Below are 72,089 nucleotides of genomic sequence, written 5' to 3' on the forward strand. Positions count from 1 at the left end.
TTTCTCTCTCTCATATGGAAAACACTATTGTGTAAAAGTTTCTTAAAATTAATATTAAATATCAATGACCTGGGCCAGTATGTAGCGATTCCAGTTGAGATTAATCAGTCTGAATGTGAGCTAATGTATTTTCTTTGAGTGGAATGATTATCTGTTTCATTCTGAATGGAGATTTATTATAGGGGGAAACCGGGGGCAATTGTAACAATTTTTGGTCATGTCGTCATTTCTCAAATACCTGTTGGAAAAAAACAATATTGATTGAAACATTAGAAGTCAAATGTTATCTTACATGTTACAAAATACTGTAGATGAAAAAAAAAAAAAAAAAAACTTTTATATCTCAAAAAAGATTCTTTGTAGAAAAACTTTTCCAAGTAGGGCTATGATCAGAAGCTTGTCATTTGGCATGCAGAGAGGGATCTACACAAAGCACATGCAAAATGAGTTTCATGGTTCTGTCTTATTTCTGATTGGTGTAATTTGAGATGTTACAATTGCCCCCTGTTACAATTGCTCCCGGTCTCCCCTACTTCTCCAAAGCCACTGGAAGGCAAGCCTGCAACCTTTAGCCAAAAAAGCGTAACGGCTAATGCTAACGCTCTGGCTGTGGCGGTATGCAGGGAAGGAGACCATTACACGATACGCTGAGAGGTGCCACACTTGATTAAGTTAGCCGTTTCTCCAATGGTATGAGATACAGACCCTCTCATCTCCCTATAATAAACAATCTCTGACTTCTCCCATCTCAAGTTCCTGCCATTATTCATAAAAAAAAACAAAAAAACCCCCTCATAACTCACACATACATATGTGTCATAAAATAAAGTCTGGTAGAATTATTAGGCCTATTTTCAAAAACACATGCGTATTTGCCTGTACAAATGATCACATTTTATGCTTTTCTTTTATTCATACAAAATAACTGTATTTTTATGACTTTTATTTTGATAGAAAATTGAAACCTGAACGACAGGGAAGTTCGTTCATCACGTGTGTTTTTCTGGAGCACACACAACAAGTTGACAGTAAGTTGTTTCGCTGCTTCTCCTTGTAAAAATGCTCTGCCTTTATGAAGCGTTTCCACTGACTAATTGTGAAGTATTTAGGGCGCTTAAACGTGGACTGCATCTTTTTATTTTTATGTTTACAGTCATTTATAAAACTTACTGCTGCAATGAATTACCTTTAAACTCGTCACGTGACAAGCTTTAGACCCATGTTATTTAAACGTAACTAAATTAACGTAGCATAATGCGTGATACGTCGTCATGATCCAAGATTAATCTTACACTGATGCAGAGACGTTCATCACCTAAAATTACCCGTCAACTGATTATTAACCAAGTAATTTGTTTACTGCAAATGATAACTCACTGATTCTACTGCATGTATGTTGTGTTACTCACGCTGAATATAATGTATCTGGATATTTTGAGTAAAAATGTGATATAAACATGATGACGTTTAATGGGATATATATATATATATATATATATATATATATATATATATATATATATATATATATATATTCCATTGGGATATTAAACATGAACTGTTCAATACGACTAAAAAATAGGCATATAGCATTTAATATAATCAAACTAATAAACCTTGCGTTTTTATGCTCTTTTTACACATTTAGGTTATTATTGAAGAAAATGGGCCGTTTGGACGGGAAAGTGATAGTCCTCTCTGCAGCAGCACAAGGAATTGGAAAAGCCTCTGCAATAGTAACCATTTATTTTACTTCAGTCACTTCCTGCTTACAACTCTATAAGTTTTCAGCACTCTGCTGTGGCTTATTGACAGCCCTGTGTGCCACTTTGATGCATATAATAAATGGATTTACTCTGAGGGTTTACAATTGCCATGTGTTTTCCTTTTCAGTAAAAGCTTGTCATGCAAAGGCTGTCAGCATGGTATTTTGTGGCTGTCAAGTGTAGATGCAGAATTCATGGACATAGTAATAACACTATAGTAAATGTTAAACCCAGCTCTAGGGAAGAAATTGTCTAGCTTTTGCAACCTATTTTCTATTTTTACCAGCATTTTTTTTATAATAAAATTGCTATAATTAATCATTAAGGGGTGAAGAAAAGAGTGTCTCAGATCATTTAGGCAAATTTGATCTCTGTGAGTCAACAGCACGTTATCAGCAGAGCGCTGGAGGTGGTTAAGATGCACACCTGCTAGGTGAATAAATTTCCATATCAAGTGAATATTCAAATGGTTATTAAATGAGAGAAGCTACAGATTGAGGGAACGCTCTAGCCCTGAGCCAGTTGGCAGATCACATGGAGGGAACACATGCCATTGCACAAATTGTCGTCAAATGAAATCTCACTGGCGGAGTGTTATTGAAACGTTTATATGGTAAGATTTTATATCACCTCAGCCCTGCTGAGTGCACTAACCCTGCTCAAGATGAGCTATAAGATACCTGTTGTCCGATGAAATGGATTTGATGAAACTTATCAAAGGTTTGAATTCATATCCATTGCTATGATATTGCATTACATTTGTCCATCTTGTAGTATTGAGCATGAACCTGACTTAGAGGTTGAGAAAGTTAACAAACATCATGTGATTGTAGTAGTAGTGTGATGAACGAGAGTCTGGCTCGGAACACACACTTGATTGCTCAGTCATTGAAACAAAGCGCATGTTTTTATTTGTAATGTTATAATTACATAATTCTAATCATGCATGTTGTTGTTTATTGACTTTAACTGTAATGGCATCTTAATTGTAACAGGCTTTTGCCAAGGAAGGTGCTCAAGTCACCGCTACAGATATCAACGAGGAGAAACTTAAAGAGCTGGATGGCATTCCAGGTATTTTACTCATTGACTAGCCATGTATTGCCACCTAGTGGGAAATGTGAAAAAAAAAATCTTATTTCCCAGCTATGTAATCTTAAACTTAGATATATAAACTATTAATACCAATTTCCTCAATTATGAATGACAATGATTAAAAATAACATTCTGTAAAATCTTAATGAAATAAAATCCAATTCACTTTGACTTGAAATGTTGAAATATGAATGTCTGTCAGAATTACATTTTTTTTTTTAAATGCACTACTGTTTTTTTTGTTTTTGTTTTTTCAAAGAAGTCTCTTATTCTCACCAAGACTGGATTTATTTGATCAAACATACAGTAAAAATTGTAATCTTGTGAAATATTGCTACAATTTAAAATAACCTAATTTTAATGTATTTTAAAATGTAATTTATTCCTGTGATGGCAAAACTGAATTTTCAGCATCATTACTCCAGTCTTCAGTGTCACATGATCCTTCAGAAATCATTCTAATATGCTGATTTGATGCTTATTAACATTTATTTTTTATTAATGTTGAAAACAGTTGTGCTGTTTTGTTTCAAGATTCTAGAAAGTAAAAAAAAAACAGCCTTTATTTGAAATAGAAATCTTTTTTAACATGATAAATGTCTTTAATGTCACTGTTGAAGTATGTTAATATTTACAGAAACATTTTAATGATTTTTTAAATTTAATTCTGTTGTTATTACCTGAAATGTCTAAAAATATATATATTTTTCAAATCCAAAATGTAGTGATGGACACCTGGTCATGTGTGTTTGCTTCTTAATTTCCTCAAGCATCTTCTTTGATCTTTGAGCATGTCTATATCAGACTTATCCCCCACAAAGAGATTTCAAAGGCTAGTGGGCCTTTTTTTAGCCCCCCTTTTCACACCGCTCTGCTTTGCCACATAATCCCATTATGTTGGAAAGAAATTGCTTTAGTTCAAGGGTGCTTCTCCCCTCAGGCTTTTGTATGCTCTTCTGATTCCTGGAATGTTTTTTTTTCTCCCTTGCTTTTTTAGGTATCAAAACCAAAGTTGTTGATGTTACCAAGAAAGACCAAGTGGAGGCCCTGGCCAAGGACTTTGACCACGTGGATGTGCTCTTCAATGTTGCTGGGTTGGTAATCAGTGAATATATAACTTAAGCTAACTTTTAAAGCTAAAAAAAAACAAAAACCCTGGATATTATATTGAGTTTCTATATGTAGCCTATCCTGCCTAGTTTCAGAATATACCATCTTCCAGAAATCACATTTCATGAATAACAAAAAAGCATGTCTTTGTTTCATTTTTGGGTGAACTATTACTTTAGTGTGCACACAGTTTCTCATTCTTTTTTCTTTGAAATAGTTTTGTCCATCACGGCTCAATACTGGAGTGTGAGGAATCGGACTGGGACTTCACCATGAATGTGAATGTCCGTAGCATGTACCTGATGATCAAGGCCTTCCTTCCTAAGGTCATCTTGTCCTTCTCCTCTCTAGGATTAGACCAGAACGCATGCTACCTCTTACATTTAGAGATTATTTTTTCATCCCAATCTCTTTTGTTCTTTGGGTTTAAGGGTTAGTTCACCCAAAATGACTTTCGTTTCGTTAAACTTTTGTTCATCTTCTGAACGCAAAAGAAGATATTTTTAATGAAATCTGAGAGTTTTCTTTCCCTCCGTTGACAGTCTACGCAACTACCACTTTGACGCTTCAAAAGTTCATAAAGAGATTTTAAAACTAATTCATATGAATTGAGCAGTTTAGTCCAAATTTTCTGAAGAGACTCGATCACTTTGTTTGATGTGACAGTTTAATTTAGGCTTTTATTCACATATAAACACTGATCAGAAAACATAAACAGACATTGGTTCTTGCGGAAGCTCAAACACATGAGAATGAACCTTATTGGTTCTTGCAGGCGTCAAGCAAACATGCTTGAGCTCCCATTTACCACAAATGATGTGTGAGTTGATGAATGTTTATATGTGACTAAACGGCTAAAATCGGTTCATCATATAAAACGATAGTGTCTCTTCAGAAAATAAACTGCTCAATTCATATGGATTAGTTTTACGATCTCTTTATGAACTTTTTGAAGCGTCAAACTGGTAGTTGTGTAGACCAAATGGAGGGACAGAAATCACTCAGATTTCATTAAAAATATCTTTGTTTGTATTTTGAAGATGAACAAAAGTCCCACGGATTTGGAACGACATGAGGGTAATTAAATGATGACAGAATTTTCATTTTTGGGTGAACTAACCCTTTAAGAGTACAAAACATGTGGTTAAATACTTAAGCCTTCTGACGGCATAAATGTGCTCAAACATTGTTCCTTTTGTTGATGAAATATGAATGTCTGTCAAATTCATACACTTTTTATACATTACTATGTGAATGCTAACTTCAGAAATCATTCTAATATGCTGATTTGCTGCTCAAGAAACATTATTATTAGGTGCGTTCATGCCATGTAGTCAAGTCAAATTCCCTTATTAATTATGAGATTCCAACTTGTAAAAGCAGCACGTCCTCCCAAACTTGTAATTACTAAAATCTATTTTCTGAGAGCTCCAACTTGTACCACATGATTGCTGTACCACCTGACAGCTGTACAGATTAATTTTGGCATTGATAAGTGTTGCCATAGAAATGTATAATTCCGAGGATTTGAACAGCTGAGTGGAACGTCAAATGTTGTCATCTTGTAATTACGGTAATTCCCACATGGCATGAACGCACCTATTATTAATGTTGAAAAAAAGTTGTTCTGCTTAATATTTTTGTGGAAACTGTGATACATTTTTTTAAAAGGTAAATAGAAAGTTCAACAGAACATTTATTTGAAATTGAAATTTTTTGTAATATTATAACATTATAAATTGTAATATTATAACAGTATAACATAGTAACGTTATAACATTAACATTGTAACATCGTCTTTCCTGTCATCGTGCTGAATTAAAATATTAATTTCTTTAATAACATCATATTTATGACTTTTGAACAGTAATGTATATCTGGTAATATTATTATCATGGGATCCATGACAGTTGCATGAACACAATAATCCTGTCTGATTTGAAGAATGTTACTTTAACCAGTCAGCCAATTTAAACTAAATTATCCATCCCCTTATCCATCTCTATAGATGCTGGCTCGTAAATCTGGTAATATAATCAATATGGCATCTGTGGCATCTAGTATCAAAGGTAAATATTATTTTCTGATTGAAACCTATATGCATTTTGATGCTGAATTGTAAATGGGCCTCTGTAATACATCATGTTATATATTGAGGTTTGGCCCTTTGCTCCTAATTACATGTGATGATTGACATTGTTCCATGTAGCTCTTGGCATATCATCTTACCCCCCATTATCTCCAGTTCAGCTGATGCTTGGATAAATTCCAGGTCAAGTGAAGTTTGCCCTTTCCTAATTGCTCATCCTTAATTGCATGTCTAGGAGTTGCTAACAGATGTGTCTACAGCACATCTAAAGCTGCCGTCATTGGACTGACCAAATCAGTGGCAGCCGATTTCCTGGAGCAAGGGATCCGCTGCAATTGTGTCTGCCCTGGTAAGCTACTTTATTGAGTGGTTTCCTCTATTGAGTCCCTGTAACATACAAAAACGCCTCTGTACCTAATGATTAAATGAGTCACTTTGCTTCTCTTGAACTTTACAGGAACTGTAGATACACCATCTTTACGTGGGAGAATTCAGGCCAGTCCTGATCCAGACCAGGTACTGCTTCCCTATTACCAAGACATTGTGCTACACAGCCAAGTGACACAGTAATCTAAAGCTGTTTGCGTAATCTTCAAATGTGTTTATTATTATTATTATTTATTTTTTATTTTTTTTTACAAATGCAAAACTCAGAATCTTGACCAAAAATGTATGCACCTCTTGATGGAAATAAATGTTATGTTATTTCCATCAAGAGGTGCATCAATTTTTGTTCAAGATTTTGTATTGACAATGCAAGAGTCGAGCACTCTGTAAAGTCTACTCCAGCACATCCCAAAGACTTTCAAAGATATTAAGGTCTAGACTCAGATGTGCCAATTCATGTGTGAAAATGATTCTTCATGCTCCCTCCCAACCATTCTTTCACAATTTGAGCCTGATGAATCTTGATAATGTTATCCTGGAATATAACCATGATGCATCTTCCTACATGGTTGTTTAAGAAATGAAAAGCTGCACACTCCACACTGTAACAAATATTATCATGATTTTAACAGTAAAAGACATTTTTACAGTTTAATTTGTTTATTTCAATTTACAGTGAAAAATCGTGAATTGTTATTCCCTGAATTCCCTGCATGACACTTCACATTTAATGTATTTTCATTTAAATATCTGTTTCTTCTTAGGTTTTCTTAGTTTTTTTAATCAGTTATGTACATTAGTTTTATGTTATATCTATGTTGTTACATTAATGTTCATTAATGTTATTGTTAATAATGTTATTAATTAATGTTTATCAAAACAGATGTAAGTACTTCATTAGGTCAGTAAATTAACATTATATCAGTAAATGAAATTCGTTTTTTTACTGTAAATTTACGTTAAATCTGTAAAATCTAAAATGTTGCTACTGTATTTTTTACAGTAAATTTATGGCAACAGCTGCCGTTTTTTACCATAATTTTAACTAATTTTTTATTTTATTTTACAGTGCATCAATTAGAGTTAGAAGAACTGTTGCCAAAAACACACACACACACACACACACACACACACACACACACACACACACACACACACACACACACACACACACACACATATATATATATACACTACTGCTTAAAAGTTTGGGGTCACTGTTTTGTTGTTGTTGTTTTTTTTGAAAGAAATTAACTTTTATTCAGAAAGGATGCATTACACTGATCAAAAGTGACAGTAAAGACATTTATAATGCGACAAAAGATTTATATCTCAAATTGATGCTGTTCTTTCTGTAAACTTTATATTCATCAAAGGATCCTGAAAAAAATGCATCTCAAAATATATAAATTAGCACAACTGTTTGCAACATTGATAGTAATAAGAAATGTTACTTGAGCACCAAAGTCAGCATTTTAGAATGATTTCTGAAGAATCATGTGACACTAAAGACTGGAGTAATGGCCGATAAAAAATCAGTTCAGCTTTGCCATTACAGGAATAAATTACATTTTAAAATATAAAATAAAATAGGAAAGAGTTATTTCAAATTTTAATAGTATTTCGCAATATTACTGTTATACTATATTTTTGATTAAACAAATGCAGCCTTGGTGAGCATAAGAAATTTTCTAAAACATCTAAAACATACATCTTACCGACCCCAAGATTTTGAACGGTAGTTTATATTTATATATATATAATATATAATAATATATATATATATATATATAATAATATATAATATATATAATCTGTGAAAATAATTTCCCCTTTCCTATTTTCCTATTCCATTTTTTTATTTTTATATATATATATATATATATATATATATATATATATATATATATATATATATATATATATAAAATAGTCTAAACAATAAAACACTAAACAGTTTTTTTTTTTTACCAGCAGCATTTACTAATCATATAAACACACAGTTCAGCCTGTCAGTCTCTCTGTCATAGAGTTTCTGTCTTTCACCTCAGGCTTTTAAAGACTTTATGGCCAGACAGAAGACTGGTAGAATGTGCACAGCAGAGGAAGTGGCACATCTGTGTGTGTACTTGGCCTCAGATGAGGTGAGTACCCTCTTCTTTTCCATTATATCATTTTTAGACACACCACTTGGATCTTTATAAGGGTTTCTACACATGTTATTAAAGCTTTTAAGTTTAAAATTAATCTAACGTTTTTTCTTCCTGCAGTCTGCCTACGTTACAGGAACAGAAGCCATCATTGATGGAGGATGGAGACTCTGAGGATGTTTTATCACTGGCCAAATCTAAAAAAATCAATGCTGCTGTGGGTTCTGTAAATCCATGTCTTGATTTCATTGAATACTAAATCGTTATTAGCCTATGCTTGCAGTTCATAAACTACATATTATGTGTTATTTCCCTCTTGTATTTCTTGTTACTATATTGTGGATGTGAAGCTCACTTATTGCTGAACATCATGTCATCTAATTTTCAGCATTGTTAAAAAATGAATTGCTTGGTTGAAATAATTGTCAAATGTAATCAACATTATTTTGTCAATTACTATCTTCTTTTAGTCTTATTCGTGAATCAAAATTAAGAATAGTAAACCATGTTTTTTTATTAAAAACCCATAGTTAGTAATTTAAAAGAATGATCTTTGAAACTCTTAGATTTTATTTAATTTTTTTTATATGTGACATTTATATGTAATACAAATGAGCCATATAAAGCATAAAACACTGTGGATGTCCCATGATTAGGAGATCATAATAAACAGAAGTCTTTTGACGACGTCTTGTGATTGGTCCGTTGCTGTCAAATCTAGCCAATCATGCTGCACAAGGGGCGGGACTTGTCAGAAAAGGGGTTGGGAAAATAGCCTGATTGGACCACTTTATTTCTTTGGGTTGGACGAACGCAGAGCCGGTAAAACAACAGCTTCCATCTGTCACCCACACTTCCGGATGCCTCCACCGGGTAAAAGATTAACCTTTAAGGTGTATCCGCGCATTTGGGGATCAAGCGCGAGCGCGTATTTTCAGTAATCTTTGTTTTTGTATGTATAGACCTCAGCACATGCCGGTTAATCCATTGAAGACATCAAACTTACCGATACATCCGCGTGAGATTTGAAAGCAGTTTGAAGCCATGATTTTTTTGTTTCATTGCATGTCAGTCAACTGATTTATTTTTGATCACAAAAATAATAATCATCACATAGAAAAGACGTTGTCTTGATCACGCAAAACAATGTGACGTTAGGCATGAACCAGAAACGAGGGAATATAAATATTAGATAAATGTACATAAATGGACTAACAACATTGTAATGTCAGTGATGCTCAGTGAGTGGTTTACTACAGTCTTATAAACAGAGACCATATGCCACACACTCTTCAGTCTGATAAAGCACCATATGGCCCAGTCGTCGCGTTTAGTCCTGTTACAATCCGATTAACCTGTTGAACAAACCAGGCGCTTTTTTCCCCCTAGTACTCGTGATATTTCCTCATTGAGGTTCATTGAAAACACCTAATCAGGCTTTATCGATAGGTTGATGATTTAATAGCTATTTATATTTACACAGGTGGAGTCTTGATGAACAGGAGCCGGTCATGAGCGCGTGCAATGGCTAGAAGTCCCGCGCGAGGATAGAGCAGAAGTGTAGTGCCATGGAGGATGCCCATTCCAGACCCCATTCAGCTCACTCCACTTACTCACAGAGGACTGAGGATGCAGCCTCCGTCTTGGGGAATCATGCTGAAGTAGGTTATTAGTCAGACTTTATGCTGTAAAATTGGTTCTAAGAAATGGGAGAGTTGCCTTTATTGTTGTTATGTAGTGTAGAGGAAATGTTATGCATCTTCATAGCTGATCTTAAGACTTAAAGAAAGATTTAACACTTTATAATAACCGTAATTTATATAATTGACAAACATTTTAATGCATTAGTTCAGTAGTTTATGTACATTCAAATATGAATAAGAAAATACAGTGAGAGTGTATTGGCAATGCTGATTCTTTTTTACATTTTTAATTTTTTTTTTTATTTAAATAAGTTATTTACATATTTGTCAGCATAAAGTTTGATTTAAAATTTGTTTGGGAAAAAAAAAACATTGGGATTTTTTTTAGTATTTTGTTATGTTCTTTAAAAACAGCAGTCAAGCTAAAATAATGTATTTTTATATTAACATTTTTGTCTTCTTTTTTTTTCAAAATCCTTTCTTTAAATCCCGGTTTCCTGACAATTCTTATTTTTTTATGGAATATTGCAGTATTTATTATTAAAGGGCTAATTCACCCCAAAATGAAAATAATGTCATTAATTACTCACTCTCATGTCGTTCTACACCCGTAAGACCTTCGTTCATCTTCGGAACACAAATTAAGATATTGTTGATGAAATCCGATGGCTCAGTGAAGCCTGCATTCAAAGCAATGACATTTCCTCTCTCAAGATCCATAAAGGTACTAAAAACATATTTAAAACAGTTCATGCGAGTACAGTAGTTTGACAAGAATATTTTTGTGCGCCAAAAAAACAAAATAACGACTTTTCAACAATATAGTGATGGGCGATTTCAAAACACTGCTTTGGAGCTTTACGAATCGAATCAGTGACTCGGATTTCCTATCAACGGCTAAACTGCTGAAATCACGTGACTTTGGCGCACAGAATCACTGATTCGATTCGTAAAGCTCTGAAGCAGTGTTTTGAAATCGGCCCATCACTATATTGTGGAACGACATGAGGGTGAGTAATGACATTATTTTCATTTTTGGGTGAACTAAACCTTTAATGATTTATCCGTGCTAGTGTTGTCAAAAGTACAGACCGTGATACCAAGTCGGTACTGAAATTTAAAAAAAAAATGACACTGTTGAGTGGATTCATAAACACCTCTGATAGGCCATTGTGTTCACGCGCTCATCAGATATGTGTGATTGGCTACAATGATCAATGCTTCAAAAACATGTTGTAAATAGACATCAATGACGCTCTTCACCGACTTGCTTTCAAATGCTCCCGCTTTCAAAACACTTTCAAATTCAAACACTTCTGTGTGCTTTCAAATGCTCCCATGTGTTGATCATTGTAGCCAATCACAGACATGTACGATGAGTGCGTGTACACAAAGACCAATCAGATTTCTTTACGAATCCGCTCAACAGCGCTAAAATCATCATATTTTTAAAATTTCAGTACTGACTTGGTATCGCGGTCGGTACTTTTGACAACACTTTAAAAAAAAAAAACTTGCGCTGTTGTAATTTAATCAAAATAACTTCCACTTGCAATGGTATCTCTTCTATTCTCTAATGCTGTGTTACGACAATCACAATAGGGAAAGAATGACTATTGCAACTTCCGTTTCATGCCAGCTTCATATTAAAAACTATAGGTGTGGTCTCAGACATTTGGAAATACATCATATAGTACTGTGTATTATATTCTGAACTGGATAAAGCATCTGCAAATTTAGATTTTGCTACTAAGATCACTGTTCATCCCTTCACTCTTCATTTTCTGATTCAGCATCACCTTACTGTCAGTCAGACAGTCCTTGTGGTTCCGAAGCGCCCAGAGAGCCCCAATCTGAGTGTGACTGAGGAGACGACCTTTGTCCCACGACCGGTGTCTTCAGTTGACGCTTACACCAACACAGACCCTCCGTACGAATGCTGCCCTTGGCTGCGCAGACTATGCCCGTGCCCGCCCAGAGGCCTGCTGGCTGCAATTATCACCAAAGGTTAGAACAGAGTCAATAATCTTCCAAAACCTGATGGTAGAGACTGCATGTGTACTAGCATTCAAAAGATTTTTAAAAGTCTTTCATGCTCACCCAAATTGCATTTATTTGATAAAAAACAAACAAAAAAATACAATAAAAACAGTGTTTTTGTTTTGTTTTTTATACTTGTGTTGGTTCTCAACCTTTTATATATATAAAATGTTGTGAATAACTTGTGTTCTGCAACTATTACGAATTTATTGAGAAATTTATGGGATGTCAGCTTAATGGAAAATATCCAGTCTTCCTTTTATTCTGTAATGTATGTATGACTCCTACACAAAAATAAAATAATTTTTTTTTTTTTTTTATGTTTACTGAGTGATCTGCTGGCTGACTAAACCCAGTATCTGTTTGTTCTTGCAGTGACCATGGCCGCTGTGCTCTTTGGGGTGGTGTGGTCCATTACAGAGAAGGAATGTCTCCCGGGCGGGAATCTCTTTGGCATTGTGACCTTGTTTATTTGTGCCGTAGCCGGCGGAAAGCTGTTTGGACGCATACATTTGCCGAACATGCCACCTTTACCTCCCCTTCTTGGTATGAGCAATTTCTTAACATATTAAGGTGAGGTCACATTTGTGAAATTTTGCCGGCAAAAAAAGGTCCATTGTCAATATTGAAGCGATATTGTCTGTGTGTGGAACTTTTTCGCCCTCACGGGAAACTGCAATTGCACAAATTTGTGTAGATATTGACCACAAAGTTTCATTAAATGTGACCGCACCTTAAGAAAATAATGGCTATGTTCGGGATGGAGCATTAACCTACTGCATACTTCACAGTATATACTGTATACTACCTGTTATTAACCATCATACTATTTTTGTACTGAAAAAAAAAATAGTCCAACTTATGAAGTCTTTCAGATGGTAACTTGGATAAGAACCTTAAATCTGAACTTCTACTTCATAGTCTTCTACGTATTTGAAACTAATTTACACTACCACTATTTTTTTTTATTTATTTAATTACACTTTTAATCAGCAAGTATGCATTAAATTGATCAAAAGTGACAGTTAAGACATTTATAATGTTACAAAAGATTTCCTATTAATGTAGTTCTTTTGAACTTTCTATTTATTAAAGAATCCTAAAATAAATGCATTGCAGTTTCCACAAAAATATTAAGCATTACAGCTGTTTCAACATTGATAATAAGGAATGTTCAGCATATCATGTGACACTAGCTATGATTCCATCCATCTATTTAATGCAAATTTTGGATTATTGCATAACAAAAAAAAACGCCAAGATACATTCTAAACATGCGCAAAAAAACAAAACAAAAACGTTTGTGCTCAATTGAAGCAGATTTTTTTTTATTCAATAAGATGACATGCTTCAATGGAAAAGCATTTAATAAATAAATCCCTTGATACACAACCAAAAACTCTGGACTAACCAGCTGATTCATTTCATTTGCACAGCATCTCAAAAGTTGGTTTTATTATTCTGAAATGCCTGAGCCAAAGTCTGTTATCAAAATAGTTGGGTATAATTGCATCCCAAAACTGTCTCACACGATTGCGTTCGGAGGCGGATGCCTGATACTTGGGAACGCAATCGTGTGAGACAGTTTTGGGAACATGACAGTGTTTATTTCATCTGTTTGCATTGAGGTTCAAGGAAAAGTGACAAGTTTGTTCTCTTGAACACATGGGATTGAAACAGTGCATTATTTGCAAATGTTTTATGTGATATTCCAATTTTGCTCATAAGTTAAATTCACAATTTTGGATGAAAATAGCTACTGAAGACTGGAGTAATGGCTGAAAATTCAGATTTGCCATCACAGGAATAAATACTTAAAAAAAAAAAAAAAAAAAAAATTAAAACAGAAAAGTTATTTTAAATTAAATTTTTCACCATATTACTGTTTCTACTTTATTTTTGATCAAAAAATGCATGCAGCCTTGATGGGAGACTTCTTTTAAAAAAAAAAAAAAAAAAAAATCTGTCCTACTTTATATTAGGTGTCCTTAACTACTATGTACTGTACTTACATTTAAAGTAATCATTTGATACAATGCACTTATTGTGTACATACGTTTTTACATTGTACTTACATTTTTAAAAAATCCTGCATGTAATTACATCTGTAATTAATTTCTGTAATTACACTTTTGACCCATCCCTTACACCTACCTATACCAGCACCACTACCACTTGTCCCTAACCTTACCCGTATCCCACCTCAATAGCAGAAAAAGAGTTTTGCAATACACTATGAGCACAATAAGTACATTGTTCTTATTTTTTGATTGAACTACATAGTAGTTAAGGCCACCTAATATAAAGGGGGTCTAAAAACTCTACTCTAAACTTTTGAACGGTAGCAAATAATTCAGTTTTTCCCACAGCTCAAAGAAAAACTGCCTGTGTTATTATTATTTTTGTCTATTAACAAAGTGGTCAGTTTCACTGTCAGTGTGAGAACTGTTATGAATAACTATGGGATTACTGTTTGTGTTATTCAGTTCTGTTGTTTTCTCTGTGTGTGTCCGCAGGCATGCTGCTGGCAGGCTTTATCCTCAGAAACATCCCTGTGGTGACAGATGCAGTTTACATTGATATTAGATGGTCCTCTTCTCTGAGGAACATCGCCCTGGGTGTCATTCTGGTCAAGGCTGGGTTACAATTAGACGGCAAGGTATGAAACCGCATCAGCCCCTGTGAAGTTACACCCAAAACATTGCGGCTGACCCGAGATGATGTGCCTCCATACTCTTTAGAATTCTCTTTCAGTCAAACACCATTGATTTTTTATATTTGATTTGACTTTTCATTTACTGAAAACTGTACAATAAGAAAAATTGGTTTCACTAAATTGTTTTGTTCTAAAATAATACATTTATGTGTGTTTCAGGCTCTGAAGAAGCTGAAAGCTGTGTGTTTGCGTTTGTCCATGTTCCCTCTGACCTTTGAGGCAATCACTATGGCTGTGGTCTCCTATTTAATACTGGGTCTTCCATGGGTCTGGGGCTTTATTTTAGGGTAAACCATTGTTTCTGATAAGATAAGAATCTCTTTGAAAGGTCTGCGGCTCACAACTGCTCTGATTTTCTGCTCTGTAGGTTTGTTCTTGGGGCTGTTTCTCCTGCTGTTGTGGTTCCATCCATGCTGCTTCTCCATAAGGAAGGGTACGGTTTAGAGCAGGGTATACCTACTCTTCTCATGGCTGCATGTAGCGTTGATGACATCATTGCCATTACCTGCTTCACCACCTGCCTGGGCATAGCTTTCGCCACAGGTATGCCAAGAGACTAAAATGTAGCATACACATAGCATATATTCCTAAATTAAAATGAATGAATAATTAAATGAATGAGATATTTTGGATACTTATATCAATAATTGAACCACAGAGTCTGAAACTGCTTTTAGACACACAGAATATGTTTAGGATAGATGATGTGCTATATTCTTTTGTATTTACACTAAAGATCAAAAGCGCTTGAAAAAGCTTCCAGATCACTGATAGTCTTTGGTTTCCATGTTACCACTGCTTTCTACAAATTCCACCAAATATTTTCAATGAGATTTCAATCTGGAGACTGTATAGGCCACTCAAGAACATTCTGCGACTGATCCCTGACCCAAGCTTAAGTAGATCATTTGGATGTATACTTTGGGACAGCTGTCCTGCAGGAAAGTCCATTGATCATCAAGCTTCAGTCTGCACCGAAGGCGTCACCATCTTTGCCAAAACGGCTTGATTCTTCAAAGAGTTCATGATGTCCTTCATACAGTCAGGATTTCTACTTCCTGCAACAGCAAAGAACACCCATAACAAGACTGGACCACCACCAGTTTTGACCATGGAGATGGTGTTCTTCTGCTCATAAGCTTTGCAGCTTTGCCGAATGCCACTCTTGACCAAAAATAACATAAAAGCTGACTTGAATATGCTTAAATTCATTTGGATATACCTGTGGAGTTGTGGAAGAATGTTTTATGGAGGGATGTGACCAAACTGGAACTTTTGAACCCATGGATCAGTGGTACAAAAAAGGAAATGGATGGATGATTCAGCTGCGATAAGTGGGAATTCATTCAGCACAACTCTCACAGTGCATTATGGGTATTCTCTAGTCATTAAGTGTTTTCCAGTTGCACACTCATTATTACAGTGCATTATAGGATTGAACGAGTGTTCTTGATAACGTCCACAATGGCTTCGGACACCACTACAAATGGCTTATCCCTCAAATATAGGGTGATTTTGAACAGAGCCCAGGTATTATGGACTTCTTTGGTGTTAGTGGTCCACTTTATATTAGAGTGCTCTCTGTTGCCCTCTGCAGGCGCTGTATGGTTAAACGTGCTGAGGGGACCACTGGAGGTGTTAGGTGGTGCGGTCGCTGGTGTGGCCTTGGGGTACTTTCTACATTACTTCCCCAGCAGAGACCAGGTATGTGAACAACTTTATGATTGCGAAGTTCATGTTCAATTCAAAAACTGATGTGGAATTGATGATGTCAGGGTAACAGGTTTCATGATTGTTGATGATTTGTGTCTTTTGTCTTTGCACATAGGGAAATCTCATCCTGAAACGCTCTTTCCTGGTGTTGGGGCTGTCCGTGTTTGCTTTGTTTGGCAGTAATGTGGCTGGGATTCCTGGTGCAGGAGGTCTTTGTACACTGGTGCTGGCATTTGTGGCTGGAATAGGCTGGGGAAAAAATAAGGTCTGAATCTCTTCACCAAAAACACACATTTTTTAACTAAAATCTCAAAAATAGCTGTGAAAGAGATGAGAGTTTTTCCTACTTTCTTTCTCAGTCACATATTTATACACTCTCTTTTTTTTTTGCATCAATGTCAAGTAATAGAATTAAAAAATATGAGAGTGTGACAACAATAATCAATCTTTCTACCCGTTTTGTAAGATCACATGTTTGATTTCTCTGTGTATGTGTGTTTCAGGCACTGGTGGAGGAGGTGGTGGAAAGGTTTTGGCATGTGTTCCAGCCTCTTCTCTTTGGTCTCATCGGTGCTGAGATTGTTATTAGTTCTTTGGAGGTCACGACTGTGTGTGAGTGTCTGTGCTGTTTTAGTAACAGAGCTGATTGGAAAACACTCAAAAGGGCTTTTCACACTTGAAGTAGTTAAAGGGATAGTTCACCAAAAAATGTCATTTACTCACCCTCAAGTTGTTTCAAACCTGAATTAATTTCTTTCTTCTCCTGAACACAAAAGAAGATATTTTGAATTAGGGCTGCACAATTTATCACACAATATAAAAAATAACATTGAACATAAACGCGATTATCGCTTACACGCGATTATGAAATTGCAAAGGCTACGATTGATTTTTATGCGCAGCTTGTCAATGAAGTATGGCTCCAAATGCTAATCCATCTGGAAGCACTGCAAGTTTGAGTCCCTTATAATGTACATTTAAAAAAAGCAACACATGTCAAACATCTTTCCAGACATGAGAAGCATTTAATAACATCTTGTACAACAAAAGACAGCATTTAATAACATGATTTTACACCAAACTCACTTCATAACGACAGTTGAGCATCCTTCTGTGAGATGATGTGGCTTCTTACACATCATAATAACATCATAATAAGGCAGTCGTGTGTATATTAGTCATGTTTAATCAAAGTGTTTCAATCTTCTGTTTATTCAGCTACAGTGATATGAGGCATGTTTTCTTCTTCTGCAGCAGGGTATATTTGCAGGTTCTGGGCTAGAGCGCCCTCTGGCTTTCAGATGGAGAAGCATTTACTACTGATCACAGCTGACAAGCTGCACATAAACTAATCACAGCCTTTGCCAAATCATGTGCAGTTTAATCGCGATAAATCGTGCAGCCCTATTTTGAATAATGTTGGAACCAAACAGTTGATGGTCCCCATTGACTTCTTTAGTATTTTTTTTGTTTTTCCATACATGGAAGTCAGTGTGGCTGTGACTGCCCAAAGCATGTAAATATGAGACACATGATTTGTTGTCAGCTGCTAAGCATTTAGCCGTAACATTTTTCACACTGCACACCGCTTGGCACCCAAATGCTGGGTTAACAGTGCAAAAGCCTGAAATTTATGTCGTTTTTATGGAGTTAAGTTGATTAACTCATTGATTAGCATGTACTGTCACGTATCTTATGTAAGAGTTAGGGGAAATCTGGAACCGCACGTTTGGAGAGACTTTATGATTTATGAAGGATATAAAAGTGGGTGGGTGGGTGGATTTTTACCATTACAGGCTGGTTGTGTACACACACTGTGGACACACATCTGTGTTCAAACACCTTTATAAAATTGAATTTTGCATAATAGGTCCCCTTTAAAGTAACTGGGATGTAAGCAGTGCGCACTTTTGCACACGTGTAGTGTTTTAAACATGCAGCTGATCTATTCTAATTTAATATGTCCTCAGTTCTGGGTATAGCAGCTCTGCTCATCGCACTCACGGTACGGCTGCTCATCACTTTTGTTGCGGTACTGCGAGCTGGCTTTAACCTGAAAGAGAAAGTCTTTATCGCTCTAGCCTGGATGCCGAAAGCCACAGTACAGGTAAAATTGCCTAGTATATCAACCTATATATAGAGCTACTATTGTACTTTTGCTTTCTTGTCTTTATCCTGTACCCATTCCTTCTAGGTTTCTTTGGACAAGAGTAAGCTAAATGACTATAAAATGAAATTAAATGCATATGTGAGATCCTTAACAGAGCAATCCTGTTATGTGATTGGTTTCAGGCTGCCATAGGCTCTACAGCTCTAGACATGGCACGCTCCAAGAATGACCTTGAGCTGCAGAAGTACGGCATGGATGTCCTCACTGTGGCTGTGCTGTCCATTCTCATCACCGCTCCTATTGGGGCGCTTCTCATCAGTCTGCTCGGCCCTCGACTCCTGCAGAAACCAAAGAACCCTGAGTGGGGTGAGATGTTTGTACACACACACTCACATACATTGGCCACTTTATTAGACACACTTGTTCAACTGCTTGTTAATGCAAATATCTAATCGGTTCAGCTCAATTCAGTATTTGCGCTGAGATCTGAGATGTGGCTTTTTGGGTGCGTGCTTTGGATGTTTGTCCACAAAGCTTCTCACACAGCGAGTACCAAATTGAGTTCTCTTTCGCATCTTCTTACACTTGAATATTTAAATTGGCAAGGCTTGAAAACACATGCAAAGGATAAACTTTTGTGACGATGCAGAACTAGCCCAATCTGGACAGTGACACTTCCGTCAATTGTCCCGTGCTTCATTCACGCTGGCACCTGGCAGTCCATATTGTCGAGCTCTGCTATATTTTGTACAGGTTTGATTTTGTTTTGGCAAGTATTTAGTTTACCCAGAGAAAAACATTGGATCATGCAACAGATATTATACAAGGTATAATGCAGTTATTTATTCCTCATGCAGTTAATTATTCAAAACCATCGGTATCTGCCTTTTTCATGCTGTAGCCGATATGCTAATGCTTTTAAGTGGATCAAAAACTGGCCGATAAATATTAGCGGCCAATACACATGAAGTCTGTTCCAAACAGTTGGCATCAGTTTTGCTTGGATAAAATAAGATAAAGTGGTTAAAGTTTTGCTTTGGTCAAAAAATCATTTGGTTGAGAAAAACGTATTTATTATATGAATTATAAAATAATTTAAATTTAAATTTGAACATTTTAGCCAAACCAAGAACCAGAAAAGTGCAACCTTTTAAGTATAATTGTTAAAAATAATATTTTGAATAAATGAGATTTTGACGGATGCCGCGTCCAAGACGCCCAGCTCAAATACAAAATATAGTCAAAATAATCACCGTGTAAACTCCCGCTCATATTTCACATCACTAGGATGCCAAAACTGACGACAAGAGATTCGGAGTTGAAAAACTTGAAATTTCTTTGTTCTTGTCATCCATAACTGGACTTTTAAAGGTGATAAAGAGGATCTTTTCGTCGACTGAGAAACCAAAGACTGTTACTGAGTTTTTTAAATGAGCGCATGCGTAAGAACAACCCCCCTCCTTTCGAGGGAACGCCTCACAAAACTCGTGCACGAGTATTGGAACACGAGTGTTTACCACCGGCATTCGCTGTGTTGTTAGTGTTCATTATGTCGGACTCACCGCAGGTAACTCATAATCTGCAGTTGTTACTCCTGTCTCTGGACAAAAACATTGCATGCGCCGCCTGTGGAGTGTGGAAAGTTACTGGAGCGCGCAGCCGCGCTCGTCTCTCACAAGGAACGTCATGGCAGTGATTGACAAGCCAGAGGGCCAATCCGCGCACGTCTCTCACAAGGAATGTCACGGCAGTGATTGACAAGCCAGAGGGCCAATCGTTTACGCGATGATCGCGTAAACGATTGGCTGATGTTTTTAAGGCCCTACCTCCTGCACAGATGATGTATATTAATTTTATTCCTTTCAGTGCACCTAATAAATCTATGTCTAAATAAATGTCTTTTATCAGTTAGTAAAGACAGTTTCAAGTAATATTGCAAAAATGTATAAAACAAAACATCCTCTTTAGCACCTTTAAGTGTATTAACTTCATCTGCAGGCTACAGCAAAATAAAGTATGGCATAGCAATAAACACAATTAAACCAGACAAAATTTAACCATTTAGCCATTAAAAACACGAAAAAATCAATGAAAAAAACGTTGGATAGGCAAATCTAGCGGTCTCGCGAATCCAGCCGCTTCGCTTCTGAAATGCTTCTGGTGTCCGTCCACGCAGAGGACGGAACAAAACCTCGCCGGAGCCGTAACGCGCCGCAGACCGCAGTGTAAACAAGGCTTTCCTCTGACGAAAATGACTTGAACACACATGACGTCCTAAACACCACTTCCCACCTTGTAAACACAAACTTCCCAGGAGCACTTGAATGCACCATATCGTCTGACTGTATTGGAACCAACCTGAGAAACACACACACACACACACACACACACACACACACTTGTATATGTGGTTTACGGGGACTCTCCATAGGCGTAATGGTTTTTATACTGTACAAACTGTATGTTCTATCCCCTTACACTATCCCTATTCCTAAACCTCCCCATCACAGAAAACTGTCTGCAATTTTTTTAATTAAAAAAAAAACACAGTTTAGTATGTTTTTTAAGCCATTCAGTTTACGAGGACACAGGAAGTGTCCTCATAAACCATTTTTACGTTGTAATATCCATGTCATTATACATGTGTCTTCATAAACCATATATACAAGAACACACACACAAATCAGCCACTTGTGAGGTTTCATGATGGTTAGGATGGTGCCTTTAAAAATGAGCTGACTTTGTAGACAGTTAACAGGGTTTGGTCAAACCTCAAAACTAAACTGCATAGCTCTGCGAATAATACTGAAGCAGGTTTCTGCAGTTATCTCACCACACACACACACACACACACACACACACACACACACACATTTTTTATATTAATATATAAATATTCAATGACACAATGTGGATAGCAGCTAATCCATTTTAATAAACAAGCTACATGAGATGCACATGGAAATGTATCACCACAGCTTGGAGAATTTGCATGCTGGCAGGGTTACCCTTTGTCCTGTTTCATTCTGTGTTTGTTTGCCTTATTGTTTGTACAGTGCTGCCTCTCAACTTTGCTAATGTGTTGGGGGGAGGGTGGATCAAATGCTCCAGCCCCTATAATTAAGACCAGTAGATTCAGTTTGCTTCTGATAAACCTGTAAAAACATGCATAAACCTGTGTTTTGAACAAACAATCATATTAACACACATAGTATCTGTGACACTAAAGACTGGAGTAATGTTGCTGAAAATGTAGCTTTGTCATCACAGGAATAAATTACATTTTAAAATGTATTAAAATAGAAAACAATTATTTTAATTGCAATAGTATTTCACAGTAGTATTGTTTTTTGTTTTTTTTGTTTTTTGATGAAATAAATGCTGCCATAGTGAGCATATGAGACTTCTTTCGAGTCCATTGTTTTAATTGTCATTTTCTCAATTGCAGCTGTCAGTCAAGGTGCTCTGTCTGCATCAGGGACACCGGTGACATATGAAAGTGCCCTATGATGTTTCTGGAAGGCTTCTGGGAAGTGACACCCCAGCGTCCAAGGCTGCTGATCATCCTTTTTGTCCTCAAATTTTGATTCACAAACTCATTACTATGACCCTCTGAAGTCAGAGTGCAAAAGTGGCAGACATGATTTCAGATGAAGGAACACAACTTGTTTTTTTTTACCTTCCAAGGTGAATGAAAATCACTTGCAGTATTTCTTTTACAGATGAGAAGTTCCAAGTAAGTATTCTCCGAAACGTAGGATTTTAAAGGATTACGCTATGCTAAGGATTGATCATTTTTAGCACTGTCGAGTACAAAAACTGTTGTTTATGAATATATTTTTTTCTAACTGGCTGATATTGTGTTGATAGTATTTCTAAAATGAGTTATTCCAGATATTAATATATCAGTAAGTGTATAATATATATCAAGTGACTGCATATTAGTTTTACAGAAAGTCATATAGTGGCCAGTGTTGTCATGACTATGTTTGGAATGGAATACTAGCTACTTTCACTGTGCTGTTTATACTGTATACTTTGGAAGCTTGTTTCCGCCACAGAATAAAAAAAAAAGAAAGAAAAGAAAAGGATAATTGCGACACTTTATCTCACAATTCTGACTTTTTTTCTCATAATTGCGAGTTTACATATAGTAATTCTGAATTATTTTCTCAGAATTGTGATATTAACTCGCGATTGTGTTATAAAGTCCAATTCTGAGGAAAAAATACTTTACTTTATATCTCACAATTTCAGAATTGTCAGAATTGTGAGATATACTAAACTATTTTGAGGAAAAAAAAACAATTTTTACTTTTGTATCACGCAATTCTGACTTCATAACTCATAATTGTAAGTTTAACCCCTGGTTTCACTGACAAGGCTTAAGATAGTCTCAGACTAAAATGCATGTTTGAGCTGTTTTAACTGAAAGCAATTTGTACTGACTTATCTTAAAATATGTCAATGCCATTGTTTTGTCTCAAGATGCACACCAGTAATGTTTTTTTTCTAGGGTACATTTATAAAAGCAACTTAAATACCCTACTTGAACTAAGGCCTAATCCTGGTTTAGTCTAAGCCGTTTGTGAAACTGGGCCAGTATCTCGCAATTCTGAGAAAAAGTCAGAATTGAGTTTTCATCTCGCAATTCTGACTTTATAACTCGCAATTGCGTGAACATAAGTCAGAATCGCAAGTTTATATCTCACAATTCTGACTTTATATCACGCAATTCTGACTTTATAACTCACAATTGCACATTTATATCTCAATTCAGAGAAAAAAAATCAGAATTGTGAGATAAAAAGTTGCAATCAATGTTCCCTCTAATTTTTTTTCTCGCTGAGCAAAACTTTTCTCTGTTGAGCGCACATTTTGGCCACCTGAGCAAAAACATACTTTATATCAGACCTGTACAATGAACGTAAACGCACACAAAAAAAATGGTTTTATCATGCAACTGTAACATTTAACTTTAATGTGCCGTTTCTATTTTATTTGACCCTTATGTAACTTAGTGATTTATTAAATAATATGTATGAAAACAAGCAGTTCAGTCACACTAAATTAAGCACATTTTAGGTTACTTGAGATTTTTCACATTGCTGTATTAACTGTACCAGTCTTTACCGAGAAATTCTATTAAAAAATAATTTCTGTCCTCCTGCAGGACAGTTCAGTTCTTTCTAATAATATAATATGAGCAGTTACAATGATGGTTTGGGACAACCATAATGTGTGTTTGTACAGTCAATTATTAGCAACAGACAGTGTTAAACCATCAAAATTACATGTTTATTGTTTATGAATTTCCCAGATTTTATATACCAGGAGGTTTCAAGATTTTTTGTGGCAAGGAGTCCTAAACAATCCCCTTGTGAAATCAATTTTTTATTAGGCTTACATTATAATATAATAAAATATAATATTTAAGTATTTAAACTGATATACAGTATTATATCAGTTTAAATGCTTCCATTTGTTTTAATATATTATATAGTGAAAACAAACTGAAGCATTTCAACAGATCTGATAGCTAAATATTTTTAAGAAAAGTGAACGTTAACTCTTTTATAGTTATCTAAACATCCCTGAAACCCACACACCACCACACACAAAAATCTATTTAAACTGAGGTATATCACTGATGTATTTTGAGTTTGCAAGCTACACTTGTGGTGGGTGTGTAATTGTAAATGTCTCAGAGTTTTGTTAGCATTCTGTGCCCATCATCCGTTATTTCCACCACTTTTCATTAAAACATGACGTTTTATTTCACATTTCTTTTCGTTTCGCGTTGCCTCTTGTATTGAGGTATTTAGTCCGCAACGGTCCGCAAACATGACGGTAGCCTAATCTTACCGCGACTGATTTGGCTCAGGGCCAGCCACTTTCTTTTTTTTACAGTCTGATGCTGCGTCCCAATTCGCCTACTTATACTACGCCCTAAAAGTATGTACTCTTTCTGTGAACAAAAAGTACTTTTGAGTGTGTAGCAAAAGAGTAGACAAGCTTTGGGACATACTAACACGTCATACAATCGCGTCTTTTCTCTCTGTCGCATCCTGTCACCGTAAACTGGCCTGTCAATCATCTTACATCCTCCACATTTCATTTACTTAATTTCCTACCGTATCGGAGAGAAATGCAGCATGTTGATATGCAGTCGCGAGTCTTTCATGTGGAGAACTCTCCTCATATTAATGCATAATGATGCATTTAAAAGTTAATGGCCATTCGGATCTTTATAAAAGTCCACATTGGTATTTGCAGATGAAAAATAACACGGATAACATTAAATATATATTTTCTATCAGGTTGAACTGATTATTAGTCACTCAAACCTCTCAGCGTCGATCGCGCGTATCCGCCATGTTTTGTAGTTTTTTTAACACTTTTTACTCGTGTTTGTAGTTCTGAACTGAATCCTCGTCCAACGCGCAATGGGTTGTGGGCAATATTAGCCTTTATAGTGTGCACGGATCCACACTTCGAAAATCTACCGGAAATAGTAGACCATCCGGGGACTTTTGGCATACTCTTTTCAACATACTATGCTTTGGGACACACTTATTTTAATCTCACATACTATTTAGGATGGATAGTATGGACATTGGAACGCAGGGTATGTCTATGGCCAGCCAGCTCACACCATAGCGCTCAGTCGTTCTCTTTCTATGAAACCTGTAAACCGCATTCACCGGTTCTAACTCTATAGCGACAATAACTGTATAGCGGTAGTCCAGAGAACTGCAATTATTTCTCATTTAAAATACTACAATCATTTTCATGTCTGTTCTCTGCGCGGCAATTATTTTTTTCTGCGCGGCCGCGCACGCGCGCAGCTTAGAGGGAACATTGGTTGCAATTACCTTTTTTAATTTTTTATTCAGTGGCGGAAGCTAGCTTCAGTAGTATACAGCCTTCCATTTCTATTTTTATATAGTTGTCACACGTCTTTGGCTGATGGCACCAAAAGAACAATCCCAACACAAACCAGTCAAACATTGACTTTTGGTTTCAGAAAGTATGCTACATAAAGAATAAAAACATTAAAAAAAAAGTATTTGGCAGTCTGATCAGAAGATGAGGCTAGAAAGAGGTTTCTGTCAGTTCACCCATCAACCTGGAAGTGGAAGGTCAAGTTGAGTGTATTTTGGCAAATGTAGTAATTCATTTGAGTATTGTAGGCTTACAGCAACAATAGGAACAGTATGGTAACTATTCCAAGCATAGTCATGGACCTACATTCTGAGATTCAGAGTTTTTGCAGGTATCTTGTCAGCCCTGTTACACATACAGTACACTCAAATACTGTAGCTGTAAAAGTTGTGAAGTCAGTTTAGAGCTCAATTACATTTTGTGTTTACAGTGAAAGTCATTTTAGGACCTAAAGAAAGATATAGGGATTTATTTTATTAGAAGTAGAAAGAAGAAACATATATTTCCCTTTGCACAGTTCATCATGTTACTTTTCATGAGCCACATTTATTTTGAATTTTTTTCATGTTTTTTTTTTTTTTTTTTTTTTTTCATAAAATGTGTATTTGAATGTTATACAGTCATGTGAAGGGAACACTATTAGTGGACTGAGTTTACTGCTTGAATTTTACTAGGTTTTGTATTGTGATTTTATCTCATAGTATTGGTAATGCTGCATACAGTCATTCTTAATTTAAGCTATTAAATGACTACTGTTAAATGCATTAGACCCTAATTATATACTGTATGGTGTATGTGTAGTTATTTTTATTTGTAGATGTAATGCTGCAGAAAATGAGTGACATGCCTTCTAAGTAAATGACAGGCAAAACCCCCTGCTTGCATTTGGAAGCATTATCTTGTTATATCATCAAATGCAAAGCAGATGTAAATAAGCAGCACTGTTACTTCAAAGACATGGAGCATCAGCGTAGTAAAGCTGCACTATTGTGTGTTTTAGGAAAAGTACACAGAAGAAACAAACTTAGAAAAACAGACTGTTGCATGGTATCACACATTCATCAGCCACATTCAGATTAATAGATAAGAAAAACAGCATTTAGATTAAAAAGAATTTTCAGGAAGATAAAACAAGTTTGTTTACCTTTTATTTTACAAAAGTTATTAGGCACATTCCAGTTATCACACAAATGCACTTTATGAAAACATCTATGAACAAGGGCCGTCAAATATGAAATCAAGTGACACAAGAGAAAAAAAATGTGTGAAAACCAAGGGATTGTCGAACTATTTATAACTTTTGAATGTACATATGATATGAATTGTAATTGTTGCAGCATGTTGGTTCAGGTGGACAGTGAAAAGAGGCCACATTTCTTTGTTACATTATGATAAATGTTGTAATATATAAATAATGTGTAACAATAGCTTTGTTACAATCTCAGGCAATGGGGAATGTTTGTAGGTATACAAACAAAAGTCAAGTTTAGTATCCTGCACATGTTAAAAATAATTTGGCAAACATTTTAGAACTCTTGTTGGTTTAGGAATAATGCTGTAGAAAATGGCAAACAAGTAAAAACAACAAAAGCAAATCCTAATAATGTACTTCACATTGAAAAGTTAAAAGTGTGACTTTTTTTTTTTTCGTTTTACAAAATGTCAAACGCACATAAAATAGTAATAGTACAAGGCAACTTAGTTAAAACTGAATCTAGATATAGATTAAAGCCGAAAAAGACACTTGGCCACAAAGATTCGACATTTTCCTTGTGGTCTTGTTAATATTGCACACAAAAGTCAAACTACATTTGCCAAGTATATATATAAAAAATAAACCAGAAAAATGTAACAAAAAGTAAATCAATATAATTAATCTCTCAGGGTCAACCACAATATCTTGAGCATTTTAGTCTAAATTTACAGCTCTATATTCCTGCACAATAAGTAAGAAAATGTTTGGGCTAAGTACAACAAAAATTACAGTAGGTTTTTCAGTGGAGAAAAATATGCATAAAAAAAAACAAACAAATAGAGTTTTGTCCCAAAACAGGTGGGCTAGATAGTCTTCTTCTTAAGAACAAGTGGACCAACGTTGTCCCCCGTCAGCTCGTTATGCTTTAAGTGTGATTTATCACAAACAGGAAACTGTAAGATGAGAAAGAAAAAATGAAATGCTGATAGAGAGAGTGGCTAGAGAGAGTGGCAAAACTGACACTCGCAAAGAGGAAGCAGAAAATCACACATGCTTTTTAATTTTTTTACACAAATTAATAGTTTAAAAGGGGTCATATACTTTTTTTTTTTTAATTACACACACACTATATATATATATATATATATATATATATATATATATTAATCTCTCAGGCATTCAACCTCCTACCGTTTTAGATCGCCAGCAGCGACAGTAACAAACACTTGGAGTCCTCAGGTCTTCAATGTCAATCTCATTCATCACTCTAGGGTTTTCTTTTTGGATCTTCAGATTTATTAGACTGTCTCTTTGCTTGTTCTTCTTGGGCAGGAAGGGCCGGATGGTCAGATAACCCAACAGAGCCAAAATCCCCAATAATGGGAGAAGCCTCAGCCACTCTGAAACTGAGATACAATCAAGTGTTAGAACTTATTATACACTTAAAATGAAAACACAGTCTACTTAGTGTGAGCACTTCTGCTTATGTCAGATAAAGTAATATTCAGTGATAATACACTTATCATATTTGCACACATGTGCATTAGAGATTATTAACCAATCATGAAATTTTGCCTTACACAATGACAGTTGCTGGACCCTTATGGTGGGTCATTTTAGCTGTACAGGTAAACATATTTACAGCTGCAGATATTTCTGTGCCATTACCTGTCATTCTACAATAAAGCATGCTATCAGATGCTTTGCCTGTTTTGTTCTTCACACATTTCTAAAATAGACACACACTAACGTTAGTCGTTTGTATTAATACAAATAGAATAGAATCACTTGAGCGATGAGGCACAGCCTCTTGATAATCTTCTCACGCAATTATATGGGAAATAGGTGGAAGATAGCCAGAAACACGTGCAGCCAACCAGTTACTGTTAGTTATACGCTATTTGAGTGTTAAAAGATGGAAAACAAAGACACTTGCATCACTCTATCTAGGCAGGCATGCGCTCTTGACTTCATTTTCCATCTACGCTTGTGACATTTCGTCTGATAAAACCTGGATAAACACATACCTGTCAGTCGCGCAAAGTCTCCGATTTTTTCCGGAATGGGCAGCTTCTTGAGGTACGCTGGAAGTTGCATTTTGATAATCCTGGAGATACTTTCTAACACCATCTTGAATGACTTTGTGCGCTTCTAATTGAGACCCAGCAGGATATTTCCTGGGACGTTCTACTACGTCATCGCGTTAGTGCACTTGCGTAGTCGTTTCCGTTTGCTCGTGAGGAGGGACCTTCATGGACGGAAGAATATACGGAGTTTTGACTGTGAATAAGCGTAAGCGCACGACGCGCCGTAAAGGCGTCAACCAATCACCATCTGCAGAGTTGGTTGCGCGCGATTGGCTAGTCTCACCGCGCCAGTTTCTTTTGCGGGGTTGCCAACTTAACAATTTTGTTAGATTTGACAGCTTTTCAGCATATATGAATTAAGTTGATATTTGCAATTGTTCAATAATAATTGTTCATTTATGATAAAGCATGTTATTAGCTTGTAGCCTAACTTTACCTATAATTGTTATTCAGTTAGGTTAGGTACATTGTAAGAACAAAATTGTAGAAAAAAGGAAAAGGTACTGGTACTTTTCTGCCAGGATATTACCTGTTAAGTTGTAACCCTAAATCACAAAATGCAATGCGTAATTTAAAACAGGCAAAACACCAATGAAAATCTCGTTCATTCATTCATTCATTCATTCATTCATTCATTCATTCATTCATTCATTCATTTATTCAACATCTGATGTGTATAGAGTTGCATTCATTTGTATATGGCTTAATATAAACTGTACAGACAATTTGTTTAATTTGTACAAAATATTTCATTATTTGTAGTCCTAACCCCCTCCTCCCCACACAAAATTAAAAGAAAAAAAGTAATGTTTTCAATATGCTTTTCATATGGTTTTTCATATGGTTTCATATGGTTTTCAACTGTATATAAAATTAAAATATGAATACCGTGCAAAGAATCAAAATAATTCAATGCTATATATTATATTATATTATATTATATTATATTATATTATATTATATTATATTATAGAACAACATTGTCCAGCATTCCTTGCGCTTTTACGCAAACAATTCCCGTTTTCATGGGTAAATTTTAAATACAGAGTTAAATGAATTTCTAAAGTCGTATGTAATGCTCTGGTGTGTTAGATGTTATTTACTCCGTATGAAGGCGATTATATCTCTTCAGGCATCTAGCAGGACTACTATGCACGCTGACGTTTAGGTCCATGTCTGTCCGGTGTCATTGGTGAATGACCGAAGATGTCTCATAGCAGGTTGTTTGCCCGGTTGCTCCGTAAGTAAAACTAACACTAGTGTTGTTACGTTTTAAACACATCTCTGTCTTTGTTTTGACATTGTTCCAGTAGCTATTGTAAACGTGCGAGTCTTTTATTTCTTTCATTTCTTTTGGTTAAACACAGACAGTCAGCTAATGCTAATGCTGTTGTGTTGGTGTTTTCAGCACCAAAACGTAAGTGTATTTATGAACAGGTGACCTTTACTGGTAAATGTGTTTCATTTCAACCTCATCACGAGGTTGTCTTTTTAAAATATGTCTTATATGTTAGTGAAAGTATCTGGAGGACTTTGAAGGTAACAGACTGACAGCACTATCATTTTCTGTCTTAGTGTTTATTTATATGTTGTATGGGTGTGTGTGCGTCTTTACTACAGTTATGATCAAAATGTTGCTCATATCTTCAGCTAGAATGACAATGTTCTTTATAAATCTGCTGAACGCGTGTTGACAGGTATTAGTACATGTGGACGACTAGTGTGACTGTAGATTAGTGTGAGATGTAGGTGTGTGTGGTTGCTTGTACTTCTTTCAATCCTTAGCGTTTACTATAGTAATAATGTAGCAGAAAATAGAGTGTTTGCAGTGTCTGTGAAAGGGTGTTGCCACTTTTGAAACTTTTGGTTAACTCTTCCAGTCTTGTGCAATTTAAGTCTGTCAATAATGGAGTTTTCTCTCCAGCTGAACAGAAAGCAGTGTTGACTTACTTCCCTCTCAGTGTGAAACACTGCATACTCTGCTTTTTCAGAACCATAAACCATGAACTTAATTCAATACAGTTTAATGCATGTGCAGTTATTTCCATTTGTAGGAAGGCAAACAGAATCGTTTTGCCATTGAGTAGTTGTCTATGACAGGGGTTTTTAAACTGGGGTCTTTGGAAAAGTCTAAAGAAAAACAGCATAATAAAATGTACAAATAAATAAGATAAATAATAATAAAAAAAGATTAAGCTAGCCTAAATATATTGAATAAAATAGATAAATGGATTTTAAACATTAAATAAATACATCTACAGTACAGAACAGTAATATTGTGTGTAGCAAAAAATTAACATAATAGACACGAAATATTTTCCAAATACTATTTTATGTATATTAATTATAAAACAGTACAAATTTAGTCTTAATACATGAAGATATATAGCAGCCTCTTAGATTTTAGGATGGGGGGCCTCGCACCAGTATGATCATATTTGGGGGTTTTTGACATCTAAAAGATTGAAAACCCTGATCCATGAGTGGTTTAAGTGAACTTTAACCTAGAGAAATGTGGATGGTGCATTTAATCCTGTCAGCTGTGATCAATAGTCTATTTCTTGCAGTCCTATTCTGTTCTGTCATTCAAGAAAACTGTTTACTGATCAATGATAAACATTGGCGTTTTTGGTTCCGCTTGGTGCTTTGCAACTATTGTCATCTGTTTCAACCCTGTCTTATTTCTAAACTATTTGAGGTCAAGGCAGCATGACCTTTGGACATCAGACCCTGTAGGGAACGTATAGAGTAATGCGAAAGAGAAGCCAACAACTTCTTCTTAGGCCTAACCTATAGCTGCCAATTTGACTCTGCATTTAATGTGACAGATTAGTAAATAAACTGCAGGCAGGTGTGTTGGACACAGGAAATAATATGAAGAGAGGAATGAAATCCAATATTTATAGAAACGGCAACATTTATTCATGCAGACTTCACTAAGAATGTAAAAAAAATCATACACTTTTAGATGTGTATTTATTGATCCTTGGTTCTTATTCCACTGCTGTTGTGTTTGTATTTGCAGTGCAGCAGGCTGGGGTGAGACACTGTTATACTGGCAACAGGAAGAACCTTTACATCAGCAAGAACACTAAGGTCATCTGTCAAGGCTTCACAGGAAAACAGGTGTGTAGCCATTTCAGCCCAAATATTTGAAAAGGTCTGGATTCACCGCCTTTCCATTTAGTTACAGATTGAAGTGCTGTATCATCTACTCACCTCACTGGCCATGAGGGTCAAATTAATAATAATAATAATACAAAATAATATATGCTGTTTTGACAAACCGAGGGACTCAAAATAATTTTTATGGTAATTGACATCATGCCACTGATTCTGTTATTAAAGCCAAAGTTTTGTTTAACCCCAAATATTAAAAAGTGGATAAAACAGGTTTTGCAAACATTGAGCCACTGATGAATCTGATGAGTAAAGCCTGCATGCTTATGAAACCCAGAAAGGACATTTATAATTTTGGCACATCATTTTAAGGATCTTTCTTCCTTGTTTGTAATTATCTGGGCCACATTTTGAATGCAAAGTGGTTTATGATGCACAAAAAAACATAAGCAGGAGAAAATTATTTATATAATATACATATACAGCACTACTTTAAAAAAAAAAAAAAAAAAGATTATATATATATTATTATTATTTTTATTTTTTTTAAAGGTAGTGCTGTCAAAAGATTAATCGTGATTAATCTCATCAAAAATAAAAGTTATATACAGAATTTTCACAATGTTTACATAATATGTGTGTGTATTGTGTATATTTATTATGTAAAATATATATAAATACACACACACATACATGTATTTATTTAAGAAATATTTACATATACATATATATTACATATATACAGTACAGTCCAAAAGTTTGGAACCACTAAGATTTTTAATGTTTTTAAAAGAAGTTTCGTCTGCTCACCAAGGCTACATTTATTTAATTAAAAATACAGTAAAAACAGTAATATTGTGTAATATAATTACAATTTAAAATAACTGTTTTCTATTTGAATATATTTCACAAAGTAATTTATTCCTGTGATGGCAAAGCTGAATTTTCAGCATCATTACTCCAGTCTTCAGTGTCACATGATCCTTCAGAAATCATTCTAATATGCTGATCTGCTGCTCAAGAAACATTTAATGTGTACAATTGTACAAAATATTTGTGTACAATATTTTTTTTCAGGATTATTTGTTGAGTAGAAAGTTCAAAAGAACAGTGTTTATCTGAAATCTAATCTTTTGTAACATTATAAATGTCTTTACTGCCACTTTTGATTGATTTAATGCATCCTTGCTGAATAAATGTATTCATTTCTTTAATTTCTTTTCAAAAAAATAAAAACAAAAATTCTTACTGACCCCAAACTTTTGAACGGTAGTGTATAATGCTACAGAAGCTTTGTATTTCAGATAAATGCTGTTCTTTTGAACTTTCTATTCATCAAGGAATCCTGAAAAAAAAAAAAAGTACACAACTGTTTTCAACATTGAAAATAATCATAAATGTTTATTGAGCAGCAAATCAGCATATTAGAATGATTTCTGAAGGATCATGTGACACTGAAGACTGGAGTAACGATGCTGAAAATTCAGCTTTGCATCACAGGAATAAATTACTTTGTCAAATATATTTAAATAGTACACAGTTATTTTAAATTGTAATAATATTTCACAATATTACTGTTTTTTACTGTATTTTTAATTAAATAAATGTAGCCTTGGTGAGCAGACGAAACTTCTTTTAAAAACATTAAAAATCTTAGTGGTTCCAAACTTTTGGACTGTACTGTATATATATATATATATATATATATATATATATATATATATATATATATATATATATATATATATATATATATATATATATATATATATATATATATATATATATATATATATATATATATTATTTTTTTGTTAAATATATACATGCATGTATGTGTATTTATATATATATATATATATATATATATATATATACACATACTAAATATAAACAGTACACATTATATTATGTAAACACAAACTTTTATTTTGGATGTGATTAATAAATTTTTCGAATATTACCTTTCATGTAGTGTGTAATAAAGCTGTTTGTGAATGTAAAAGGTCTGCAAAGTTTTTAAGATCAAAGTGCACAACACAAGTTTATTGTCTCCTAAAACAAGTCGTCAGCAATTCCTTTCACACTTCTTGTTACATACTTGCGTAACAATGTAACAAATATGCATAATACCAGCCTATGGTTTTTCAGCCTTGCGACTCCACTTTGCTGCACTTCAAAAGGATGAGGAATTGATACGTAAAGACCGACACCGCCGTTCCTGATCGTATACAAGTGCTGAGGAAGCCTCCAGAGCTAAAATTCAGATATGGTAATAGGCGTTTTTGACACACACTGTAAGCGGTAGACTAATCACAATAGACTGGGCCGTCTGACCAATCAGAGCAGTGGAGGCTCACGGAAAGCAGGGGTTTAGAGAGACCGAATCTTCGAACAAAACGTTTTCAGACTCTTTAATAAATGAGGTGATGTGCATTAAATGATGGTATTGTATATTATGAGAAAATTAAAGTTTTTTTTTTTTTTTTTGACCTTGAATGCATGTAAACCTGTTGTAGGAAACCTCCAAAACAACATTAGGTTCTTTTAAAATAGCATAATAGGGACACTTTTTAAATGTATAAAATACATAATAAAATAAATAATTTAAAAATATGACATGGCCGCTTTAAAGAATATTCTTATACGTGTGTTGGGTTGGGATTTAAACGTATTATCCTTTCATGCTTTATTTTATTAGATGAGGAGAGACCGACACAATTGTTCTTGACACCTGCCTAGAGGCCCTTTACACTAAAACTGCTGGCTACAGTATCCAATAACCTTGATTTTCTCACCCCTGTGATTTATTTCCAATCTCTCATTGCATTTCTCTAACTCTCCTTCACCCTCTTTCAAATGACTCTTTACCATAATAAAGGGTTATTAGATGAAGTTTTAATGAACACTCATTATAATTAGAAGGAGATGAAGAATGACTGGAGTGTCATCGCGGCATATTAACTTTGCTGTTCGGCTACATAAGCAAACCATACCTCAAATTAATCGCTACACTGTTAACGGAGGCAGCGTGCAGGAAAAACGGCAAAGTTAGCTCAGCGTTAATGAAAGCATGAGAACAAATGATGGTAGAAAAGTTGGCAAAGGGACGCTCGGAGGGGAAATAGATCGAAAACGTGCCAGGTTTCCTCATTCTTTCTAATTATTTTTATAACATTATAGTGGTAGATATTGACGTGGTACTGGCGGCCCTTACCTTTGGACTTAACTGCGGTGTTTCAAAATAATTTGTAATAATTAACATGGACATAGCGGGGAAGGAAGGTTAAAGTTCGTGACGCACCATTTCTACAGACTGTTCAAATCCCCAATGGGGAAATAGTATTTTACTGAGAAATTTTTATCTTACAGCATTCATTGATTTTAAAGTGCTTCACATAATGAAAGTGCATTTGTAAGTCTATGTTCTGGGTTGCATGCAGGGAAATTATATATGTCGTGTTTCACATTAGTCTCTTTACATTTAGTCAGTAATTTTAATAACCAAGCTAAATGTGAACTGATTTATGTACATACTGAAAATCTTGCAAAATTGCGCAAACTATGTAATTGTGCCTAAAATATGCTATGCATGACCATTACACAAAATCATTTATCTTTGTGTAATGGTTTGCGTTCTGTGTTCCAGCAGTGTGTCGTATGTTAGTTATACAGATGTAGTTTAGAATTATAGACTCAAAGGTTACCTGAGTCTACTTTCAAAGTGAGAGTCCTCTTTCTCTGCGTTTTCATTAGTGAACTGTGTTGTGGCTAGGCTTTTGTTGTGTATAGTGTCTTTTTTATTATATTATATTATATTATATTATATTATATTATATTATATATTATATTATATTATATTATATTATATTATATTATATTATATTATATTATATTAATTACATTTCATTTCTTTCGTTTCATTTCTTTTGTTTCAAAATTGTAGATGTAATTCTAACACAAAGAAGCTACTCTTTGAATACTGTCTCCCTCTTAAAATTAAAACACTGCAACAAATCTATCCAGTTTAAAGTCAACAAGAAACACATTCACAACCTGTTTTAATTCCTGTTTAAATTCCAGATTGTGAAAAGTGGTCACTATACATATTACCTAGTTAAAAGTTTTTTTTTTTTTTTTTTTTTTTTTTTTTTTAATTAATTAATACTTTTATTCCATAAGGACATGTTAAAATTGATAAATAGTGACAGTAAAGACATTTTTAATGTTCTGTTTCAAATAAATGCCTTTCTTTTGAACTTTCATTTTCATTTAATTTCTTTTGTTTCATTTCATTTCTTTTGTTTTGTTTTTTATTAGATTTTTTTTTTTTTTTTATCTAGTTTTATTTGAATTTGTTGTATTTTATGTCAGTTTACTCTCAATTATTTTTATACTTTTTTTGTCAGTTTTTTTATTCAAAGCTATTTTCCTCCCACTCTCTGACACTTAAAATAAAACTTTTCTTTTTTTTTCTTTTTCTTGTCTACCACCTTTGCACTTTTGTCTGCTCATACTCTGGCATCGGGTTTGCTTTTGGGTTAAATACAGACATTAACATTCTTTATTAGCAGCTTCTTTGAAAAGTGTACATCACATCAATTGTTGTGTGGTCACAAAACAATAAAAAATGATGCTGCATTATTGTTTAAGATCAAATTGAATAAAACGATCATGAAGCTTGTTAAAAATAAATTTCAGCCACTTCTACTGCTAATATTCGCAGAACCACATTATATTCACATGAGCAGAAATGGCTCGAGGTTTTGTGAACTTTCAAACACTTTACTCGTGTTTTTAGTTCTTTTGGTGTTTAGAAATGATAGCATCTGTCTGTTCAGAATGAGATCTTTTTGGACAGGGGATGAAGTTTGTGTACTCATTCTAAAAGTTACAGTATGTTTTCATAGTACATTAAGATCTTTTACTTAAAAGGAAACCTTTTTTTTTTTTTTCTCTCTCTCGGCGATATGACCTTTTTAATGTTAATACAAGCTGACTGCTGAACAGTAAGCCAAATTCTTCTTTCCTTCATTGAAAGCTCTCTCTTTTCTCTCTTTGTCTCTAGGGCACCTTTCACAGTCAGCAGTCTCTGGACTATGGCTCTCAGTTAGTAGGAGGAGTGTCCCCAGGCAAGGGGGGCAAAACACACCTGGGTCTGCCAGTCTTCAACTCTGTGAAGGAGGTAATTGCCTGTGTGACTGCTGACAGTCTCCTGTAAGCCACAGTTACTTTTTGGACAGCTGGTCTGATTCTCTGAGGGTACTAGGGGACATTTAAGGGGACTTATTTAGAGCAAGCAATGCCAACAGTAACCGAAGTGTTAAAGGCCAGAGGCTGGTTGTTTAATCTTTATCAGTTTAAACACTTTCAGATAAAGCCAAACTGCAACTGAAATGCTAAAACTGGATGTTTGACCAAATATATTTTTTTAGTTCTGTGAATGATTCTTTATTTGGTTTTTAGGCTAAAGATGGCACAGGGGCTGAAGCCACCGTGATCTACGTGCCACCCCCTTTCGCTGCAGCCGCCATCATCGAAGCAATTGATGCAGAGATACCACTCGCTGTCTGTATCACAGAGGGAATCCCTCAGCAGGATATGGTGCGGGTCAAACACAAGCTGCTCCGCCAGAACAAGACCCGCCTCGTTGGCCCCAACTGTCCCGGTGTCATTAATGTGAGAGCTGCACTTGTGCTGTTTTTTGTTTTGTTTTTTTTGTACCCGCACGGCTTCATTTTTGGAAACTTAACTAACATATTATTTGTAATATGAGTTAAAGATGCTGTAAGTTTCGAAGAGAAGGCATGTGTGGTGCAAATGTAGATGTAATTCTAACACAAAGAAGCCACTGTCTCTCTCTTAAAATTAAAACACGCTTAAGCTTTGACTTAACTGTCAAATAATTCTTAGTAAAAAGTAGGACTTGTTTAAGAGCAGACGCTATTTACAAAGAAGCTAAAAGCAACTTTCATCAAAGTCTAAGACTGACTCTTAGGTGCTAACTGAGGTGGCACTTAAGTTTTGCAAACTAAGGAATTATGTAATTATAACAAAATCATTTGTAGTTAATGGTTTTTCCTGTGAGCTTTTTGTTTTTCTGCGATTTTTTTATTTTTTTTTTATATATATATATATATATATATATATATATATATATATATATATATATATATATATATATATATATATATATATATTAGTAAAACAAAACCTGTAGCTGTAGTTTGCCTTTTTTGCCAGAAAATTCCTCAAACAAGTTTAGTGTTTTATTCATCCCTTATATTGAGGAAAGAAAAATTTTTTATATATATATATATATATATATATATATATATATATACAGTACTGTGCAAAAGTCTTAGGCACGTCAGTATTTTCACCCCCCAAAAAAGGTTTTAAGCCAGTTATTTATATATTTTGCTGTAGTGTCAATAGGAAATAGCTGTTCACATTTCCAAACATTCATTTTTCCATTAATTGTAATAATCCAGTGAGATTTTTAAATACACAATAAGACTGATAACAGCCAGTGCTCCACATGGAGATCAGAGCTCACCGCTCACCATCATCAAATCCGTCTGTGATTACATGAAGAAACATATGAAAATGAGACAAACCAAATCCAGAAGAACTGTGGCCGTGTCTCCCAAGAGATTTTAAGAAACTTTTGCACAGTACTGTGTATATGTGTATATATATATATATATATATATATATATATATATATATATATATATATATATTAGGGCTGTCAAAATAACGCGTTAATTTCGATTAATTAATCTGAGAAAAAATAACGCGTTAAAAAAAATAACGCAGATTAATCCATTCCGTATTGACCTTTGAACCTGAAGCTGTTCTATCCCCCATTCAACTGTAAAATGGAGGGAGATGACTGCTGCACTGACGGACAGATCAAGCAGAGCTCCTTCCCTTGTGGGCATGAGCTCTCTCTGTCTTCAAAGTAAGCACCGTCTTTGCACTCTCTCTACCTCACACATAATAATCTAAATCAACTGACACAATGCTAAATGTTCGTAAGACCGAATCCATGTTTCACGAGGCGCATTCGGAGAATGTTTTTCCTGAATAACCGCTGGGTGTGAATAGTGCTCAAAAGAACGTCACCTCATCTTCTCTGACAGGCGCCCTGCACGTGCAGCTGACATAAACCACACTTTCAGTAAACAAAAAGAAAATCCTATTTAGTGGTGAAGTGTTTTCTGTGTTGACAAATCTTTGCAATGTCCTAATAACAATCGCGATTCGCATGCAACGCGTCAACGTCCGCTAATGTCCAATTCGCGACCTAATGACTCATTTGAACAGATTCATTTTAATGAATCATGACAACAACTGATCTGTCCACACGGTCTATAATGAATCATTTACTCGAACAACTCTGAAATGAGAACATAAGTGTGCTTCCCCCATTTAGCAAGAGTGGTTAGTAAAATTAGCCTTAATAATCCACAATATTTTCAGGTTATTTAAATGACAATGTGTAGTAAATTAGGCCTACCTATAAAATCAGTTTAGACTGGAGTGAGGTGAAACCAGAACAAAGCAAGTTGTTGTTAGTTAGGTGCATTCAATTGTATATGGTACAAAATTATATTATTAGTTAAAGATCCCATTCTTCGTGATCCCATGTTTCAAACTTTAGTTAGTGTGTAATGTTGTTGTTAGAGTATAAATAAAATCTGTAAAATTTTAAAGCTCAAAGTTCAATGCCAAGGGAGATATTTTATTTAACAGAAGTCGCCTACATCGAACGGCCAGTTTGGACTACATCCCTCTACTTCCTTCTTTAATGACGTCACTAAAACAGTTTTTTGACTAACCTCTGCCCACAGGAATACACAAGAGTTGCGTTTGTAGAGTGTGTTTGTCACCATGTCGTCGAAACGCTGTTATTTTCATCCCGCAGTCCAATCACCGGGTCTGATTCCGGCTCAAATTGATAGGGTAAAATTAAAGACATGTTTACAATAACACTGAGCGCATGCATCTCCACGTTATGGTAAGAGGCGTGACCTTTCCGGGCAAGATGCGCTAAACTGCTGTCGAATCACAACACAGGAACCGCTGGCACAATCAGAACTTGTTACGTATTCTGAAGGAGGGACTTCATAGAACAAGGAAGTCATCAGCCCGTTTTTATGACAGTGGAAACAGCGGTATACAGAGAAGTAAATTATGTGAAAAATACTGTGTTTTTTTTACACGCGAAACATGAACACGTTATATTGCACACTATAAACACAATCAAAGCTTCAAAAAACCACGAAAAATGGGACCTTTAATATAACTTCTAAATGCTACTTTTTAATACTTTTCAGGTTTAGCAAAAAAGCATCTCTTACAAAGCTATAAAATCACTTTTTTTTTTTTTTTTTTTTTTTGCAAAGAGGGCAAGAAAGAATTACATTGAGAGTGATGGGTACTTTATTGTCAGTATCGGGCTCGCAGATCACGTGGGTAGGGCACTTTTTACTGTTTGTGTGGATGACCTTGTCTGTCACCACCGAAGACCATTTTTGACCCAGGAAAAACCCTGCATTGATTCATTTGAATTGAAATATTTAATACTTTCACAGCAAAAATTATGTATGCGATTAATTTAGATTAATTAATCACATAGTATGTAATCAATTAGATTAAAATTTTTAATCGGTTGACAGCCCTAATATATATATATATATATATATATATATATATATATATATATATATATATATATATATATATATATATATATATATATATATATATATATATATATATATATATATATATATATATATATTTTGCAGGGTAATTAAAAACAAATATGCCCTCCAGACATCACTTTTGGCCATGTATGTTGGTGTGGTTAGTGTCACAATAGTGCTATTTAAGAACCTTCTTACTGTGGGCTGAGGAGCCCAAGTTCTCTCCGGTGAACTGCTGCATTTTTTCAGCTGCCCATTATTAATTTTGCTGGAAAACTAGCCTGGTCCGGAACAGGCTACCTGTCAGGCTAAGCCGAGCTTCTTTAACACTGACCAAAAGGAATGCAATGATATTACAGCTGACTCTTTCACATACAGTTATTTGACTTTATTAACCATTATTAGTCGAAAAATAAATGAATATAAATAAGATTTTCTTATCAAAGTGATAAAATGTTGTTACAAAATTGAGCAACCATTTACTAAATAGAGCTAAAAAAAAAAAAAAAAAATGGTGTAAGTTTAAGGCATTTTTTGATTAAAATGTAAGTGAACCAAAACATTTAAAGATAAGTAATTTCTTACAAATTATTTAGTGATGAGTGATTTTTTTATTTTTATTTTTTTTGCTCGACAAAGAGCAGGAGAAATACCAAGCAAGTGCCTCAGAGCCAGCAAAAGCTATGAAAAGAGTGACAGTAATATGCAGCCTGCAGAAGTGATGCATGGTTGTTGTTTACACTAGGCCTACCTACTGTAGTCAAAGCACAATCAAGTCAGCTAGCCTTTTCCAAGGCCCATATTTACTAAAATAGAGACCTCTTGGAATCTATATATCTGTAACCTATAGGTTTTCTTTAAATGTTTTGTGCCCAAGATTTAATTAGATTGTTTTAAAATATATGAATACATTTCTCTCTGGTTTTGTTTGGCAGCTGTAGTACATTTTTTTTGGTTAAAATCACAAATTAAAAATTAAAATAAATATGCACAGGCTAAATTTTAATTGGTAAGATTTAAACTAATCTAAACTCAGTAGTTGGCCTAAAGTATATTGATTTACCCCATTACAATAGTCCATTTACAGTTACTATCATAAAAATACACTTACTTGTAGGTTTAAAATTGTACATAAGGCACATTTAATATCCAACATCAAATATTTTAGTGAAATGTATATTTTAGTCAGAATTATTGCGCTTCTGTTGTGTCACGTCTGTTTAGCTCGCAGCAGCGCTCGTTCACTGTGAAGTTTAGCAGCAAAATGGAAATATTTGCATGACTTTCTAACATTTACAGATGGAGAATAAACTTGTGAAAAGTAAGTTATGCAATGAGGAAAACATCATGTCTCAAATGCATAAAATATCACAGAATCTATGCTGTTTCCTATGGTGGATCGATTTGATCCATGATCGACCTCTAGGGCTGCTTAAAAAAAGCGTGCACGTGCAATTATCTTGACTAGGTAAACCTGGATCAAATTAGTGGGACTGCGTGAACTTCAATTAACTTATGCAACCGCTTTAGCCCCAACTCATTTGTTAGGTTCATTCATCTTTTTCAGAAAGTGTATGTTTCCTCCTCTCTGCTGCCATCTTGTTACTCCTAACTAGGTTAGGATACCTAAATGGTTCTGATAATAGAGTCACCCACTATCAGAGTCCTGGGCTCGGCTGCTCTAAGAGTTGAGTGCCGCTGACTGTTCAACCTTGAGCGGCAGTTAGCATCGGTGTTAGCTGCTGGCTGATTTGATCTGTGTCCGATCATGTTTGGGGATTCCTCACCCACATTCATCAAGTCTGGAGATTCCTCACCCACATTCATTAACACTTAAAATCTGTTCTCCAGATGTATTGGCGGTGGTAGGGAGCTAGTGTTTGGGGTAGAGGATGCTACTGCATTAATATGTGATACTCGTGACAATCTAATGTCTCGAGTGCCTTTGGGTCTCGCTCCCTGTGTGTGCCATCGATTAATGTGCTGATCAGTTCCGGCACTCAGTACGGTCTGTTTAGGGGCATTAGATTCATGGGACTCACCGGCTTTGTGCTGAGGACGTCCATGACGAAGCTCTGTTGTGTGTTCCTTCTGGTTTGGTAGTCCCCCAAGTAACTTTGTTTCAAGAGCTGCAATCCTTTGTAGAAGTCTGTGGCAGTTTGTGCAGCAGGTAGATTCTTCAACCAGAGGAGGCATATTATTTCTAATCCTTTTGGATGTAGGCAGCTGTGTTTTCCCTTCTCCGGAATGTAAGCTGATGGCGGTCAGTGGGAGGCTGGTTGGATAAAAATTCCCCTTTTTTTGTAGCAATTCTTCCAGTTAAAAAGATTGTTGTTGCCAAGATTTGTCGTTTGAGCACTGTGCCGATTTGCTGTAGTTAAAATTAGAAGATAAAATATAAAAGCAATAGAGCAAAGCGCGGAGCTGTAAGCAAGAGCGTCCGAACAGTAGCAAAGCAGGAAGCACATGTGAACATGAATAAGACTAAAATTACATCATTCTTAGAATTTTGACACACTTGAGACTAAAATTTGACTCTGAGGCTTTATACATATGGCCTTTGGAATGTGTATTGAATTGGGTCATTTTTTATTTCATGTTGACTTCAAAGCCTACTGCTTGTAATTTTTAATTGCCTACAGTAAAATTTATAATTTAAACTGAACTTTAATGTGTTTTTTTTATATTTGCAGCCTGGCGAGTGCAAAATTGGGATCATGCCTGGACATATCCACAAGAAAGGAAGAGTTGGTAAGAGCTCCACTGGATGACACCTGGCTTTATGATAAAGTAAACTCTGTCATTCTTCCAGAAGAGCTTGACACTGGAGCAGCTCGCTTGCTGATTGAATAGAATCTTAAAATATCCTCGAAAGGCATAACATTCCTCCTCTCTTCACGTTCATAAAAGAAGCATCAGACAGACAGAGCCAGAGGATCTCGATTTGAGATGGACCCTTTTTAATCTGTCAGATTTGTAAAAGTGTCTCACCATGCCAGGGATGATGAGATGTCTCTGCTTGAACATGAACTCAGATATAGACTGTAACGCAGTGTTCAGACTGCTAAAAAAGAGTGGTGCAGATATCTTCTCATCAGTGCTCTGTCAAGGAATTATAAACTGCAGGGCTGTGCTGTCTCAAGTCACATAACTAGACAGATGCTACAGGTTTTTGAGGAACTCTGAAGAATAGTACTCAGAGTTGAGCTTGGTGCCTGTTCCTGTAATAAGAGTTGTGACCTTGTCTGTCTCGAAATGGTTCAGCTGAAATTGGCCTTTTCCAGTGCTGTGTTTCTATTAGGTTACATCTGACATTTGGAAAGAATTTTTTTTTTTTTTTTTTTTTATTACTTTTGTGCTCCCTAGATGACCCCTGGTTTCATTGGGCATTTGGAAAAGAACTGAGAGCAGCAAAAGTGCATTAAAATGTTGAATACTACAAGGAATTTACATTTTTGCTCTTTAGAATATTGTGAAGACAGGAAACTACACTCTTAAAAAAAAAAAAAGATTCAGGTATGCTTCAATATAGAATTTTAAATTTTATTCCATAAGGGTTCTATACAAGGAGAAATGTTTTAAAGGATTGCATAACATTTTGAAGCCCAAAAACATGCATCCATCCATCATGAAAATAATCCACACGGCTCCAGGGGGTTAAATATCCATATTTAAAACTTTATTAACTAGAATAACTAGCTTCCAGCAGATGGCCTTACACATAGATTTGTGGCGAAAGTGTAACCCCTGACCTGACGGCTTGACGTAATGACGAACGCGGAAGCACAGAAGAAACAAAACAAAATGAATTGGAAAAGTAGAGACTCACACTTTGATGTACTAACTTTAGGGCTGTCAGTTAATTACATTATATACTTATTAATTAATCATATGTTTGAACCTTTGCCAATTAAGTACTCCAATGTACAAATTTAAATTGTTAGTCCCAGTTCTTTTTTTAATCAAATAGTTAATTGCACTAATTATGTTAATTGAACAACACAAATTACATTATAAAATTGCAATTTATCTTTTATCTAGCTCTATTTTTCTCTCTTTTTTTCTCTCTCAGGCATTGTATCTAGATCGGGCACCCTTACGTATGAAGCTGTACATCAGACGACCCAAGTGGGTCTGGGCCAATCGCTGTGCATTGGTATGGCAAACTAACCATTGGTCATCCATTATTATAAATCTGCCTAGACTACAGAAAGTGTTTAATGCAGAGAGGTCTTTGAATAAAGTGTCTTTTCTCTTAGGTATCGGTGGAGACCCTTTTAATGGCACTAACTTCATTGACTGCCTGGAGGTGTTCTTGCAGGACCCAAAAACTGAGGGCATCATTCTGATTGGAGAAATTGGAGGAGATGCAGAAGAAAATGCGGCAGAGTACCTGAAACAGCACAACTCCGTAAGCGGCTTCTAATGTTCTCATGTGACTTCTAAACTGTAAAATGCTGTTAAATTTAAAGGTTATATGTCTGAATGTGTCTAATATTACCTCAACCTTTTAACACTTACTTCCTTACCCTCATAACACAAGGCTATCTTTGTGCTGTCTCCAACTTTTTCTACAACAGCAACATCCTGTTTTTGGTTAACATCCAGCCTATGTATTTTATTTTATTTTTATATTATTTTATTTTATTCAATATCTCATGAAAGTTTTATGTGAACAGAGCAAAACTGATTGGTTGTAATTCATTGAAAACCATCTCCACAGAAGTAAAGTTAAATATGCACACATTAAAATTTAGCATGATTTTTTTATGAGACATAGGAAAACTGATGGCATCTTTGACATCAGATGCCATATTTGAACATGCAAATTAGAAAGCTATTTTATTCATTCAAAAGACTTTGAATATAATGCACAAGTCATATCCATATTTTGTGCTGGTTTTGTCTTTTAATTTTTGGTGAACTGTGCCTTTAAGATCTTCCGCACATACCCCCACTCAGAGGTTAAGAATCACTGTTATACATTCATGAATCGCTTTTAGACTCATGAGTCAGTGCTTATTTTTTCTTAGCCCTTAGGATGTACACAGTGTTTTTCATCTTCTGGATATCAGCAGCTTTCTCCAACAAACAGGAACCCTCACCACACATGGAGAGCCTCTTTCCTCGCTGGCAGGAGCTTCTTGCCCCTGAGCTCACATTGTTTCTGTGAATGAGAAAACGGCCTCCAGCTGCTCTTTGATCTGTTTTGGCTGTGAAGGAAAATCTACAAGGTTTTCATTGTGATCTTTGGACCAGCCAGGCTGGATTTCATTCACAGTCAAAGACCTCCTCCACTCCTAACAGCGCCTCAGTTTGTGTCAACATTAACCATGTCATATTTATTCCTCCAATCTGAGAGTCATAGAGAGCTGATGCATTAGCAAGTCTCTTGCATTGAGAATTTTTCTGTCTGTGATTATTAAAAAAAAAAACCTCATGGATACTCATGGAATCGTTTCAGCCGTGCTGATTGAGCCAAATTACATACGGCAAACTGATACATGAAAGTCCATTTTCTCAAGAGGAACTCAGACGGCCAGACGCGATTCAAATGGAACTCCAGTCTGAGAGTGTAGCAGCGGAGGGGCACAGTAACCCCAGGAAAATCAAGCAAGCCGCTCTGAATATGTTAACTGCATGAACAAGTGCCTCATTTTTGAGCAAGTGCTTGGATGTTCAAAGAACCTCTCCTCCATCCTGTGAATCAGAGTGTGTTAAAGAGCTCTTTTTTATTGTTGCCACATTTCAATTGAACTGAAATGGTGAAATGTCAATCTGCAATTTTCAGCATTGTTGAGAAGTTTCACAGTTGCAGATACCATTAAGCCTTTTCTTTACTTGGAGAAAAGCATGCATGTTGCTCTTTGAGCACGCATTAGCACTGTGAAACTTTCTTCTTTTCCAGCCTGTCAGTTAAATTAGTGGGAGAATTGAATTATTCCTCGCCGACTTGCTGATTGTATGAAATTGGTCCTTTCAGGTAAACTTTTCTCATTACCTCAACGAGGTAGTTTTTAAGTGAATGCTCCAAAGATGGCCTTGGCCGTGAATAATGGAGATCAATACATGGTCATGCTACATTTCATGCAGTGGATTCAGCCTTGGGAGAAGCATTTGGCAGTTATGAAATTTTCCGTCTGCGCCGCTGTTAACAAGACCTGAATTGATCAGACTGTTAAACGCATGCCGGTCTCATTAAGAAGTGCGGACAGGGATGATACATCAGGTTCAAGGCGGTAATGGAAGCGGCGATCCATATAGGAGCTTGTAAACTATTAGCTCTAGAAAAAGTCGTGTCAGATTTATGTTGTTGTATGAATCCTTTTAGACTGGCCTAGGAAGAGCATCTGTTTTTCTTTTGGAATAATAGTAGTGACAAAGGGCTCATGGTCCAATCCCATAACTTCACTGCGCATTTAAACGTTCACACACTTCCTGTTGAATCCATATCTGGTACTTGCTTTTTATTAGCTGCAGTGGCATTGTGCAAATAATGGTGTGAGCACCCTGTTTTCCTCTTTTCTGTTAATTTATCAACTCCCTATACGCATACACCAGTAAGTCCTTGTGTCAGAATTGCCAAGGCAAACTGCAAAATTGCTTTTCAGCCAAATTAGCATATTGATATGAATATTCCTCTCAAGTGCTTGTCAGCTATACGCTTGTTTTTGCTTATTGCTAACATTTGTCACCTAGGGAACATTGCCCATTAAGATCCACTTGCAGTCCACAGTCACCGCGACACTATTGGGAGCTGCTGAATGATGGAGAGGAAACTTTCCAACGGTTAACATGGAAACTTTGTTTTCTGCTAACGTTTATTGCATAACCATCATCTATTTTTCTGTAAAAATACATTCAATTAGTACACTTCTAAAGGGATAGCTCATCCAAAAATGACAATTCTGTCATTATTTGCTCACCCACGTGTGCTTCCAAACATGAACACTGTTATGTTTTTTCTGTGGAACACAGAAGGATTATTTTTTTACGAATTTTCACAAAACAAGGAGTAAATAATGACAGCATTTGGGTACTTTTGGATGTACTGCTACTTTAAGACCCATATTACTTATGTAACCGCTAAACAAGCTCAAAATGGGGTTGACTGGAGAGTGTCTGAGAAAGTCATTGTCATTCAACAAAAATGGAGCACAAAATGAAAGGATGGCGTTCCACTTCAGCATTCTCTCAAGGTTTTGTGCATGAGCAAAATATAATTACCTCAGTTCATTATCGTAATCTTCCCAGATTAGGCTTTAGTCTGCAGTCAGCTGCACGAACATGAACAGCTTGAGCTTTGAACCGGCTCCTGTGGAGCGTTATAATGTTAGCGAGTAGTTGAAGATTATCAAGTATTAAGTTAGACTGTCTTTGACTGGCGGTCACATTCATTTCACCGTCTCTACCTGAAGTTTGCATTCCCATTTAAAGTTTCTAGTGAAATCAAAAATTGCCTGTGAAGTTTAGGAACCTTCTCTCTTGCGAGATGCTAATGAGCACGTCTGAATTAGTGCTGGCTCCGTTTGAGCCCAAGGGAGTCTATAATACCGTAGAAAACGATCCATTAGCATTCCTATTGATCTCGATGGCAATAGCTCAGCTGGCACAGGAACCCACAGAAGTATGCAACTGAAAAATATCTTTTGTAATATATTTATATGATAAAATAGTATTATCAGAATATTAAACTTTTTTTTTTTTTTTTTTTTGATGGGACTGGCACATGCTTACCAGCCAAGCCTTTCAGCCTTTCTAAGAAAAGCTGACAAAATTGCCATAAAAACATCCAAAACCATTTTATTCTAGACACACTCATCCACCTGTTGCGATTATAACAACCCACATCCAACTCTGGAATTATGATGTCATTCACGAGGATAGAATATGGTGGGAATGAGGAAAAAGCAGCCTGAGCATGATGGCCCATCAGTAATGGCAGTTAATTGGCATGGACATGACAAATTACCTTCCATGAAAGTGAGATTGTATTAAATGACAGACTCTAGTCACTGTCTGCCCATCTGCTTACTCCCACACAAGCTATTAGATGCCTTGATCTGCCTACATTTTAATGCCAGTTGAGCACAGTATGTGCCGTCTAAAAGCCCCTGCACTTATCTTTACCTCTTATTTACAAGTCTATAAAAATAGAGACTCGCCTCCTGTAATTGTATCTCAAAACATTATTCTTGTAGGCCTTACTTAGCTTCGCTATGACCATAGTTATTTTTATGGAGACCCATAATGCAGTGGTCAAATAAAAACACACTTTTGCTGTATATTGTGCTACCTAAGATTTGAACTAATTTTTATATATATATATATATATATATATATATATATATATATATATATATATATATATATACACATTTCAATGTTTTAGTAAAGACGTCTCACCAAGGCTGCATTTTATATAAATAATTTCAAGAATAATTTATTATTATCATTGTTGAAAACTAAGGTCTCCTTTAGGGGACCTCCCACCTCATATTATTTCATCCCAAAATTTTGCAAGCAAATGCAAGTTTCTTGGGGTGAACAAAACATTTCTCTTTTTGGGGGGAACGCAAACATTTTACGAGCAAACGGGGGTTCCAAAAGCATTGACGTATAATTTTTCCTCCCATCTCATTTCCATCCCATCTCATGAGACTGTATCAAATTTTCATGTTGCGGTAATTGCTGACACTTTTATCACGGTATATGGTATTATCACGATATTGAAATAAGTTGCAAAAAAAAAAGTGTTGTCATAGTATAGCAGGTTTAAGAATTCTTTCTTATAACAAAAAGAACTCTATATTTTTTGTGCATTGCCTTATTGTATTTAAATGTTTAAAGTAAAATGTTTCAAACAGATTGAAAAAGTCATATTATAAAGAATTATAAAGAACAACAGGTAACACTTTACAATAAGGTCTCATTATTTAATGCTAGTAGGCTATTTATTTTCAAACCTTAAACATTTATTTAAAAAAAAATGAAAATAAATAGCCTATTAAGTCTTTAAGTATTAAGTATTTGGTGCTGTGATGAACAACATTGCAAATGCAAAAAAACTGAATGGCTGTATGAAGCATTTTAAATACTGTAGTAGGTGCTGGGTTTCCGGGGTAACCGCTGCATTTCTGCTGTTCCATGAGCGCCCTTTGCTGTCAGAGAGTGAACGTGCACTTTCATTCAGTGCGTCTCCTTCACTCGTTCCACCATGTGCTTCTTGTGCACTTTGGGCTTGTTTACATATGAGTGTGTGTCCCTTTGACGCAGCATACAGCGGTGTTGTGCAGTTTATATGGTTGATGGGGAAAGTATTCTTAAAATGTATTATAAAAATTTGAATAATTCGTAATAAATAATTATTCACAGTATTTTGAAGTGCCCACGATAACAATATTGTGCATATTCATTATCGTGATATCGTATATTGTTCATTACCGAATATCGGCTATATGTCTACCATCACCTTTACCACCATGTCACTTTAGGGGCTCTGAGTAGCTTAATATTTTTGTGGAAACCATGATATATCTTTTTAATAAAATTTGATGAATATAAAGTTCAAAAGCATTTATTTGAAATAGAAATATTTTGTAACGGTGTAAAAATCTTTCTATCACTGTCACTTAATGAATCCTTTCTGAACATAAGTGTTAGTTTCTCAAAAAAACACTTAACTTATTATTTTTATTTTCCCTCTTCAGGGGGCCAATGCTAAGCCGGTGGTGTCGTTCATTGCTGGCTTGACAGCCCCTCCTGGAAGGAGAATGGGGCATGCAGGAGCCATCATTGCCGGAGGCAAGGGGGGTGCCAAAGAGAAGATCGCGGCCCTTCAGTCGGCTGGAGTCGTCGTCAGCATGTCTCCGGCTCAGCTGGGCAGCACCATGTTCAAGGTGAGACCGTTTTCTCTCAGTGTGAGCTGTAACTCAGAGGCAGAGTCACCACAGAGCTGCACTTCTCGTTTCTTACCTCACTGTCTAAATGCTCAGCATCTGTTTTTAGTTTCTGCAAACTCAAACATGCTGAGAGCAAGCCATTAAAGACATTTTTTAAGTAAAAAAAACTATTTGTTTTTATTTTCCTCCTTTTAGTTTAAAGCATCACAGTGAGGTCAGCTCACTGAGAACTGTTTTTAAAGTAGATTTATCGGTTTGTGCGGCTCTAGCCGAACCGGCTCTGGGAAATTCACTATTCTGTGGGCCAAACCGGTGACTAATATAAAGGGCCCCCTTAAACAATCATAGCAGTTTTTACCGTAAGATATTCAATAGAAAGCTACACCGCAAGAGAGAAAATGAACAAAGCTCCATTTATATTGGTGAGTTAGCAGCTCTGCCTCTTTATCTCAATTTATCACAGCCAGCACTTTTAACAAGATGTATAAAAAGTGAAAGCGTGTATTACACTCATTCATCATTTTAGCCTTTCATTATCAGCACTAGCAAACGCTCCTTCCTCTGCATCAATACCATTTTCTCTCCTCTTCCACCACACCCCTGGATTCTAATTTGTAATCATTGGAAGTAATGATGAAAAACACTCTGGCTGGTTGTTAATTTTGCAGCCCATTGTGTTCATACATCTGTGTTTATCTCATTGGCCAATTTAATAATGATGGCACATACGCACGCCTCAAAGATGATTGTGCGTTTCCTCTCTTTTTGACCATGTTAACATGCACGGGTTTGTTGGCAACTCACTTACGATGTACCGGCCACAATCCCACCTGGAATATTAACCCTTTATCCCATTATGATATAGCTAAGAAATATCTGTCAGCTTTTTGACTCTATTCATTATTTGTTTTTATGCATCATTTTGATCAAACCAAATTTAAATTTATTTTAAGTCAACAACATGTTGTATATGTTCACTTTTGATATGTTTACTTTTAAGTGAACAAAAAGAACAATTAGATGTACACTACTGCTCAAAAGTTTGGGATCCTTGAGATTTTTGTAATTCAGAAAGAATGCATTAAATAGATCAAAGGTGACTGTTCTTTTGAACTTTCTATTCATCAAAGAATCCTGAAAAAAGTGTATTATGGTTTTCAGAAAAATATTAAGCTGCACAAACGTTTTCAGCATTGATAATAAGAAATGTTTCTTGAGCACCAAATCAGCATATTAGTATGTTTTCTAAAGGATCATGTGACACTGAAGACTGGAGCAATGATGCTGAAAATTTGTAATAATATTTCACAATATTACTCTTTGGAAAACAATACCATTACTTCGAAAACATGAAAAAATCCTACAGATCCCAAACTTTTCAACTTTTTAATACAGAGTGGTTTACAGCAATATTTACGTTGTAGAGTGTAAAATACCACATTGTGGTGCTTCTGTAAAGATTTTTGAGTGATGATACAAACAAACTTTTAAATCAGTGTTTGAACTGATAGAACTCATAGAAATGTATCAAAAAATCGATTAATTAAAAAAAATTCAAACTTTTTTTTTTTTTTGGCAAGTATCTGTCTTAACGCTTTACAGTTTTAGGAAACTTAATGTTAAATGACAGGTTAAATCAATATTCACTATGATTAATTTTATTTCACATGTATGCATTTCAAAATCTTTGTAAATGTATTGTGAATATTCAGTAAATCACCCAACCCTACTAGTGTGTACAACTGCACACAACACAGGAAGATACTAATCATGCTCTCATTCGTTTACCCTCTCTCTCTTTACTAATTATGTAATCACAGCAAATACTTAATTTCTTGTGTTACTTGAGGCCATTTCCTGCAATATTATTTCAGGAGGCAAGTTGGCTTGACCACTAGATGGCAGTAGAGCTTTGAGTATTTTTACAGAAGAACCTGAGCATCTTCGTTTCTAAAACATGACATTTGCATAAGGGAATTCTCTCTGAAATGCACCATTCCGTCACCCTTAGCTGTGGAAAATGCATTTTCAAAAGCACAATGCATCACCCTGTAGCTGTATGCTTTTGTAAATTAACTATGTAAATAGCTATTCCTGACTGGAACAATCTACATTTGTCTTTGTATCATACAATGCATTTATCACAGCTTTATGTGTTTACCCACAGCTTCTTTAAAGGGTTTTTCCCCCCTGTGCGATTAACCTTTACACAGCCTCAAATCCTGAGATTCACAGAGCAATCTCCTGTTTAATGCAGGGAGCTTTCCAGGTGTTAGAACTTCCAAATATGAAAATGTATGCTAGATTCCTAAAGAAAGACTATTAGAGATGCCAAGCTAAAACAAACAATGACCAAATACAGCGTGTGAATACAGTCACACACACAATATATAAAAAAATCAAGAAACTCAGGAATTAAAGATTTTGTGCAGCAGACAAGGTCAAAACAGAGTGGGGTTTCATAGTATTTTTCACATTTTAGGATGAGACCAATACAGTAAAAATCACAATTCCAAAGAATGAAAATAATTCTGGTAGAAGGTTAAACAGCTCCTTTAGCAGCTATGTATCAGTTGCCTGGCAAGGCCAGACTGATATATCTTCTACAAGATATATCAGTCTGGTCAGTCCGCCCTCCGTCGCGATTCGAGTCAACTCTAAACCGTACCGTGCAATCAGATTCGTTTATTTCAGTGACGCAAACAGCGTCACTCTAGTGTGGCGAAAGTCCCCTCAATATCAACAAAGACTGCGCACGGGAGACCCAAGAGTTTGTTCTATTCAGCCGTGAATTGAGTTTTAAATGACCAAAAACACATTAATTATTTACTTTTCGCTGTTGACTCTCTTGTCACTTTGCTAACGTCATATCCGCCCTTCTCTGATTGGTTTACTCCGCTTCCTGTTTGCTCGGATTTGCTCCGCCCTAGAAATCGAATTGATTCAATGACCGACCAGACTCATCCGCTGGTACAGTGGTGAGGCTGGATTTTCCAGGCAAATGTATCAGTGTGTCAGCCTGAGGGATGCTTAACGATTATTGTAATATTTTGTATTTAAAGTTATAGTTCGCCCAAAAATAAAAATGACATTATTGACAGCATAAGTTGTTATAAATACACTGCCGGCCAAAAAAGTCACTGTTTGGATTGAAGTTATTGCTGTGATTATTATGTTTCTAGCATGTTATATGTTTGGGAACAGTTAGGATCAAATTGTAAAAGAATGGTTGAGAGGGAGCATGAAGAATCATTTTCACACATGAATTGGAAATAACATTTATTTCCATCAAGAGGTGCAACAATTTTTGTTCAAGATCTAAAACCTAGGCCTGTAGGTGGCACATAGACTTCATTTAACCAACACACTAAATACACTAAGGCCCAGTTTCACAGACAGGGCTTAGACTAAGCCAGGATAGGTGTAGCTTTTATAAATGTACCCTAGAAAAAACATTATTGGTGTGCATCTTGAGACAAAACAATGGCATTTGCATTTTAGTCTAGGACTAGCTTAAGCCTTGTCTGTGAAACCGGGGGTAAATACACTAAAGGCATACAGGGGCTATGTTTTCAACAGATTTACATTCCAAATGCATTTATTCTGTAATTGCAAACAATCTGGTGGAGATCCGTGTTTGGATTTATTACAGTTCATCACCAAAGGTATGACGGCAGGTTTATTCGCACAAACAACACAAGTGCCTTGCGAAAAAACACAGACTGGAGCTGCGTCCAAAATCGAATACTTCTCTACTATATAGTACACGAAAAACAGTATGTCAACAGAGTAGTATGTCCGAACTTCCGGCGAGATTCTGAAGTGCGCATTCGATGGACACTTTACTATCCCATGAGGCCACGGGAGAGGATTTATGAATTGAGGTGAAGCGATGTAACTGACACCGGTAGGTCACATGATAATGACAACATGGCGGATGTAATATGTCCAGATTACATTCATACTACCCCAATTCATACTATATAGAACATACTTTTTTAACAGTCACAAAGTAAGTTAAAATTCAAATGTAGTACCTAATCAGACAGTACGCGACTTCGGACGCACTCTGGCTGTATGACGCTTTTATTTGAATGAAATATCGCAATGGAGATCGCTAAACTCAAACATATATATATATATAAAATATATAATATCTTAAGCATTTTCAGTATTCTTATTTAATTCACCTTATTTTCTGTATTGACTCCTTCAGCTCTTTAAACACAGTATAATAGTAAATGTTAACAATCACTGCAAGAAACTTTGACTCACACAAACCAACTGCAACTGAGGCAGACCCTGCTCCTGTAGCCCATGCTGATAATGTTTGTTTGACCCCTGTTTGCTCTTCCCTGTTCTCTGCAGGAGTTTGAGAAGAGGAAGATGTTGTAACATGTTAGAGGGAGTGTGAGAAACAGACGGCCCTCCCTGCCTTAGGACCTTCATCCCTGCTGGAGCCCAGCACCTTCCTCCAGGCTCAACCGTGCGCACACTTTGTGTTTTCAGCTGATTCTGTGAATACTTGTTCCGTATTTTCACCAGAGGAAATAAACATTTCAAAATCTATCATAGCCTTTGTCTTAGAAGTGTACAGCACAGGAACACATCCACCTTTTAATCCAGCCACACTCGGAGCAATGTCAGCCATGTGTTGCTTTATGTGATAATGTCTTCTTTCCTTCTGGAACAGAAAATATATCTCTTATACTTTACCTTGTAGTAGTTAATTTATTATTGCGTTTGCATCATTGTCTACGCTTCATTTACCAACAGCAGCTCAATGCACGTCTCCGGCGATCATGTACTTGAACGATGCATGTTATCCTTTTGGCTGTCTTGATAAATCTATCGCCCCTCTGTGAGAGCTAATGTGTGATTTTTGAATTGAATCGCTCTATGGCAGAAAGCTGTTTTGCATTGGAACTCATTTGCGCAATTGAAAGCCTTCGAGTTTCTTTTTGCAATTCTGGCTTGGTGTGACCTTCTGGTTCCCTGAGTCTTTGAGTGCATTAAATGTCATTTTTCTTTGGCATTGAAAGTAAAGATATTTTCTCCTATATTTTTCAGCATCTACTTCATGTGGCAGGTGCAATTATAGACGTGAAGATAGCCACGACAGATTTAGAAAGCTGTACCGACAGCATCAGGCAATGTTGGTCATCCTTAGTTGTCATAAAGTATCGTTCAGAATTTGACGCCAGATGGATTATTTAGCCTTTTCATATGACAACTTTCACTTTAGCACGACGAATTTGGAGAACTAAATGGACCAAATTATTGAAATCTAGTTTGCATTGAAAAGAGCAAAACTACATGTCACCTGTCCCAGGCTTTTAGCAAGGATTTTCATTTGCAGACACAGGTTTATTAATTCTGACATGCCTCACTGGAAGGTAAAATGTGTGTGGGAGGACTTTCTCCTTTCGCCCTGTAATTGCATCTCTCTTGCCTAATGACATGCATTCACATTTTACTCCGATAAAGAATAAAAATGCAAATTTGTTCTCTTGCCAGGTGCATTTCAGAAGTGCTCAGAGTTGATGAATATTCTTAGTTTGAATCACACATTTATCAGCCTCAATTATGTGAGGTTGCACAGGTTGTCTGTACCGGAAAAATGTGCGAGTTTGCTCGGATTTCAATAACGCCAATTTGTGTGGAATGAGTGGGAGGAGGTCAACATGGAAATGTCACCAAATGCACACCGTACATTCACTGTATCGTTACGACCCTCCAGCTGAACTGTAAGAAGAAAAGGAGGGGGAAAAAAACAGAGATGAGCTCTTGAACTGACACACATCACATCTCTGTATCTGCCTTTGTGGCGAACAAGAATTGGGACGCATACTTTGAGAGAATGATCACAGATTTGCTGACTGTGTGATATCTAAAGCTACAGTGGCGCAAAATTTGTGGATGCGCTCCAACTTTTATTCTTAGATGTAAGACTTGAGCTTATTAGTGCTCACAAGGATAGTCGGGTCGCACCAGTTGTTCGTGAGCTCTTTTAAATTGGGACAGAAAACTTCACACTATAGTGCTTAGTAACTAGTTTAGTTTGTACCTAACTCTGTGCTTAATATAGTTGCACTATTTGTTCTAGTAAGTCATAAGCTCACCTTTAAATAATGTGCAGTCGAGTAATATTTATCTTTGTAGATCCAATAAGCAGCCTTCGAATCTGTGTTGAAGAGCTGAGCATTTCAGTTTGATGATTCAAACTTCTTTTGCTTTTTTGAAACTCTCAGCTGAAAAATCATACAGATAGTTATGAAATACAATTAGTATAAATAAATATGTAAATTATAGGTCACATTTTATATTGGGTGTCTTTGAAATTGTAAACACTTTTGCTGCTATTGAGGTGGGATACGGGTCAGCAATGTAATTATGGATAATTACAGAAATTAATTACAGCTGTACTTAGATGCAGGGATTTTTAAAAACATGTACACAATCAATTGAAATCTTAGTAGATAAAAACGCTTAATATATGGGAACAAATAATATTCAGTAACAATACAATTAACTTTTTGAGTCTTAACATCATATATTTTTGTCTGTGAAAACTCTTAATCTAAATCAGTCTGATATAATATTCCAGTTTTAACACATGGTGTTTCAACTAAGTGTAATGGCTGGATTGCGGCCATATTAGTATTCCCTACCGACAGTGGGCATCATTGATTTACAGCCAAAACATTGACTTAAAATGTTATCTTTAATGATTATTGTCTTTTCAGGCAGGATAAGATGTAGAAATCATTAAGATGGCTGTATCTACGGCACACTGCTGACACAGATAGGCCTAAATGAATTAAAGCCTGGTGTTTTGACGAATTTCGTCCCCCCTGCCAAATTATTAACCCCCTCGTTGAAGTCGCTACCTGATTGTCTACTCTTAACCCAACCCCTAATCCTAACCCCTCACCTACTCCTGAACCTACCAATACTAGGGGGGGTAATAATCTGGCAGGGGGTCGAAATTCGGCACAACACCCCGATGTGAGGCGGCAACAACACAGTCGGCTTTTATCAGTGCTGGTTCTTTGGCGTCGGTTTGAAAATATATTTCTTTATGCAATAAATTTTAAGCATGAACGTACTGTATATCTGGGATTATTGGCAGAAACTGATTGAATATACATTAAATATTACAATGCATACAAGGCCCTATTACTATTGCACTATATTGTATTAAAATTCAAGGTTTATTATGCATCATCTCAGAGTGACAGTATAAATAAGGCTGTATCATGTCTAATTTCCACAACCCATGTTTTCTGGGTTTTTTTTTTTATTTACTGGAAAGACATTTTGAATGCTGCATCAGCACCAAAGTGAACAAAAGTACAACCCATTGAACAGGCTGAACTTTTGAAACATGTAAAGTTAAATACAATGTCTAATGTCTACGCGGGCCAAGATCTACAACTTGAAAAAGAAAGATTTGTAATTTAAACCGCACCACTTTTGGCAGTTGCACCAGTAAAGGGTTTCACTTTTTATTGACTAATCTTCCATTAGGTCATTGCAGATGCTAATGATTACATGAAATTTCTTAATGTCTTAAACTGCATGCCTCCTCCTCAGATGGATAGTTATAGTACTACTTCAGTCCTGACAGTAAATTTAACATCAGTGGCAGATTGTCTTATCAAATAAGCTCATATAAATACACGACAAAGGAAGACAAATGGAAGTTCTTTGTTACTTAACACAGATACAGATGCAGGCCCTTCATATCATCATAAAGATACATTATCTCCATTGTCATGCAACATCATCACCACTTCCACAACCATTCATCACAGTTCCTCCATTTGGTATCTTTTCAAACAAGGAAAGACTGGGTCTGGTGTGGGAGATTGGTATAAAATGTAATTAAAGAGTCTGGTCAGATTTCATTTCTTATTCCTCTAAATGAGACTTTGAAGGATAGATAACCCAAAAAATGAACACTGCCATTTACTCTACATTCCAAGTCGTTTGAAATACAACAGGTTTGTTCAAGAAACAGATCAAATTTAAGTCATTATTCATTGATAATATTGTTTTCCACCATAATTCTCCCTTAAACGTTCATTATAATGATGTATAGTTTGTGAATGCAATGTACTTTTGAATCCGATTTTTTTTTTTTTTTTCTCAATGAAACAAGTGATTTGTTTACACTCCATCTGGTCGCAACATTAACAGCTCACCAGAGGAGAAAATATAGGCCTATTGAATCATTAAATCATTTCAATTTTGGTCTGTTTGAAACGAAAAACTATTATGTGAACTTTTATGGTACTAAGACCTTTTTTGTGGAAAAGTGTGACTAGCAAAATGTATTCTTTAGTGGTCTGCAGAAATGTAAGTCAGTCAATGTTGACTTTGGGAACAACATGTGGGTGAGTATGAGACAATAGAATTGTCATATTTTGGTGAACTATTCCATATAATGATGTAGCCTAGCTACATTTTGTAGAAACAGAAGAATAGATGCTAATGGAGCTTATAAATGTCCTCTTTCACCAGACATCTTTGTACGCTTATCTCCATTTCGTCACTGTCGGCCTAGGAAAAGATTAAGCTGTGTACATATTGTTACCAATTATGTTCCAATCTGCATTAGAGAAATTACCATAATAAAGACTGGGAGGTCGAATTTAAGACTTTATTTGTTTGGGGGCTTAGGGTATCTACTCTCCCGGAAAGTTACTGTGGCCAGGCAAGCACTGCCGTGGCAGTCGTTATCTTTGCGCATAGGTAATGAAGCAGCGCTGCGATGCACACTGCGCTTTTTCCATTCATACCTCAGTGCCTTCGATTTGGCTATGAAGAGCAGGGCACTGGCAGTGTGACAAGTGATAATACGAACAAAAATAACTAGCTTTTTTTTCAGGCACGTCGAGTTTTAGAAGAGGTTTGTTGTCGCTTACCCAGTGAACTCTTCTCACGCCTGTCACGACGTAGCCCGAGCATGCCAGTGACGTTTATTTGACGTCTGTGGGTTTGTAACATGGTTTGTACCGTTTGTACATTAAGATTCATATTAACATGTTCCTTATAGCCTGTCAGGTTCGATTAAATATTTTTTTTATTATTTATTCAAAATATGATTTATCCAGGATTATTATTATTATAGCCTATGTTTAATGCTCATTCATTCATTAATTCGGATATTCAGCCAGATAATATATAGCTAATAAATTATATAATATAATTCTAGCTAATCATTTCAGATTCATTGTTGTTGTTATTATTATTATTATTATATTACCAATTATTTATTTATTTATTTATTATTTTTACAGATTATGAATCCAAGCTATTCTCAAAGAATTGTCAACTCTTATTAAATGACCTTGTATGTTTCACCTTTTTTTTTGGAATTGTGCAATTACCCAGTCGTTTTGGTACATGTAGTTTTTTAAAGTGTCTATAAGGAAAGTTAACACGGTTGCTGTTTTAAAATGTGGGGCTCATGAAGTCAAATAAATTCAGCACTCCAGGGACTGCAAGTATCTCATTGTGGCCTCAGCAATACAATTTATCTTTTGTTCACCTCCATCTCTTTTTCTCGTCCTGTAGTTAAACTACTACCTCTGTCTGCATGGACGCCACTGCACAATCAATCCTCCGCCTCTCAGACAAATCAATGTTTCTCTCATATAACAGCTCATATAAACTACTCGTAATTGTTTGTGAATCCTGTGGCCGCAGGTAGAGTGATTTGTTGCTATAGGTGAATTACTCTGACTGATCATTGTTTTTGTGTGTTTTGGTGCAGTTTTAGGGAGCGCCTTGCTTAACTAGTTCATTGTCTTGAAGACTGCTTGAATTCCTCCATCCTTTTTGTGGGAACTGAGCAATATTGTTAATGGCCAATAACATTTTATTGACCAAATTAAATTAACCAAGTGAAAAAACACAAGAGTTTACACGGGTCATAGACAAATCACATGGACTATAGGGTGAGTTTGGACTATCGATGTAAAATCTGGTGCATATTGTTTTTTTGTTGTTTTTTTATGTTTGTTTATTTTTTGCTGAACTGTTCATTCATGTATAAAGGGGCCATTTGAATGACAACCTAAACCACCTTTCACACTTTGCTTGGTTTTATGTGGCGATGGATAGTAGATAGTAATATAGTAGATATAGATCGTAATGTCAACATTAATATAGTCACAATGAATTCTTTAGTCTCTGAAACGCTAATTTTCATTTTTCATTTTTTGATTAAAGGTGCCCTAGAACTTCTTTTTAAAAGATGTAATATAAGTCTAAGGTGTCCCCTGAATGTGTCTGTGAAGTTTCAGCTCAAAATACCCCATAGATTTTTTTAAATAAATGTTTTTAACTGCCTATTTTGGGGCATCATTAACTATGCACCGATATATAGGTTGCGGCCCCTTTAATTCCCATGCTGCTTGCATACATTGGATCATGTAAGCAGTGTTGGGGGTAACGCATTACAAGTAACTTGAGTTACGTAATCAGATTACTTTTTCAAGTAACTAGTAAAGTAACGCATTACTTTTTCAATTTACAACAAAATATCTGAGTTACTTTTTAAAATAAGTAACGCAAGTTACTTTTCACATTTATTGACTGACAGATCTCCTGTCCCCATATTGAGAGAAATAAAGTGCAGAGTGTGTTGTGTGCGCTGTGTAAGCATGATGATTATTGTAGTTTTAGACTAAATGTGAACATGCATTTACTCATTTCACTTGCACGAAAACATTCAGTATTCCTCAAAATGAATAAAAACAGTAAAATGCAATCTCAGCAAACCTGTAATAATAAACTATATTAAATTACACAAATATACTTTGTATTTAATCTCAATTATTAACCAATGTCTTTGCTGCTGACCTTCAATATACCTAATTCAGCCATACTAATAATCAAAAAATACTTTAGATTAGATTTAGAAATAAAAATACTGCGTGGCTAAAGCTAACATTACACACTGTTGGAGAGATTTATAAAGAATGAAGTTGTGTTTATGAATTATACAGACTGCAAGTGTTTAAAAATGAAAATAGCGACGGCTCTCTTGTCTCCGTGAATACAGTAAGAAACGATGGCAACTTTAACCACATTTAACAGTACATTAGCAACATGCTAATGAAACATTTAGAAAGACAATTCACAAATATCACTAAAAATATCATGTTATCATGGATCATGTCAGTTATTATTGCTCCATCTGCCATTTTTCACTATTGTTCTTGCTTGCTTACCTAGTCTGATGATTCAGCTGTGCACAGATCCAGACGTTAATACTGGCTGCCCTTGTCTAATGGCTTGATCATGGGCTGGCATATGCAAATATTGGGGGCGTACATATTAATGATCCCGACTGTTACGTAACAGTCGGTGTTATGTTGAGATTCGCCTGTTCTTCTGAGGTCTTTTAAACAAATGAGATTTATATAAGAAGGAGGAAACAATGGAGTTTGAAACTCAGTGTACTGTATGTCTTTTCCATGTACTGAACTCTTGTTATTCAACTATGCCAATATAAATTCAATATTTAATTGTAGGGCACCTTTAATATATATATAAAACTATATGTATAAAACTATAATTTTGCGGATCATTGCAATATTCCTGAAATTCTTCAAGACAAAAGAATTTCAGTTTTGTTTGAGGTATTCCACAAAATCTGAAAATATTAATTTAATGTCAGTATAGAAAATATATGTCTGCTGATTAAATTAAATTAAGCTTTGCCATTACAGGAGAAAATCAATTTTTTTATATTTTAAAATATATTGAAATTTAAAAGTTTTAAAATAATAATAATAATAATAATAATAATAATAAAAACATTGTAATAATATTACAAAACTGTTGTGTGTGTGTGTGTGTGTGTGTGTGTGTGTGTGTGTGTGTGTGTGTGTGTGTGTGTATTATATAAATGCTGGCATAGATCTAGAAAAATATTAGCTAAATTAATAATTATTCATATTACTTTATTATTGATTCAGTTATATAACACTTAACGAACATATTTGCAGCTGCCACTACACCATACATTCAGTTCTAGTCAAGAAATCCCACACATGTCCTTTAATAACATGTGTGGGATTTAATAATAATTATGTCTTTTCATAATAATGCCTTTCTACAGGGAAATCAGCTGTAGTGTATCATGAGGCATTGTTTAGAAATAGAGACCTAATAGATCTGTCATTTAGAGCCACTAATGTACTTACAACAAGTTGTTTATATTCAGTCAACTAAAACTGTTCTTTAACAAAAGCCGCAGACACCAGAGACGCTCCAGCAAGCTAAATATGTGCACACATGTAGGCCTACTAGATGAGATGACTAATACCCTGTATATTCAGAATGATTTATGCATGCAAATTTCTATAAGCCATTCATTATGGGTCTAAAGGCACAACAAAAGTTCTGTTTTCCTACCACCTCTCCAATCCCAAAAGGCTTTAGGCCATTGGTAAGTGCGTTTCATTCTGTGATAAGTCGGCGTGGGTTCTTGTTTCAGTGTCTCACGGTTGATGAGTCTGCCACCTTTGAGTGGTGCAGCAGCAGTGTGCGAGCAATGGGCCTCGGCCGCTGAACTGCATGAGAAAGACATTAACCGTGCTCTACATCCCGTAGAACTCTGCAAATGACAGGGAGACATTTTAGCAAATGCACTGAACTGAAAATAGCCTGAATAATAATGTTTTAACTTTAACTCTTTCCCAGCAATTGATGAGATTTTGTGACACAACGTTTCCCCATGCACCATTGATGAGTTTTTTTCCCGCAATCTGTATTTTCTCTGTTATATGGTAGGGGGCACTGTTATGAATTCAATGAAATAGCACAGCATCTCCGGATCCAAAAACAAGAGAAGAAGATGATCTGTGTAAACCTGTGGTAGGTTGCATAAACTACTTAGGCTGCAGAGTAGGAGCGGGCAGTGACGCTGGGTGCACCTAAAAAGGTCCCATTGTCCAGTGAGGTCCAGTTGGGGAGTTAGAGACGGGCCGACTCGGACCGATCTCATATTGTATGATCTTATTACCTGCTTATCTTCTGAACTGCCATTTTCTTTAGCACGCTATTCAGCACAAATCAGTTTCATTGGTTAAGTTGAGGGTGTAGGGTAGTTTTAGAGGTTAGCATTTGTTGTAGCATTGTGTAAGAACTCAGCATGACCAATGAAATCTTTAGAATTGGCTGCAGGGCAGAGTTTGTGCTGAACTGGTTGGGCGGGAAAAATCACGCATGTGTGTCATGTGCCTGTCTGTCAATGGGAGGAAGCCACGCCCTATTTTGGAGCTCCCAACCCCATTTTGGAGATCTCCAGGCTGCAGCTATACCCCTCTCAAACATTCAACAGCATATAAATGAAAACTGCCTAACGTTACTGAAAAAATGGTCAAACCCACAGAGTGGTACACAACAAGCTTAGGGGGGTGTTGATGGACTTGATCTACTCAATCTGTGTTTTAATCATCATTCTGAATCCGATCTCCACAAATTCTTTAACAAAAATGCAATTTTCTCATCTTTTTGTTTGACGTGTTGTTGTTTTTTCAGTGTATGTTAGTGTAGTTAACATTCTTGGCTGTTAATCCATGTAATTAGACACTGCTGCTCGTTCTAGAGGTAAACATGAAGTAATTCACTGGGCATATGATTTATCTCTGTCGCTGCAATGGCTGTTCATCACAATCCTCTTAAATGAACACCTGAGAGAGAGAGAGAAGCGATAAAAACTGATAAAAAATGCAATTTGCATGAGGTATTGCTGTATACGAATAGCAGTGACTCAGACTTACCGCAGCACTTCAAAAAAACATGAAGAGGAGGGTTAGAGAGAGGGAGGGTGAGCAGGGGTGGGAAAAGATAAACAGTTGCTCCTATTGAAGCCAGTTAGAGATGATTTTTTGCTCTGCGCTGAAAATAAGGTTTCATTTTTCACGCTTGCAAAGCTGATGAGTACAAAGCGAGACAATTCTGTAGGAATAAGCTATTGTTTTTCCACTGTGACACTTCACTTGAGAAATGTGATCATGGTTTAAATGGAAAGAACTCCCTCCTAATGCGTTTCTGAAGAGGCTGTGATAGCTTTGCTAAAGTTCTTTATTCATTTTAACAGAATTGGCTTCAAATCTATACCAGCAAATGACTACATCACCTATTGTTGCAAACACGGTTTTAACTGTGGCTTTTGAAACTCTATTATACCTTCATTTCATATGTGCGCAAAGGGACAGTACTATTATTGTGCTGATGAGCCTCTGTATTATTATCACTTGTACTATTGCTATCTCTGACAGTACTATTTGGGAGCTGAAAGAATATAATAAGGCACTGCATGTCACAATATCCCTCATTTAAATATTTCCCACCCAAGGCATATGCAAAATAAGGCCTGCTTGAGTTGCATTATAGTGCTTTGAAATGGTAACTGTTCACACAGAATGCGTTTTTCTATTCCATTGCGCTACTTTTCCGATGTTTTTCTATGTAAACACTTGCTAGATGGACGTGTATCACAATCAGAATCAGAAAGAGCTTTATTGCCAGGTATGTTGTTTACACATACTAGGAATTTGTTTTAGTGACAGAAGCTCCACAGTGCAACAGAGTAACAGCGACAAGACAAGACACATAATAAAGAGAATAAAATAATAATATACAAATTTACAAGATAGATAAAGTGCAAAAAAATATATATATATAATATAGTCAATTTGTATGTACAGTTATGTGTGCAAATTTGAAATTTAAATAAGCGTTTTAAGTAAAATATGTGTAATAGTGTTGTGTGTTCCGTGTTTGTCAAGTGTTCATGAGATGGATTGCTTGAGGGAAGAAACTGTTCCTGTGTCTGGTCGTTCTGGTGCTCAGGGCTCTGTAGCGTCGACCGGATGGCAACAGTTCAAAGAGGGAGTGTGCTGGATGTGAGGGGTCCAGAGTGATCTTCTTTGCCCTTTTTCTCACTCTGGATAAGTACAGTTCTTGGAGAGTGGGGAGGGTTGTGCCAATGATTCGCTCAGCAGACCGGACTACCCTCTGTAGTCTTCTGACGTCAGATTTGGTAGCTGAGCTGAACTGAACCAGACGGTAATTTAAGTGCAGAGGATGGATTCAATGATGGCAGAGTAAAACATTTTCAGCAGCTCCTGTGGCAGGTTGAACTTCCTCAACTGGTGAAGGAAGTACAACCTCTGCTGGGCCTTTTTCACAATGGACTCGATGTGGTTGTCCCACTTCAGGTCCTGGGAGATGGTGGTGCCCAGGAACCTGAATGACTCCACTGCAGTCACAGTGCTGTTCATGATGGTGAGTGGGGGAAGAGCAGGGGGGTTTCTCCTGAAGTCCACGGTCATCTCCACTGTCTTGAGCGTGTTGAGCTCCAGGTTGTTAAGACTGCACCAGACAGCCAGCTGTTCAACCTCCAGTCTGTAAGCAGACTCGTCACCGTCCTGGATGAGGCCGATCAGTGTGGTGTCATCCGCAAACTTCAGGAGCTTGACAGAGGGGTCTTTAGAGGTGCAGTCGTTGGTGTACAGGGAAAAGAGCAGTGGGGAGAGGACACAGCCCTGAGGGGTGCCGGTGCTGATGGTGAGGGTGCTGGATGAGAATTTTCCCAGCCTCACTAGCTGCTGCCTGTCTGTCAGGAAGCTGGTGATCCACTGACAGACAGTGGTGGGCACGGAGCGCTGAGTTAGTTTGGGCTGGAGGAGTGATGGGATGATGGTGTTAAAAGCAGAGCTGAAGTCCACAAACAGGATCCTCACATAAGACCCTGGTCTGTCCAGATGCTGGAGAACATAATGCAGTCCCATATTGACTGCATCATCCACAGACCTGTTTGCTCGGTAAGCAAACTGCAGGGGGTCCAGTAAGGGTCCAGTGATGTCCTTCAGATAAGCCAGAACCAGTCTTTCAAATGACTTCATGGCCACAGACGTTAGAGCCACAGGTCTGTAGTCATTTAGTCCAGTAATTTTGGGTTTCTTTGGGATGGGGATGATGATGGAGCGTTTGAAGCATGAGGGGACTTCGCACAGCTCCAGTGATCTGTTGAAGATCTGTGTGAAGATGGGGGCCAGTTGGTCAGCGCAGGTTTTCAGACAGGCTGGTGAAACGCTGTCTGGGCCTGGTGCCTTTCTTCTCTTGTTCTTTCTGAAGACCTGGCGCACATCATCTTCACTGAACTGAATTGCAGGTGTGGGGGAGAGGGGGGTTGTTGGAGGTGTGAATGGTGATTTTTCAAACCTGCAATAAAACCCATTCAGATCGTCTGCCAGTTGTTGATTCTCCACAGAGCTGGGGGATGGTGTCTTGTAGTTGGTGATAACTTTCAGACCTTTCCACACTGAAGCTGTGTCATTAGAAGAGAACTGATTCCGAAGTTTATCAGAATAATTCCTCTTTGCCACTCTGATCTCCTTTTCCAGTGTGTATTTGGCCTGTTTGTACAAGACTCTGTCCCCATTTCTGCGAGCATCTTCTTTGGCCTGACGGAGCTGGCTGAGTTTTGCAGTGAGCCATGACCGATGCACTCACGTCTTGCGTTATTTGCAGCGTTTCGCACATAACATGCCATTCTAAAATCGTGGTGCTCAAGTTAAAATCAGTTTAACTTTTAAAAAACGTGTCTCAAGACCTTGCGTTTTTTCCCCCATTCCACTGCCCGTGTCTCGCATTTTTCAAAGCAAAAATGCATTCTGTGTGAACAAGCCCTGAGGGGTGTGACATTTCTGAAACATGCTCGAAGTGGTTGACCAATCACAACACACTGGTCCAGTTGACCAATCAGAGCACACTGTGCTTTTTGGAAGGAAGGGCTTCATAGAGACTGGAACTAAATAGCGTTACTGACAGACTGAGAAGAGAGGTGCTGCAACAATATAAAATATGTAAAAAATAATGAACATTCAAGCATAAAAAACTATTCTAATAGACTCCATAAACAAAATCCAGATTTCAGACAAAATCCAAATCCAGACAGGTCCTCTTTAAGGTCTGGTAAAATGCTAAAACAATGTCCGGAGAGCAACATTCAACTTTTCTTCACCCGGAAATGATTCATATCCACAATAAATTCAAAACTAAGCAGACTATGGAACTGAAAAAAGTTCATGTACCTTTGGATCTCTTCAGCATGTTCAGTGGTGTTCATTTACTTTGTGTTTAATCTTCTGCTTTCCTCACAAAATGTTTTGTCTTTCATTCATTATCAGTCAAAACTGTCATATATAAGAAAAAAAAAAAGCAAGTAGTTAACTCATGTCAAGATTTGTATAAATATGGACAAATCTAGGATTCATCTATGATTAAGAATGAATTTAGACTACAAGATGAAAGAAAGATTCAAGGGTTGACAGCTGACGATGTTGCTACAGTAACATTTACATTACTTTTCTGCATTTGGCACACATTTTTATTCAGATCAACTTACACTGCTAAACATTTTATCATGCATTCCAGAGGAATCAAACCCATGACTTTGGTGTTGCTAGCGCCATGCTCTATTTTTTTGAGCTGGAGATGTGGGAAGTGTTTCCTACTTGACAGATATCGCTAAAATAAGTGTCCTGAGATATCTCACCTGTTTCTGAAAGCTCTGGGCCCTAGGTAAACAGTAAAACCGAATCTGACTGCAGGGCGCTGTTGCTTAGCCAATCAGTTATTTTAAGTGTTCCGGTTGATTTTGAGTGTTGCTGACATCTTTGGAGGCCAGGGTTTTTGAGGGGGCAAGGTAATTCAGACTGGCAGATGTTAGTGAAATGGCTAACAGTGCTTACAGCACTTTGAAATTGTTATGGTAAAGAAAATAAAGTACTTTTATTTATTTCACTGATTTTGTACTGTCCATTCTTACATTAAAATAACTTTGACCCATATTATCACTACCTTAAACACCAAGAACCACTGGTATAGGCTGTAGCTGGTGTGGTTTGACTAAGCTCTTTGGGTGCAATTCACAATGTGGCATCTCACTGATTCAGTGAACAGATGCTTTTGTTTCTTCCTTTCAACTGAAGCATGAGGGAAGGAATGTTTAATGCCTTAAATGTGCTGATGACAAGTCAATTTGTTATCAAAAACACAATATTTATGCCAAATAATGGTAGAAATATTAACTCATAACTCTTGGTTTTGATGAGATGTGTAAAAATGGTTGACCATATAATATTGTGAAACATTATTATAATTTTAAATAACTGATTTTTATTTTAATATAATTTGAAAGGTTAATTCTGTGACATGATCCTTGTCATGATCACTAGTTGGAGTGCCCTAGTTAGCCACTAGAGGGCACTCCAACACGGACTATTTTCTCACCTCACTTGGACTTCAATTCCCATAACCCACTTCCCGTACTCATTATCCCGTCATTGCAGTTATTGTGCTTTGATTAGTGTCTGTCTATTTATACCCTGTTTGTTTCTGCTTTTGTTATTGAGGTTTAATTTATGGTCACTGGCTTCTGTTTTGTTTTTCCTTGTTTTGTATGGACTGTTCTGTGGATTTTGACCCTTGTCTGTCTGGATTACGACTTTGGATTGCTGCATTTGGATCTTACCTTCTTGTCTCTGTGCCATCCATGACAATCCTACACAAATCATTTTAATATGCTGATTTGGTGCTCAAGAAACATTTCTTATTAGTATCAATGTTGAAAACAGTTGTGCTGCTTAATATTTCTGAGGAAACCGGGATACATTTTTCAGGATTCTTTGATGAACAAAGCATATTTGAAATAGATATTCTTTTGGAATAATGTAAAAACCTGTACTGTTACAATTGAATGCATCATTGAGTAATAACAGTACTATACTATTATAATAATTAATATAATAATATAATAATGATAATGGCTCTCAAAAATATATATATATAAAAAAAAATCTTACTGACCCCAAACTTCTGAAGAGTGTTGTATATTTGTTAATTTAATTTATTTTGTACCATGCCCATGTGCAGTTGCATGAAATATAGCTTGTTTGAATAAATTCTGACCGTATACATTTTTTTTAAAGGGTCATGAAACCCCAAAACATATTTTTTGAGATAAGAATAGATATGTCCAGGCTGCACATCATTGAAAACACTAAAGGTAGCTACTCATTAATTTGATCAATAAGTGGAAATCAGTTATCTGTGCAGTTTTTAGAGCAATTTCTGTCTTCCTGTTTGAAAAGCAAAGTCGGAGCAACGTCACGGCTAATGACGTAAATGTGTAATACCGGCAAGATCCAGAGTGGTGATTGGCTGCCATGGCTCCAGTCGGGGCTGGACGAACGAGTTGACGTCAACCGTTTCTGAGTGCTTCTCTGCATTTATTCATGACAAAGAGCTCATTAATTCTAATTATTCATGAGAATTAACTATTATAATTCAAGCACTGCACTGTATTACGCATGAGATGGCATTACAGCTGAGAGTTCAAATGACGCGCGCAGTCCATTCACTTCTTGACTGTTCAACTGCGTTGTTGTCCTTCAGGCACATATAAGTGTTTGTTTCCTCCTCAGTAACACAAAAGTGCTCTTTGCTTTTTCTCCACAAAGATTTTGGAGCTGCAGTTTGACTACAGACATATGAGAAATATCACTGTAACACTATTTAATATGTAAAAATGTGGAGCGCGTATAAGAGCGGTTTCTGCACGGAACGACGCGGTGAGTTTAACGACACTCGTCATGTGGATCATAGATCGTATACGGACAGAAGTAGGCACGTTTCATGACACTTTAAACATTTTTATTGATAAATTTTAATTAATAACTTCTAGTTTTAATCAAGTAATATTGCGGTGGTATGTAGCAAATTAGCTCAAAATAAATATGAATAATTAATCATAACTAGTTATAATTAATTATTAATATTTTAATCAGTTAATAAAATTAACTTAATGTAATAAAATTAATATTACAATCAATTAACCTGTTGTTCAATGAACACACAGTGTTAATTGTTTATTAATTCTAAGAAATGTTCATTTCCAGGTTATGGGAAATGACAATCTTATTCTACTAAAAGCCTGTAGTCAGGACCGACATGAATAGGGACTCCTGTATATGAGCGCAAAACACAGACAACCTTACGTGTGACATGAACAAGACTTTATTAACTAGACTAAACACTTAAACTACTCTAACATTCACACACATACATGCATACAGTTTACCAAGAGAGAGAGGGCTAAAGCAGAGTACAGGAAGCAAGAGGTTACAGCATTGTTGTACATTTCAGCAGATCAACAGCCTTGAGCAAACCATCGGTTTAGTTTTAACAGGCCCTTCTTTCAAAGGGGTAAGGATACTCAATGTATCCGATAATGAGACTAAGTTTGATACTTGCATGTCTCTCCAAGTGGAATTAAAACTGTCCTGATGCAATTTGTGGAGGCTTCCGTTGAATCTTTGCTGATATTGTCTTGATGAAAGAGAACTGGATTCAGAGGATCTTTGGTGATAGGTCTAGGCCGAGGCCTGGCACAAGCTTGGGGTTCCTTAGAAGCTTCTAGCTTCTTACAGCATCATCTTGACGTCAGCATTTGTCAGTAAAAGAAAAGAAGAGGAGGACGAGCAGGAAGGGAGGGGGTTCCTTGTGATCAGTGAATATAAGGGGTGAAGATGTCACACCCTCTTGAGGTGTCTGAGCCAATAAGGAGTTCCCCTTTCAGAGGGAAGTTTTACGAGTCTTTGTTCTGTAGCAAGATATTAGCATAAGACACTGGATTGGATGAATGAGAGAATAACCTTCTAGCTTCCTATAATTCTAACATGTCACAGAGTTAGTAACATGTAACATAAATTACCAAATAGGAAATTAAAGTTGGAGTCCGTAGATACCAAACATGCTGCCAATGTGATCTCAGTTAACTATACATTTGCAACTACGGAACATTAATACCAAAATAGTTCAAAAGAGAGAATTAATACATAGAATAAAGCCTATAAAAGGAAAGTCATGAGATGGGGAAAATTGGATACATGTTTATACATTTCCCAAGTGGTTATATAGAGAATACATAGGATTAAGAGAGTTTATTTGTCCTTCTCAGGAAGAATGAGTCACTAGTCTCTCCAGAATTCTTCTGGATCATAAAAGTACCATATAACTGTAACAGGACACCTAGGTTGGCCTGTGTGCTAGCAACATTGGGATGCTGGTTACAGTTTTAGGGGGATGAGTTCAGAGAACTTTGATAGTGAGAGTGAGTTTATGGGTAATTCATTAAATACAATGAATAATTGTGTGGCTGATTGGTCCAGACGTTACAGGTACTTGCACTTTTAAAGGGTTAGTTCACCCA

The 72,089-nt window shown here is 36.1% G+C and overlaps 4 protein-coding genes and 1 long non-coding RNA gene across 8 annotated transcripts; 3 read left to right on the top strand and 2 right to left on the bottom strand.

Annotated features, from left to right (window-relative positions):
• The first annotated feature begins 900 nt into the window (after positions 1–900).
• Positions 901–9,284, top strand: bdh2 (3-hydroxybutyrate dehydrogenase, type 2). 2 transcript variants are annotated; one of them, XM_048196939.1, is made up of 10 exons: positions 901–1,028; positions 1,649–1,736; positions 2,762–2,840; positions 3,859–3,955; positions 4,189–4,297; positions 5,980–6,040; positions 6,296–6,409; positions 6,518–6,576; positions 8,499–8,591; positions 8,718–9,284. In XM_048196939.1, exons 2-10 carry the CDS (start codon positions 1,665–1,667, stop codon positions 8,769–8,771), a joined length of 738 nt encoding a protein of 245 aa, XP_048052896.1. In that variant the 5' UTR covers positions 901–1,028; positions 1,649–1,664; the 3' UTR covers positions 8,772–9,284. The 2 variants fall into 2 exon arrangements, with proteins under 2 accessions (XP_048052896.1, XP_048052897.1); XM_048196940.1 differs by lacking the exon at positions 901–1,028 and adding an exon at positions 1,103–1,347.
• Positions 9,285–9,405: 121 nt separating this feature from the next.
• Positions 9,406–22,978, top strand: si:dkey-162b23.4 (sodium/hydrogen exchanger 9B2). 3 transcript variants are annotated; one of them, XM_048196936.1, is made up of 13 exons: positions 9,406–9,470; positions 10,081–10,258; positions 12,034–12,247; positions 12,656–12,826; positions 14,797–14,939; positions 15,156–15,283; positions 15,364–15,539; positions 16,594–16,700; positions 16,825–16,974; positions 17,213–17,321; positions 18,680–18,816; positions 19,002–19,185; positions 22,268–22,978. In XM_048196936.1, the coding sequence occupies exons 2-13, from the start codon at positions 10,166–10,168 to the stop codon at positions 22,327–22,329; spliced, it is 1,674 nt and encodes a 557-aa protein (XP_048052893.1). In that variant the 5' UTR covers positions 9,406–9,470; positions 10,081–10,165; the 3' UTR covers positions 22,330–22,978. The 3 variants fall into 3 exon arrangements, with proteins under 3 accessions (XP_048052893.1, XP_048052894.1, XP_048052895.1); XM_048196937.1 differs by lacking the exon at positions 9,406–9,470 and adding an exon at positions 9,480–9,664; XM_048196938.1 differs by lacking the exon at positions 9,406–9,470 and adding an exon at positions 9,494–9,615.
• On the bottom strand, positions 15,665–17,815 carry LOC125272241. Its single transcript, XR_007185793.1, has 3 exons — positions 17,796–17,815; positions 17,433–17,472; positions 15,665–16,958 (listed from the first exon to the last, which is right to left on the bottom strand). It is a non-coding gene; the product is annotated as an uncharacterized LOC125272241 (long non-coding RNA).
• Positions 22,979–26,895: 3,917 nt separating the features above from the next.
• cisd2 (CDGSH iron sulfur domain 2) lies at positions 26,896–29,189 on the bottom strand. The gene is made up of 3 exons (XM_048196943.1): positions 28,987–29,189; positions 28,151–28,365; positions 26,896–27,912 (listed from the first exon to the last, which is right to left on the bottom strand). Exons 1-3 carry the CDS (start codon positions 29,087–29,089, stop codon positions 27,823–27,825), a joined length of 408 nt encoding a protein of 135 aa, XP_048052900.1. The 5' UTR covers positions 29,090–29,189; the 3' UTR covers positions 26,896–27,822.
• A 948-nt stretch (positions 29,190–30,137) lies between these two features.
• suclg1 (succinate-CoA ligase GDP/ADP-forming subunit alph) lies at positions 30,138–55,500 on the top strand. Its single transcript, XM_048196941.1, has 9 exons — positions 30,138–30,286; positions 32,072–32,172; positions 37,235–37,351; positions 37,633–37,845; positions 43,577–43,634; positions 44,956–45,039; positions 45,143–45,294; positions 50,594–50,782; positions 55,154–55,500. Exons 1-9 carry the CDS (start codon positions 30,253–30,255, stop codon positions 55,178–55,180), a joined length of 975 nt encoding a protein of 324 aa, XP_048052898.1. The 5' UTR covers positions 30,138–30,252; the 3' UTR covers positions 55,181–55,500.
• The last annotated feature ends 16,589 nt before the right edge of the window (positions 55,501–72,089 follow it).

This window comes from Megalobrama amblycephala, linkage group LG7 (genome assembly GCF_018812025.1).
Source record: "Megalobrama amblycephala isolate DHTTF-2021 linkage group LG7, ASM1881202v1, whole genome shotgun sequence".
In the NCBI taxonomy this organism is placed as follows: Eukaryota; Metazoa; Chordata; class Actinopteri; order Cypriniformes; family Xenocyprididae; genus Megalobrama; species Megalobrama amblycephala.

What these genes read in the sequence shown, in the direction of transcription:
- bdh2 (XM_048196939.1), top strand. Translation starts at nt 1,665, where the DNA reads ATGGGCCGTTTGGACGGGAAAGTGATAGTCCTCTCTGCAGCAGCACAA. An exon ending in TGTGGCATCTAGTATCAAAG is followed by an intron (nt 6,041 to 6,295) that starts GTAAATATTATT and finishes TTGCATGTCTAG; the next exon opens with GAGTTGCTAACAGATGTGTC. An exon ending in CTGCAATTGTGTCTGCCCTG is followed by an intron (nt 6,410 to 6,517) that starts GTAAGCTACTTT and finishes TGAACTTTACAG; the next exon opens with GAACTGTAGATACACCATCT.
- si:dkey-162b23.4 (XM_048196936.1), top strand. Translation starts at nt 10,166, where the DNA reads ATGGAGGATGCCCATTCCAGACCCCATTCAGCTCACTCCACTTACTCA. An exon ending in TCTTGGGGAATCATGCTGAA is followed by an intron (nt 10,259 to 12,033) that starts GTAGGTTATTAG and finishes TTTCTGATTCAG; the next exon opens with CATCACCTTACTGTCAGTCA. An exon ending in ACTTCCCCAGCAGAGACCAG is followed by an intron (nt 16,701 to 16,824) that starts GTATGTGAACAA and finishes CTTTGCACATAG; the next exon opens with GGAAATCTCATCCTGAAACG.
- cisd2 (XM_048196943.1), bottom strand. Translation starts at nt 29,089, where the DNA reads ATGGTGTTAGAAAGTATCTCCAGGATTATCAAAATGCAACTTCCAGCG. An exon ending in AGACTTTGCGCGACTGACAG is followed by an intron (nt 28,366 to 28,986) that starts GTATGTGTTTAT and finishes ATTGTATCTCAG; the next exon opens with TTTCAGAGTGGCTGAGGCTT. An exon ending in GCTGCTGGCGATCTAAAACG is followed by an intron (nt 27,913 to 28,150) that starts GTAGGAGGTTGA and finishes CTCATCTTACAG; the next exon opens with TTTCCTGTTTGTGATAAATC.
- suclg1 (XM_048196941.1), top strand. Translation starts at nt 30,253, where the DNA reads ATGTCTCATAGCAGGTTGTTTGCCCGGTTGCTCC. An exon ending in TCTTCAACTCTGTGAAGGAG is followed by an intron (nt 37,352 to 37,632) that starts GTAATTGCCTGT and finishes TTTGGTTTTTAG; the next exon opens with GCTAAAGATGGCACAGGGGC. An exon ending in ACCTGAAACAGCACAACTCC is followed by an intron (nt 45,295 to 50,593) that starts GTAAGCGGCTTC and finishes TTCCCTCTTCAG; the next exon opens with GGGGCCAATGCTAAGCCGGT.